Source organism: Myotis yumanensis, unplaced genomic scaffold (genome assembly GCF_028538775.1).
Source record: "Myotis yumanensis isolate MYYU_CA2020_CCGP unplaced genomic scaffold, mMyoYum1.0.hap1 SCAF_4, whole genome shotgun sequence".
Taxonomy (NCBI): domain Eukaryota; kingdom Metazoa; phylum Chordata; class Mammalia; order Chiroptera; family Vespertilionidae; genus Myotis; species Myotis yumanensis.
In genome coordinates, this window is record NW_027223755.1 from 38,095,010 (window position 1) to 38,167,098 (window position 72,089).

General features: G+C 46.3%; 1 long non-coding RNA gene across 2 annotated transcripts; it reads right to left on the bottom strand.

The window, feature by feature from the left end:
* Positions 1–29,331: 29,331 nt before the first annotated feature.
* Positions 29,332–51,997, bottom strand: LOC139008086 (uncharacterized). 2 transcript variants are annotated; one of them, XR_011471093.1, is made up of 3 exons: positions 51,896–51,997; positions 50,013–50,076; positions 29,332–29,519 (listed from the first exon to the last, which is right to left on the bottom strand). It is a non-coding gene; the product is annotated as an uncharacterized lncRNA (long non-coding RNA). The 2 variants fall into 2 exon arrangements; XR_011471094.1 differs by lacking the exon at positions 29,332–29,519 and adding an exon at positions 32,268–32,478.
* Between the last annotated feature and the right edge of the window lie 20,092 nt (positions 51,998–72,089).

Here is a 72,089-nt window from a genome sequence, read left to right on the forward strand (position 1 = left end):
CAAAACTAGGTGCCTCATCTCTCTCCGCTGGGCCCCTAGGATAGCCCTACTACAGCCGTGGGCAAACTACGCCCGTTTGAAATGAATAAAACTAAAAAAAAAAAAAAAAAAGACCGTACCCTTTTATGTAATGATGTTTACTTTGAATTTATATTAGTTCACACAAACACTCCATCCATGCTTTTGTTCCGGCCCTCCGGTCCAGTTTAAGAACCCATTGTGGCCCTGGAGTCAAAAAGTTTGCCCACCCCTGCCCTACTGGGTCGGAACCTGCTCTTTCCTGGCCCTTGTCAGGCTCTCCTTGCACTGCCCCTGGCATTTGTTTCTGGGCGAGTCTTCCAGGTTCCAGTTTCTCCTATCCCCAGAGTCCTCTGCTGCCCGCAGCCCCCACAAACCCTGCTGGGACGCCAGTCCTTCCTTCAAAATTACAGCAGCTCCCCCTACAGGACAAAGGAAGACACTCAGCGTGGACAAGAGCCTTCTCCAATCGACCCAAACTAACTAACAGGTCTATTTTCCCAGCACAGTCCTTTAGCCATACTGGGTGGCAGGGTCTACCACTGGGTGAGGGTAGGTAGGGCCATTTGGTAGAGCCCCCATTTTCACATAGAGCCCAAATTTAGACTTCTGACATAATTTTCAAATGAGGTGCTGCATATAGTCCCAGGGATAAATTGTCCAGAGTTCCCAGGCAGCTTTCCCTTGGGCCTGTTACTGGACCACATTGCCTGTGGGAAACTTAAATCAATATATTTTTACATACATTTTTATTGATTTCAGAGAGGAAGGGAGAGATCGAAACATCAATGATGAGAGAGAATCATTGACTGGCTGCCTCCTGCACACCCCCTTACTGGGAATGGAGCCCACAACCCAAACATGTGCCCGGACTGGGAATTGAACCATGACCTCCTGGTTCATAGGTGAATGCTTAACCGCTGAGCCACACCAGGTGGGCAGGCAAATCAATATATTTTTAAAAAGCTCTAATTTTTGTGAACAGTATAATTCTCTAGCATTATGTTTTGTATGAAAATAATTTAATTGTTCAATGTAAACATATTTTTAAATGACCTCAAAGGTTGTCACTTTCTTGGACATTTCTTTCTTAGTCTTTTCCTTTTTTTTTTTTTTTTTTTTTGGTGGTGGGGAAGGATTAATTTCTTAGCATAGAAAATCCTTTTTTTAAAAGGAAAAAAGGGAGGGGGGGCTTTCTTTGTGCCCTGGATGTGGCTTTCTCTTCTTTTCCCCCAAAGTATCCCCAAGTCCCCTCTTCCCAGAATGCTCTCCTTCCTACCGAGCTCAGGCCAGCCTCCTCCAAGGCTTAGCCTCACCGCCCAACCTCTCAGCCCTCCCTCAGCCCCTGACACTTCACTGAGCTGCATGTAGTGTCAGCCCTTGTTTGGACTTGCCATAAACTACCTTGAACTTAATACTATCGTTCTTCCTGTGCAGTCGTGACTTTCCCACTGAACTGGAAGCAGGGGTTGTGTCTCATCCTCATTTCGTGTACCCACAGCATCCCCAACGTGCCCTGAAGTACCGGAAATCTCACAGTAAGTGCCCGAAGCCCTTACTCAGGCTGCTGAGTGCATGTTTGTGGGCTCCTCTAGGGAATGCCCTTCACGGTGGGCATTCTTAACCAGAGGTCCGTGGGTGGGCTTCAAGATGCTCCATGAAACCTCTGAAATTGTGCAAAATCTATGTGCATGTGCAGTTTTATGGTGAGAGATTTGTAGTTCTTATCAGTCTCAAAAAGGCCTGTGGTCTCAAAAACATGGTGAACTCCTGCCCTGAGACAATCCAGGATACAGCAGAGAGATGGATGAAAGGACTCTGTTGCCTCATCTGCAAAATGGGAATAATCACAATGGGCACCTGCCTGGGAGGGGTGCTTGGGAAATGGCCACCGTCAGTATCCCTGACCCAGTCCCAGGAATGCCCCAAAGGAAGGCGTGTCTCCCACACCCAGGCCTTAGACAGGGTGATCATCAGAATCACCTGGACAGCTTTAAAAAGACAGGCTCCTGGTCTCCCTGCCGAAGAATCACAGTCGCCAGGAGAGGGCCTGGAGAGCTGCGTCTCCACTGAGCTCCTCCCTCGGTTCCAACAAACAGCCTGTGCTCCGCACTCCCGCAGGCATCCTCACCCCTGCTTGTATTCATTCTCCGAGGGACACATGTTTAAGGAAACTGCCTCAGCCTCTGAGGGAACAGTGGGCTGCAAAAGTCCTTCAGAACAAAGAATTAAGTATCTTTATAATTATATCCAGGCCTATATTTAGGTCATGGCTCATATGGCCTCTTGAACTTCAAATAAATACCTATTCTGATCCTTGTTTGAACAGGTGTAAGAATATCGGGGGAGACGAGATGTATCAGGCAGGAAGCAGCTCCCCCAGCTGTCAGAAAGCACACTGCCCTTTCATTCCTCGCCAGAGAAAAAGCTAATTACACTGTCACAGAGCAGAATGGATGGGCGAGTTCTAGCCCTGAGCTCACGGAGCCACTCAGGGCAGCTTTCCTCTGGCTGCTCTCTGGCAGGACTCAGGGCCAGCCCTCGGATGGCTCAGAGGCCACCGCAGGGGGCCACGCAGGGGGCCACACAGGGCTGGCAAGGCCTGCCGTCCCCAGAATGCCTACACTGTCACACACACACACACACAAATACAAATGCATACAGCCCCACACACCAATGCACAACTTTCACACACACTCATGCAACACACACATTCTCACACATTCACAAAACTCTCACACACCCACACACACACTATTGCACCACCGCCCCCCTCCCCACCCCGCATGCTACCACCCAACTATGAGAGTTTACTACCAGAGACCTCAGACTTCCAGTTCCCTGTTAAAATGCCTAATTTTATCATTAAAATCTCATGTCCAGGAACACCCTCTCCCCCAAAGTCCTGGGCAAACATCAATGTTAGTCACCCTCACACACACTTACAGAAGGAGAGCCGGATGCACCCCTCAGCCACACCGTGTCCTGTGACTAGGTTTCTCCCTGTCTTCCGAGAGGGGCACCCGGGTACTCACTGGCTCGGTAGAGCTGACACACCCAGACAAGCACTCACAGTGGCAGCACACATCTGCATGTCTCGGGTGAAGGGTAGAACCTGACTGCACATTAGAATCACCTGGGAGACTGACCGGTGGAGCCAGGCCCCACTGTAATGAGGAGGTTTAATTGGCTGGGATGGGGCCTGGCCACTGATATTTTTCACTTGGTCGTGTTTCAGTGACTCACAGGCCCTGGCTCAGCGTGGGCAGTGAGTAAATGGCAAATGACAGCTATTCAAAAAAAATGTCCTTTCCTTGCTCTGTGTGTGTGGACCTGTTTACTTATGATTTTATAGTACATGACCTTTTTTTAAAAAGTAGGGTCATGTTTTTTGCTTGTAAAATTGTTCCTACACATTGGAGGAGACTAACCTGGAGAGGTGACCTTAACTTTGCAGGCACTCTAACCTCTGACAAGTCTGAGGACAGCTCTTGTGTGCGGTCAGGCTTGGAACTTTATGAGACCATCCCTCCCTGGAGAGGGGGACCATGGGCCATCTGTGCCAGAGAAAAGGCTTGACTATGCAGCAGCTCCCACGTTCTTCAGATGAGTGGAGAGCTCAAATCTGGAGTTTGGACGAGGAAACTGGAACTTAGTGGGAGGTCTGCAAGGGTGGAGGATGGGGGTGCTTCCAGGCTTTCAAAACACAAAACAGGTGGTTTCAGTGGTGCTGGCTGACTAGGGGAGAGAGGGGAGGGGAGGCGTGAACACAAAGTAGGCAGGCTTCTGGGAGGGTAGGGCCAGTGCCCGAGCATGGGCTGGCGGCCTGAGAGGAGAGAGTGACAGATGAGGGCTCTGCGTCTCCCTGCATGCCACGCAGGGAAATCTTGGAACTGCCAAGAGGTACAGGGAGGAACCCCAACACTGGACTGGAAAATGCTTTTCTCAGGCTCAGAGGCCATTGGTGGGGGGTGCACAAAAGTGGGAGTCCAACCAGGCCGGAGGCCCCCCAAAGAAGCCCAGGGAGCAGGGTGGCGGGGACTAACCTCGGGTGAAGCAGTATTGATGTGGGTGACGAGGAATCTGAAGCCATGAGCCCCGCCAGAGGCAGGACCGGCCAAGTCTGACAGCCTTTAATTATTTTAGGGTAAGAAAGCTGTGCTTTGTAAACATGCCAGATGTCTATGCCTTTGTATATTTTGATTTTTTTGTTGGTTTTACTTTTTGTTGTTGTTGATGATGTTGTTTTAGTAAAACTCTAAATAAGAAAAGGGTAACTGGGTCCTTGCCTGGGAAGGCCCAGCTGGAGACTCCGGGGTCCTGGTGCCGTGGAGGCCCTGGTGAAGTGAATCATTGAAATATGACAAATCGCAACTCCAGAAGGGGCTGCTCTGGAATCTCCCAGGAAGCTTACCTCTTCCACACATTGTGTGAGGGAGGGAAATGGCGATTTTAGCGGCCTGTTAGGTACGGCAACAGGAAGAGCAGGCACCAAAGTGGATAGCTTAGCCATGCCCCATCCCGCTCACACAGAAGGCAGGATGACAGTGATTTTTGTTTTGTTTAAGTAGCTTGGCAGATCATGCAGAATGCCTCCTGGACTACCAAGGGTCTTAGCTGCCCATTTTCCCTTTACCCTCTCTAGCCCTTATGCAAACAACAAACAAATAGAAGTCCACAGGCATCACAACAGACTCGCCTGACACCCATTAACTGTGACCTCTGACAAGAGCCAGTCCTCAGAGAAGCGCCAACATGTTTGCATGTGAGGACTGCAATGTGTTCTCTAAATGAGGATTCGAATGGCCGTTTTCCTGACAAGGCAACCAGGCTCAAGAAAGTAAATGGTGACATTCGTTAAGTGATCCTGCAAGCAAGGGATAAATCTGTACACAGAATAAGTCCAATTCCCTGACTATTCTGTTAGACGGTTCATAACCTCTCTGTCAAGCAGGTAGCAAATGGTCTGGCGGCTGATGGCTGTGTCCCAGAGCTTTTGTTCCAAGCTATTTTCTAGGGACGTTTCCACAGCTCACACTTGAGGGGGGCAGAGGGAGTGGCAGCTGAGAGAAGGGGCAGGCAATTTATTCAGGATCTTGAAGCTGAGAAATAGATTTGGTAAAAAATACTTCAGAGCCCCCTGGAGAACTCCCATAAAGCACAGACCCTCTGCAGCAACCGGGGAGTGATTTAAATCCACTTGGAATTTCTCAGGGGAAGGAGTGAGACTTATCAACTCCGTTCAGAGCCTCATGAATAATTTCACCTGACATGGGACACTGAGCCAGCAGAAATCTGGGATGTACAAAGGAAAATAGGTTTCCAACTAATCTTTGTCACTCTAGTCTCTTTTTATTTATATTTTTTTTATCCTCATCTGAGGATACTTTTTCCATTGCTTTTGAGAGAGAGAGAGAGAGAGAGAGAGAGAGAGAGAGGAACATTGACCGTTTGCCTAATCAGGGGCGGGGAGGAAACCTGCAACCCAGGTACATGCCCTTCAGGAATCGAACCCAAGACCCTTCGGTGCGTAGGCGGACCTCCAACCACTGGAAACACTGGCCAGGACTATTACTCCAGTCTTATTCCTAAGTGGGAAACTGGAGTGGGTGAGGGAAGCCCAGACAGGAAGTTCACCACTTTTATGGACACATTATATTTTGTCCTTATGCAAGACTGTTGGATGGGAAACACATTTTCTGGCAGCCAAAACGTGGCTGGCTGGCTTGGTTAAGGGAAAGGCCACGCACCTACATGCTACCAGGATGTGGAAGTCATTTGTAACTCCCTCTGGGCTAGTAGAGGCAGAGTGTGTGTGTGTGTGTGCCGGGGGTCAGGGGGAGGGTGGTAAATGAAATAAACACCTCCTCATGGCTCTGCAAAGGTGGTGGCCACGTAGCTATTCATGCTGCCTTAACTCCCAGGCTGCGACGCCCAGGCCCACCTCCTACCTGCACACGGCAGATCCTCGCTTAGTAGGTCATCAGGTCATTGCCAAAGCAGCCGCTAGCCCAGGCCTTGGGAAGGGTTTCCCAGCTGGTCCTCACCGCTCTGGGGAAGCAGCCTTAGCGGGGCGGGTGGAAGGGGCGGTGCGGAGTTGCCTGAACCTTCTCGGAGATCCCAGGGGGTCTGGGTCCCGCAGGAATCACCGCCGGCCCCCTGCGGGCGAAGCCTTTTCTGTCCCGCCCAAGCGCGGCGCACCCGCGCGCAACCAGGTGCCCGCGGACCAGGTGGCAGCGGCGGTGGCCCTGGGCGGCCAGGGCCCAGGGGCGGCGGCGCTTTCTCCCCGATGGCCGCAGGGGGGCAGGAGAGAGGACCGAAGGCAAAGGCCCGCCTAGGAGCCCGCTGCTCGCGGAGGGGCGACGGGGACCCGGTGGGAGGAGGTCCTGGGAACCGTCGGGATCCGGGCAGCCCAGCCCAAGACACCTTCCTGGGCACCCGGCTCGGAGGACGCCCGCGGTGGCTCTCCGCCTGGAGTCCTGGAAGCGGCCGCTGCCTGTGCCGCGGGAGGACCGGCTGCCCCAGGGCCCGGGGCAGTCACCGCAGCGTCCGCGAGGAGGCCGCCCGGGGAAGAAAAGCGGCGGCTGCGCCCTGCGTCCCTTCTCTCCTAAGATCCCAACCCAGCCTCCCAGCATCTGGCGACCCAGTGCTACCCCGTTTGCAGATACTGAGGCCTGGCGATGCTGTGAGCCTGAAGGACATGATTTAGAACAAAAATCCAGTCTGCTAATCCTGAGCTCTGTGAATCAGAACCTTTACATGCAGGAGCCAAACCTAACTGGCTGGACACCGTTCTTTTTCTGTTTGTTTGTTTGTTTGTTTGTTTGTTTTTCCCCCAACCGTGGCCCCTCCACAACCCGTGGCCCCTTTATTAACGTCTCCACCAGCGGGTGGGCAGGAGAACAGGGAGCTTGAAGGCCAGTCAGCGTTGCCCTTCTCAGTGGTCCTTCCAGGGCTGGGCTTGGTGGGAAAAGAGCTGTGCTGTTGGCGAAAATGAGCTTTTGGGATTATGGGTGGGTTTAATCTGGTCTTCTCACATCGAGCATTTCCACAAATAATTAGAGATTAGTAGATACATTCACAAGTTGCATTAGCCTTAAAGAATTTGGAGAAAATCTAAATAGGCTTAAATACCATCTCGGAGTCCAGAATGTTAAGCTCTGTGCTCCAGTTAATTAACATGTTTAAGGCATTTCCCCTCTGGGGCTACAATCACTCCTATGGAACAATTTACTCAGCACATTTTAAATATAATATATTTTGCAGGAAGGGTGCGCTTAGTAGAAAAGCAGCGAATGCACTGCGGTAGCATTTAGAGAGAGCAGGCCAGACAGCATTGGCGACTGGAAACTTCACTGTGCTCCAAAGGCATACGCTGGCCTTGGAGGGTTAGCAGAGCTTTATGATTCACATGCGTGGGAGATAGAGGGCGGCCCTGGAGGCTGTCCTCTCTGTGAGCATGCCTCTGCTCAGCCTCATCCTGGAGAATACTCGGGACACGGAGTGTCCGTTGGGAGAGTGGGTGATGCTGAGAGAGGGCCATGGCCGTCCCCAGTGCCCACAAGGCTCCTTCCAGAGAGCTTGGGTGGAGGCAGCGCGCTCTTGTGGTTATTCTCTTCCCAGTGGGAGCCCTCCCTCAGCACTGACATGAAAATGGCACCCCATTATTGCAGGGTGCTTAAGGATATGATGACAATAGTATCTTGTGTGTAGCATTTGACAGATCTCAAAACAATATTTTATTGTTCTCTTATTGAATCATCATAATATTGGGTGACGTAAGAAGGACACATATCGTCATCCCCAAGCTTTTCTGATAAGGAGACAGCACAGTGAGAAAGCCAGTAAGAGCAGAGCAGAACCAGCACCCAGGCCTCTGACCTCTGCCCCACACACCATTAAAGCTCCTGAAGAAGACACTGACAGCGTTTCTTATTTGACTACATTAGCAGGCCTGCTACGTGTTCTTTAGAAGGTTCTTTAAATGGTTACTGTACTCAAGCATGCTAGTTTGACACTGGTTTAATTACGTAAATTATATTTATAAAAATGTTTACATGTTATTTTTAACACACTCTCTCCCCTTTGGAATTCCATTATTGCAATTCAGCCTACGAGTTGTATTTTCCCTCCATAATAATCAGCAAGGTTTTAAGGTAGCCGTGATGGAGTTTCCCAAAGTCGCTAAAATTCCCTTATAAAATATCACCCAGCACTCACTGTATCCCACTGATCTTCTTTTCCATCGCTAGACTTCTAGTGCACACTGAGATATTCGTCAAAGGAATGGTCAAGTTCACTACTTACAAAAAAAAAAAAAAAAAAGCCCACAAAAAACCTGGAACAAATAATATGTTAGTATATAGAATAACTTCAAATATTTATATCTATAGATATTTTTAGAAGGATTGATAAAAAAAAGTTCTCTGACATACCTCACACGGTGACAGTCCAATTCATGCTCGGAAAAGCATTTCAGCTTTTTCCATCAGCACCATTCGTATCTTAGAAGACAGACTTTGCAGGGGCCTCCCCAAAGTGTTTCCTTAAACCTCTGCCAACCTGGGGAGAGAGGCGTGGAGATATTACATAAATATCTGCACCGAGTTCTTGGGTAGAGTTGCATGATGGCCATATATGGTGAGAGGTAGATTTCCCCCTGGGACTGTGTTCTTGGAATATGTTAAAATGCACATGTCTCCATTTCTGCTCCCACGAAGCTGGTGTACAGATGTTAAGTGTTGGGGTGGTAGAAATGCTGCTGCCTGCAGCTTACATGATGTCTAATAGGCCTCTAGAATGTACTTAAAAGGCAGTGTTCAGAATTAGGCCCCTAACCTTCTTTGACATAATTGTCTTTCTTTGGAGTCACATCTTGAAGGAAAGAATGAAGATTTGGACAGGAATTAATTTTCTCAACCAAACTTACTATTCCTCCCCCCCGCCCCCCACACTTTCTAGTTAATCGTTAAACTCAAAATAACTCAGCTAATTATGGATTTCTACCTGAATAATGCTGCCATGTGAGTGGCTGCATGTCACGGTTTCTGGTTCCTGACTCCCTGTCAGGCCAATTCTGCCTGATTTCACTCATGCGCTGCTGCTTTTTATAACCTGAACATTATTTCCACCGAAAGGTTTTCTGCTTGCAGAAAACCCAAGAATTTGAAAGGAGGCAGGAACCTTTATCACTATCATTTGGATAATTAACTCTTTGAGCTATTCTGATTTTTGCTATAAAAAGGACACCCTAAGAGAAGCCTTTGAAAAAAGTTAGAAGTTTGAGTTTAACAACTAAATTTTCTCATTTCCATTTAAAAACCAGAGCTTAGGCAGTCTCTCTGATCATTAAAATATGATTTCCCTTCTATTTTCTATGCTCAATAAACTCTGTTACAATGTATTTGAAAGTGTAGGACACTGAGTCTAGGGCATTAAATAAAGAAGTTAAAAGGCTTTGGGAGGATTTTTCCCTAAATGTGTAAAATGGAACTTGGAAAGACTTCATGGTGTTTAATATGTTTTTTTCCCTATCTTCTAAATGCAATAATCTCTAACCACCACTTGATCATTAGAGATTTATATTCACTATAATTTATGTCAACTTATATCTGGGACTCTTTTTTTTTTTTTTTTTAAATAACGTTTGGCAGCCAACTGCTGGTGGAAACTAGAATGTTTTACATTAGTCAGCAGCCCTCTTAAATTATTTCTACAAAATAATTTACTGTGGATTACAAATTCTTATATGTCACTTAAAGTTAATGATTAGGCAGAGAGATATATCAAAAATATGATTAGTCACATATGTACCTGACTTGCATGGTTTTAACTCTATGCATGTTTTTATAAGAATTATAAAAAGGTATTTTAAAAAGATATTTTAAAAAGATATTTTATGGCTTATATACTTTTCCACTAAACATTTTTTCCATTTTTAAAGGGAAATAAAAATAGATACACAGGTGCTTATAAACTCTCTCCTCTAACTAAATTTCCATAAAATTATTTTCTATTTCATCATTGCCATTTATGGCATAGGTACTGGTGTGGGGTCTGAAACTACAAGAACTGACAATGATAAATATCTTTTGCAGCATCATTTGAAGCCAAGATGTAGAAATCCTAACAAAATATGAGATTTTCAATCAGACTTGTAATTTGTCTCTTTTTTGCTGCAAGGAATGAGTAACAAAGTGATATGCCTCCAACAGAACAAAAATGAATGCAACCCAGAGTTCCTCATTCAAATCTCAGAATGAGTCGCTTCCTAATTCATTTTTATTTCTCTACATAGGCTGGTGAAGGCTTGTAGATATTTCTTTGTTCGATTTCATTTACCACCCAGGAAAATAGGATGTAGAAGGATGGCCCTGAAAGTTGAAGTGAAATTTTTATTTTTCATGGGAGTGGCTCCTAGAGCATTTCTTCTGTATCTCAAACAAATATGTCTTTTTCTCTTCCCTTCTTCTCTCTTCCTATTTAACAGTGGTTGTCTTCGCTCAACTATTTATGATTCATTTCATGAAAGGCTAGGTTTTCTCGGAGGGCACTAAAAAGTCTTAAAGTGGTTTTAGAGACTAGCAGCAACAAGGAACTATTTTCCTTCATGCTGTAAAATAAAGCCATTGTCAATAGCCTACAACCTGCAATAAACTATTAAAACAGGAATTTATGATGGCTGGTTATTATCCTCCTGAAATAATGTTGTTACAAGTCTGCCCTTGTCAGTCATCTGCAATAGTCACCTGCTGGATTTCAAACAAAGGGAGGGTCTGCATCCACCCAGAGTAACACAGGGATGGCCTGGCCTCCTAGTCCCTTATGCCCTTCATCACCTTTTCAAAGCAACCGAATGATCGCCACACGTGTATTTTATCCTGATTGCACAGAAAGGCACCTGTTGGTGAGGTGGAGATTGCAGTGGGAATTAGAAAAAAAAATATTTGCATGTCTGGTAACAGCACATTATGTGGGAGTGCCTTGAGGGTGGGCACTGGGGGAGTAGAAGGCAGGACTTTACAAAGATAACTGGAAGCATGCTCCAACACACTTAAAGCTGCATGTCAACTCCTTTCCTTGTTTATAATGTTAATCTAAGTCCTCCCTCTTCCTCTCTTTATCCTGTGAGCAATTTCCTTTGCTGAATCTGGGTTTATTGGACAAGCCCTTTGGGGAGTCCTCTTTGGTGTCAGCAAGGAAGAGAGAAAGAGAGCACGCTCTTTTGCTGCTAAGAGTGATGTGGGAAGGGAAGGGGGGGTGTGGGAGAAGAAATAAAATTATTCACCAGTGGTTGGATAGGTCTAAGGCTCAGGTCAAGGAGGAGGTGGACAAGAAGGAAGAAGGAGGAAGGAGGTGGAGGTTTAAAGAGGAGGCAAAGGCCTGAAAATGGTTTGATTGCATTCCAGGAGCTGAAGATAAAAAATTCCATGTTCTAAACCTTTATAATAAAAATCAACATTCCCCGAAAAAAGCAATAGAATTTCACTGGTAAAATAATGGCTTTGTTTATATGAATATTGATTGTTTAATAGTAAATGCTAAAGCAAAGAAAGTTGGTTTTAAAATGAGAATAAAAATGTGAAACTAAGAACCATCACCTTTTGGACATTAATTTACATAAGCACACTCTAACATACTGTCTTGTTCCTTACTTGTTTCAGAAAGTTATCAGAAGCATATGTTGAGTATGTTTTGAAAACAGAATGGCTTAGTTCTGAGAAGCAATGTCTGGAGTTAGAGTCTGGAAACAGAATAGCACACACACGACTTTAATCCCATCATTTTGAAAACTTAGAAACACTTTGGTATCATCTGAAATGGTTGATTTTCTTATTTTGTTTACCTAGACAAGTACTAAAGATTTATTTAGGAAAAAAAATTACATAGTTTTAGGAAACTGAAAGTCAAAATCTAGAATTAAAATTGTCACTTAAGTCCGGCTGGTGTTGCTCAATGGTTAAGTGTTGACCTATGAACCAAGAGGTCACAGTTTGGTCAGGGCATATGTCTGGGTTGCAGGCTCTATCCCCAGTGAGGGGCATGCAGGAGGCAGCCAATCAATGATTCTCTTTCATCATTGATGTTTCTCTCTCTCTCTCTCTCTCTCTCTCTCTCTCTCTCTCCCTTTCCTTTCCTCTTTGAAATCAATACAAAAATTTTTTTTTTAAATTGTCACTTAATACAAGGCTTTGATTTGTAATTGTCTCAATATGTGACACCGCTTTTTCATTCCCTCATAGCATTACTTCTCCAGTTTAAACTTTCTAAACTCACCTCTAAAGGAAAATCTGAAATCTACTAAAATATTGTTATAAAATTTTGAAAATTAAAACCTAGTGGAAATAAATATAATGAGACATTAAACGATGCCATCTGCCAAAGTAATGCTAATTTATATTAGCAACCTGTTTAGCTTTTCTATGCAAAATTTCAGAGCAGCCACCATCCACTAACATTTATGGAATAATGGCCTGTGGAGCAGTGCTTGACCTTTAATTAATCACCTTAAGTTCAAAGTTGGAATATTTTCAGCAACATTTATCAAGAGCCACCTTTAAGTGATTGAAATTGTCAATGATAGCCTTTTAGTAGACTATCTAGTTTTGGTCAAAATTTTGCTATAGAAATCATCCCCCTTTGAAGTGCCCTGTATTACATCTGCAATCATGCTGTCAAAATAAAATGCACTTAACACATAAGGAAGAGAATTTCTTAAGTAAACATAGAAAAAAGCCACAAAAGACAATGTTCATTCTTGTAACATGGTCCTATCCCATGATTATGTGTAACAGCCAGAGTAAAGGAAACTCAAACCAGTGACCTTCTGGCCAAAAGAAGGAAAGAAACTGATATGTTTGGCCATTGAAAATGTATGAGAACTTGCCATTGTCCTGGAAAAATAAAGTCCAATAAAAACTATTATTTTCTAAATTTTGTTCTAATTATCACCTTAGATCTCTGTGGTTTTGCAAATATGAATAAATAGGATGTTAAGTCCTTCGTATCTTCCCAACTTCAAGCTTAGCTACAAAATTAAATGAAAACAGTTTCCTGGTATTCTAGATGCCAAGAGTGGTGAAGAACAGAAATGCAAGAATTCCAAGAAAGACTGTGGAGCAGTTAGGGGTGTGCTGGAGAATGCTCCTTCATAGCAAAGAGGGCTTTGCTGAAAGACCATTTGGACAAGTGGAGCTGCTAATGCTGGGTTCACTATCACAAGAAAAACTGAACTAGTGATCACGCATGTTGCCATTACTCCTGGGTAGCAAGAAAATGACAAAATGAGAATTGTTGCATCCCAAGTGTTTGGGCTGGAAGGGACATTAAAGTAGTTTCTCTGCGTACAGTTTCCAGCTAACTTGGGGCTAAACTGGGAATAGAGTAACTTTTGACTCTCAATCTACAGCTGTTTAATATGTAAATATTAAAAATTGGTTTAGCTAAGGGAATATTGATTAGAACATATTTTGTTAGATTTATTCCTAACTATACCAAAATGTGGGTCCAGCTCCCCAGCATATTAGCCTTTTATATATAGAGATTACCCAAATTAAACCTGAAGCAACTTTGCCTCATCTAAGACATAGAAACCAATGCTATCAAGTAGAAATATAATGTGAACCACACATGTAACTTAAACTTTTCCTGTGGCCACATTTTAAAAAGTAACAAGTGAAATTCTTTTTAATAATAGTGTTAGTTATTTATTGCTGAGTAACAAATCATCCCCAAGGTTAGCTTAAAACGCATTTATTATGTCACAGTCGCTGTGGGACAGCATGCACGAGCTACCTAGCTGGATTGTTCCGGCTCAGGTTTCTCCTGAGTCTGCAGTCACGTTATCAGCCTCTGAAGCATTGACTGGGGCAGGAGGGTCTGCTTCCAAAAGGTGTCACTCACGTGGCTGGCAGTTGATGCTGGCTATTGGCCGATGGGCCTTAGTTCTTCTCCATGTGACTTCTCACCCTCCAGGTCTCTCTTCTCTATTTGGCATCTTCATCACGAGAGTCTGTTCTTTATTGGTGGCTGGGCTCTGAGACAGAGCTAGAGAGGAAGCAAGCTAATGGGTGAGAGTAGAAGCACTCAGTCTTTTAATCTTGGAAGTTATATCCCATCACTCCTGCCATATTCTGTTAGAATTGAGCCATTGAGTCCAGCCTACATTCTAGGGGAGGGAATTACTTATGGACATGAATACCAGGAGGTTGAAGTCATTGAGGGTCATCTTAGAGGCAGCCTACCACAAATATATTTTAACTAGAGGCCTGGCCCGTGATCAGGGCCAATCAGGGCCTTCTGGCTGTTCAGCACTGCCCCCTGGTGTTCAGCGCACATCATAGTAAACATCAAACTCCCGATCTCCCCGTCAAACTCCTGAGGAGACACTTTGCATATTAGCCTTTTATATAGAGAGATTACCACCCAAAGACCCTAACTAAGGGAATCTTTTTAACTAGGAACTTAAATGATTTAAGTGATTTATCAGACCTGCAGCAAGTGCTTACTATGTACCAGGTACTGTGCTAAATGTGGGGAACCCCAAATCAATAAATCATAGGACCTTCCCTAAAGGAACTTGGATAAATAGTTAAATTCTGAATCTAGATCAGGGGTGGGCAAACTTTTTGACTCGAGGGCCACAATGGGTTCTTAAACTGGACCGGAGGGCCAGAACAAAAGCATGGATGGAGTGTTTGTGTGAACTAATATAAATTCAAAGTAAACATCATTACATAAAAGGGTACAGTCTTTTTTTTTCTTTTTTTTTTTTAGTTTTATTCATTTCAAACGGGCCGGATCCAGCCCGCGGGCCGTAGTTTGCCCACGGCTGATCTAGATCTACCATGTTGGGTCCACTTCAGAGAACTCTAACCTGTGGTGGGTTCTGGAATAAAGCAGAGCTCAGTCTCTCCACAGTCCTTGGGAAGGTGGGTAACCCAGAGTCTGTTTGGCCCAGCCAGAGCCTCTGACAATGATCACACACATGATTCACTCCCCAACTGGAGGCCATGTCTCCAGCCCTGAGCTGGAGCCCATATGTTGGCCTGAAATCTGATTTGCCTTGGACATGGAGCAAATTAAATATTTGTTTAACTCAGTACATTGTACTTTCCACTATTCTTCCCAAATAGGCCTGTAGGGGAAAGGAGATATATGGGGGTACTTTCAGTATTTTAGGATTCTTGGGTGTTTTGGAGGGGCCCCACAGAAATGCTGGTACATGTCATGCTTGCACCAAGCTTCATGTATATGTGACAATTTATATAGGCAAAGAATGTCCTTAATTATCTCACCAGCTATGAATGGGTTTTGGATCAGAGAGAATTATTTTTAGTTATTCTCTGTCCTAACTCTGATAATGCAAATTTATTTGCTTTTGCAGAATGTACTTATGTACTTGACTAGCATTTTCTCACAATGAATGTCCTGAATTTTATTCATGGTAAGTTATAAGAATCTTGAGAGTATAACTCTGCTGCTAGGGCCTGCCAGAGGAACATCCCATCTTCCAAAATAGCTATTTATCTAAAATGCTACTTAAATAATGGTGCTGCAACTGGCAGTTCAGTTAAAGAATTCTGGGTTTCATCTGGGAGAAATATGATATGCTTCGCATGAGCAGTAGAGGTACGAAGCTTTCTGAGTAGTCATTCAACCAATGTAACTAGTAGTCATTTATCTTAAAGTTAGAGGAAAACCCACACACACCTGTCTCAATGAAAAAAAATTAGTTTCATTCAGATGATGTCTGGAAAAATGGTCTTGAATATCTTCTTTATTTTTTGTCTTCATAAAAATACTGTTTAAAAAAATAAAAGAACTGTGTGAAGGCATTTTCGAGAAAAGGACTACAAAGAAAAGATATCGTTTTTACATGTAAAACCCATCTCCAAATTTGTATCAGTGCTACAGTGGTTGCATCTTTAACATAAAATGTCTTTGGTCCACAACATGGACATAATAACAAAAAATGACACATCTCATTGCTGTGTCTAATAATGTCATGATTTTTGTTGAGCTGCCATTGACTATGGCTCACCCACAAAACCTGGAAAAACATTCAGGGGGTCTGGAACACAGAAAAACCTCCAAAGCCCTTTGGCTGGAATTTGAAGGGTGAAGTGAAAGCTTCTGTTCTGTGTAAATCTGTCCAGATTTAGTGTTTTACAGCATCAGACACTGCTCTGGGAGCCAAGAACTGCTCTGCCTCAAGGCCCCTCCAAGAAGAGAAACCTCCATGCCCTGAAGTCGGGGAAAGAAATGAATTTTAAACATTCCATTGTAAATACAATTTATGTACGTCATCCCTTCACATGTACAGTGGCTTCATTCTAAAAGTTCAGTTTGTTCCTGTTTGGGAGGTTCTAAATAAAAACTAAAAGAAAATATCATTTTCATTGGTCTTTGCGAAGACCTGCATACTCCAACTTGGCGAATGTGATGGGAATGCATGACTATTTTTGCAGAGTTTTAGAATGCAAATGTAAATCCACAGAATATACTCTAGCAGATATGTATATATCTTTGTCTCCATAGATACACATTTGCACATGATGTGCATGGAGACACTGGTAAAAATCGTCTTCTTTTTAAATTATAGGTTTTATTGTCATTTATTCTAACATCCCACAAAACAAATATTTCGTTGCTGCAGTACTGCAGGCAGCTATGAAGGGTGGGGATGAGCAGCTCTTTGTAGAAAGAGGGAGACTCAAAGGTGAATAACATCTTTTAGTCTTTTCCATACGAACTGATTTGCTTCTCAAAAGTAGAAGCTGCCAGGACTGGTTTGGCTCAGTGGATAGAGCGTTGGCCTGCGGACTGAAAGGTCCCGGGTTCAATTCCGGTCAAGGGCATGTACCTGGGTTGCGGGCACATCCCCCCGTGGGAGATGTGCAGGAGGCAGCTGGTCGATGTTTCTCTCCCATCGATGTTTCTAACTATCTATCTCTCTCCCTTCCTCTCTGTAAAAAATCAATAAAATATATTAAAAAAAAAAAAAGTAGAAGCTGAGTTCGTCAGCTAAACCGCGACTTTAGGGATTTGCTTTAAAAAGGGAACTCACCCTAGCCGGTTCGGCGTTGGCCTGCAGACTGAAGGGTCCCAGATTCCATTCTGGTCAAGGGCACATGCCTGGGTTTCAGGCTCGATCCCCAGTAGGGGGCGTGCAAGGAGGCAGTTGATCAATGACTCTCTCATCATTGATGTTTCTATCTCTCTCTCCCTTTCTCTCTGAAATCAATAAAAAATATATTAAAAAAAATAAAACGGGAACTCCCTCCATTTGGCTGGGAGGGCCTGCTTGGCCTGCTTACCTGCTTGCGGCGGGAAAGGATGGGGAATTCCCATCCCAGAAAAGACCTTGTTGCTGTCCTCTCCCGCGACGCCGGGGCCAACCTTGTGGTGGGAACCGCGAGATGCGCGCCGCGGGCGGGGCCGTGAGCCCGCTGCGCCCGGCGCCTCCCCGGCGGTAGGCGGCGGCTGGCCCTCGCTCCAGGGCTCGCTAGAAGTGCGATCTTGATGTTGCGTCCTTCGGCCCGGACACTCAGGTCACAGGAGCAACTGCAGCGGTCCGGGCCCGGACTAGGAGACCGGACTGCGGGGCGCAGTCTCCGGGCCTCCGAGCAGCCGGCCGGGCCAGAACGAGAAGAGGCGGGTCTAAGCCGCGGGCTCCCGGCTGGAGGCGCTCACGGCCGGGTCACTCCACTCAGACCTTGGAGGGGGTGGAGGGAAGAGTTCCTCAAAACGTCCTAAACTTCTCTGGGCATTCCTAATTTCGGCGCAACGTCCTCACCTCCGAAGTGCCGCGTCCACGCGGACCCGACGCCAGGGAGAACTGGCCGGCTCCCGCTCGGGCAGGAGAGGTCGGTGGCGGGCCTAGCGGGGACCTGTGATGCAACAGATACCTTTTTAAACCCCAAAGCGAATGTCTGGTACAACTCGCCAAGATTACGCTCTCGGTGCCTTCACTTGCACCATCTACCCCTTCTAAGTGCCTGGGAGGGCCTAGCAATTCTGGATTGCGAGATGTGCTCTAGATTTTAAGCCTCTCTTCCCCTCTGTCTGAGCTCGAGTCCCCACTCCCCACCCGCCCTGCCACCGCCGCCCGCCGGGATCCGCCCTTCCCCTGCAACGCACTCTGGTTGCCCGCCGGCTGGGGGCGCGGCCCGCAGGCATAACCACCGGGTAACGCTCCTCCACATCAAACTGGCTTTCTCAGGGCACGGGATCAGACCTATTACATCACTCTCACACCTCCTCTTTCGGATTGTCTCGCCTGTGTTGAGCCCACTAAGGAACAGGCCCATACAGCAGCTTAAGCAAAAGTGTTGCAATTCCAAGGAAGTATAGATTCGATGGAAATTCTCATTTCCCTGCGAAGCTTTTATTTTTCTTGGTATAATAATTTCATCTCTTGGCCAAGGTTCTGAAATGGGATATTACATTTCATGGCTTTTATATGTTGTTGAGATCAGTGTGGCGTGATGAGATATATGAGCATTAAATCTCCAAAACAAAACCCCAAACCAAAGCCTCCTCTTCAGGGCCGCCTGATTAAGCAGCTGGAGAGGGATGAGGGAGGCTTTCGGAATCCCAGGAAGGGAGCAGGGAGGTCTCCCTGGCTGTCATCAGAACCACACCCCCCTCCGGAAACACATACATAAGACACCGATTGCCTCTGAACCCGAGGCCTAACCTGAAACCTGTGATGCTGCCGGCACATTCAGCGAGCATCACCCCTTTCTATGCAGGACAGCCGTTGAGTACTTTTCGAAGCCAGGCTTTTAAATGTCCTGACTTTTTATACCCACAGAAGGGAAGTGGGCTAGGCCATCCTTATTGGCAGAGCGTCACAATGCCTGTCCTTATTTAGAATCTTCCCAAATAGTCTCTGGCCAAGAAAATAATCAAAGGCCTACAACACAGACATTTTAAACCTAACTGCAGTTAGAACCTTTGTTTTGTATTTAATCCTCAACAGGCGGCGAGTATTTTAACAAACGCTGCAATTAGACGTAAAATGAAAATAGATGTTTGGCAAATAACATTCTTCCTGTATGTGTTGCTTTCATTGGGCTTTTCCAAAACCATGAGGGAAACGTGGGCAAGTGCCTCTTGTGCCTGGATCTGAACCCAGCTGCCTTCTTGCACGCCCTTAAAAGAACCCTTAAATCTTTGTCTCCATCACGGTCCTGTCTGGTGAACCCACGCTGACTCTGCTTGGCTTACTAACCCAGGTTTCTGCTGTGTAGACTCAGAGCCCGGGGGAGTTTAGGCCACTCCTGCAGGGCCCAGGTGCTGCGGCCAGCCAGCAGGAGGCCCAGAAACCGTCCCAGCCACTTGCCTCGGTCTCAGGCCACCCGGGAAACGTTTAACCTTGAGCCTTATTTAAAGCACACAGTTTTCGCCAGCCAGGTCCCCTCCGCTAGTGCAGCCAGCAGGCCCCAGCGCGCTCCCCGGGCAGCGTGGGGAGGGCGAGGCAGCTGGCGGGTCCGTCTGGGCCACAGCTGTAGGGTTGGGAGCTCCTCTCTCGGACTTGGGTCCTTTCAGAAAACTCTTTTCTTGTCGGATGTGGTTTCCCTTTAATTAATCACTCACGTCTGCGTGTCCGCCGCGCCGCTTCCCCACTCTTCCTCCAGCCCCACATATGATCCGTATTTGGGAGCGGGAGCGCAGGCCGAGCATCTGGGGGTTGAGCGGGTGTGGACTCTGCCAGCCGCCATCGAGAGACCCCCGTTGGTGAGACTCCGTAGAACGGTCTCTGGAAGGTCCCCCACCCCCTCCTACTCAGGCCTCAGGGCGCGCAGTTCCAGGCCGCGGCGTGGGTGGTCCAGGTGTCCCTGGTGGTCTCGATGGCCACGTTTTCAGGTTCTCTCCCTTATACCCCCCCCAGAAGATGGCATCTGCTGGCACAGCCACGTCCGGCCCCCACCCACCCACGGTTCCCAGGCTCCCTCTAGGCCCGACGTGGCCTTCTCTGGTGCTGTGGCTTCCTGAGCTACGCAGGGCCGACCAGCCAGCCTCCTTCCCAGAGAGGCTGGTCCCAGAGGTGGTTGGCCCTGAGCCGAGGTCTGTGGAGTCTCTTCCCCGGAAAGCCCTAGTCCCAAACCCCAAACCCAGCTATTCTCAGGCCTGCGGGCCGAGTTGGCGAGTCCTGGTGCTGCGGGTGAACATTAAACACGTTCCCGTGGCTGCGTTTAATTCTCCCGTCACTTCCAAACCGCGAAGGGAGGCCTCCTACGCGGGCCTCGGCTTCAAGGGCGCCGCGCATGCGGCGGGGACCACTCTGGGAACACGGTGTCTGCAAATGTGACGCAGGCCGCCCCGCGCCCAGCGAGGGTGGGATCGGATATTCCCGTTTGGGAGCTTTGCTGGGGCTGAGGCGACCACCTGGGGCTCGGGGTGCAAACTAGAGGAGCGTGGGGACCGGACTCCACCGCACCCGGCGCCTCGGCAGCTCGGGACCAGGGCCGAGCCACCTTCTACCGCCCCGAGCGCTGGGCGCGGACCCGGCTGCCCAGCTCCGCCGCGGGCCCCTGGCTGCAGGGGCTCCGAGGCGCAGGGGCTCCGAGGCGCAGGAGCTGGGAGCGGAGACAGCCCGGGACCGCTGAGCGCATTCGCGGGGTCCCGCGCGTGGACTCGGCCCGCCTGGGCCTGGGCCTGGGCTCCCGCCCACCCACCGCCCGCCTCGGCGTTCCCAGCAGCCGGGAGCGCTCCCTCCCTCCCTGACGGATCCAGGCCGCCGGTCCAGCTGTCAAAACAGGGGGTGTCTCTTTCATTCTGGCTCACCGAGTCCCAAAGGGGAACAGGGGGCCTTAATGCTTGTGTTTGGACACAAGCAATTATCCCTAATTATTCTTTTTCTTTTGAGCCTGCCCGTCCCGCCGGCGAGCTCGCCGCGGAGCAGGCCCCCTAATCCTCCCGGTCGGCGGAGCGCAGTGAGTTCTGCGCGGCCCGGCGCGCGGGCGCTTTCATGTCACGGCGGGTTTAGAGCCGATTCAAACTCATCGCGATGGGGAATTAACCCCGGGGCCCGGGCTTTCAGGGGCCTCTGATAAGAGATTATACGTGTTGATGGCCAGCTTTTCTTGGCAAAATGTTTTCAAAGGGCTTGGAGTTGTTAAATCAAAGCGCCATTGAATTGCTCGGACCGCCTCCTCCCTCTCCTCCTGCCCTTCCCCCGCTAACATCTCTTTTCCCTTCATCCCTCCGCCTCCCACCGCCGCAGGGACTGCCCACGGCGAGCCGCCCGGCCTCCCCGGAGTTGCGAGTCACCTTCCTCAGTAAGTTTCCTCTGGTGCCTCACCACCCGGGGATTGTTTTTGTAGGTGCTCCTCTCCTGGGCACACTGGCACCCTTTCTCCGCCCTCGCTCCCTCCCTTCTCTCCTCTCACTCACACTTCGCGGGTAAAGAAAACACATCCCAGATGAAAGTCGCCCCCCCCCCCCCCAACATACATGTGTTTTGTAGAAAACGGAGGTAACGCGTGGGACAAGGAGGAGTAAAGGACGGGTGGTTTTCTTGCGCCCGCACCCCCTCCCCCCACAAAGGTCAGCGCAGCCACAGGGGTAGCCTTAGGGTTAAACAGTGCAGTAGACAGAGTTCAGATGTCCGGGGAGTCTCACGGTCTGGCCCTGGAGGCCATCTGGGGCCGCCCCAGGAAGAAAGCAAGTGCAGGGAGGACTGTGCGATGTAGCTTCTGCGCTGTGGAAAGCCTCTCTATTCGGGGAATAGGCCCAGTTTACAAATTACAAAGGCTTATTGCGTATTCGGCTGGGCCCTGCTAAGTGGAATGCGGAGTGCACAATTCAAGTGCCAAACATGTGAAACTGTGTCCGCTGTCATCTTCCCTTTCCCTGTCCCCCATATACCACACTACCTCGCTGTTCTGGTCAATTCCCACAGCTTCACTTGGCCCTCATCCCTTACCTGCCCCCCCCCCCTCCGCCACCCCCTCCCCCCCATCCCCTGGACAGGGACCCTGCCCTCCACCTATTTGTCGCTCGGACACCCAGCCCAATTCCTGCCGGGAACCCCTGGTTTATGTGGGATGGGATCTTGCTCTTGGTACCTTGGCCAGTGTTTGGGACCTGGCTCGATGGACTGGTTATTGGGAGAGCTGACTGCCTGATTCACCCCACTCGGGATTGGACCCCCTGGTATACCAGCTGCTGCCTGTGTTCCTGGGGCCACTGGACCTCTTCCCTGCGTCAAGCCTCTAGGCTGCTAGTTCTCCACCCCCATTCTCCCTTTCCTGTTTACTTTCTCCTTCCCACTTTAGCTTTGCGAAGACCCAGCGGGCTTGTGCAGAAGCCTGACCATGAGCCAGCCCAAGTTACAATAAAACCTGGTGCCAAGTCGGCACCCATTTGGTCTGCTGGCTTTCTGAAGGATAAAATGGTTCCTTGATTTGTTCTTCTGCTTCTTTCACAGTTGATGAGGTATGGGCCCTGTAGGATGCAACATCCAGTTACGATTTTTTTGTTTGACATTGCTGTGGAATTTTTGGTCCTGTGTCTTCCAGTCACTGGCTAATATGTACCTAGTTTTGTCTTTTTTACAGCTTATATTATCTATCTAAGATACACATGGTTTTTGTAATCTTAATCTGTTTCACTGGTAATATTTTATTTAAATGTTTTATTCTGCATTGATAACTGAGACTCACTTATACTTCCCTTTTCCACACACTGAAAACTTCCTGGTTTTGGTATCTGTTATACTATCTCATTTCATTCCAATTCACAAATATTTATTGAGTACTTCCTATGTTCTAAACACTCTCAACAGTGAACAAAACAGATGAAAAATGGCAAAGATCTCTGCCTTCATAGAGTTTACATTGTAGAGGAGAGACAGACAATCAAAAACTTAAGAAAGGCCCTAGATGGTTTGGCTCAGTGGATGGAGTGTCAGCCTGCGGACTGAAAGGTCCCAGGTTCGGTTCAGGTCAAGGGCACATGCCTGGGTTGCAGGTTCAAATCCCCAGTGTGTGGCATGCAGGAAGCAGCCAATCAATGATTCTCTCTCACTATTGATGTTTCTATCTCCCCCTCCCTTTCCCTTCCTCTCTGAAATCAATAAAAATATATATTTTTTAAAAAACTTAAGAAAGAAGTGATATAGTACCATGGAAAGTGATAAGTACTGTTGTAAAAAATAAAGCACTATCTATTAAAAAGATAGACAATAAAATGTATTGGAGGGGATATGGAGGAATTGGAACCTTCATATATTGTGGTGGAAATGTAAAATGGTGTAGCCTCTTTGGAAAATGACTAAAAAGGTTAAACATAGAGTTACCATATGACCCAGAAATTCTACTCCCAAGAACAATGAAAACACGTGTCCACACAAGAACTTGTACACAATTGTTCATCGCAGCATTATTCATAATAGAAAAAAAATGGAAACAACCGAAATGTCCATTAACTTATGAAGGATAAACAAAATGTGGTATATTCATACAAAGGAATATTATTTCACCATAAAAAGAAATGAAGCGGTAATACAGGTGACCACATGAGTGAACCTTGAAAACTTAACGCAAGTGAAAGAAGCCAATCACAAAGGACCTCATAGTGTATGGTTCCATTTATACATAAAATGTCCAGAATAAGAAAATCCATAGAGACAAAAAGATTAGTGGTTGGCAGGGGTCTGGGGGAGGGGAACTTGGAGGAAATGGGGAATGACTGTCATGGGTATTGGGTTTCTTTTGTGGGTGATGAAAATGTTTTAAAACTAAGGTGATGGTCACACAACTCTGAATATACTAAACATCATTGAATTGTATACCTGGAATGAGTGAAGTGCATGGTATGGATTATCCTATATAATAAAAGGCTAATATGCAAATTGTCCCCTTGACCAAGAGGGAGTTCGACTGGGAGTTTGACCAAGGGGCGGGGCAGGCCAGCCAACCACCTGCCTGTGGTCCCTCCCCCTGGCTGGCCCCGCCCCCAATTGGTGAGGGCTGGCCAGACCCCACCCGTGCACAAATTCATGCAGCGGGCCTCTAGTATCTCAATAAAACTCACAAAACTAAAAAGCAGGCTATGGTGATTAGGAGTGTGGCATTGGAGGTGGGGGTTGCTTGCAATTTTTAATAGAGAAGACCTGTTTGAGAAGATGACATTTGGGCAAAAACTTGAAGCCAGGGCATTATCCATGCGGATATCTGAAGAAGAACATTACAGGCAGAGGAAACACCTATAGCAGAAGCCCTAAGGTGGGAGCCTGGCTATTTGAGGAAAGGTGGGTGGGCTAGTGTGGCTGGAATGGAGTGATGGAGAAGGAGGAAGAGGGTTGAAGATGAGGTCAGAAATGAAAGTGAGGTAAGGTGCGGGAAAGGGTGTGTGGGTGGTGTAAGCCTTCTGCCCTGGGCCTGTGGTTTCAGTAGAGGAAGCACATAACCTGACTTACTTTTTAAAGGATTTCTGAACTGCAGGAGGATAAGGATGCTGCAGCAGGAAGACAAGCCAGCAGGCTATTAGAGAAATCCAGAAGAGAGAGAGAAGCTCGGAGCAGGGGGTAGCAGTAGAGGTAGTGATAAGTGGTTATACTTTAGATATACCTTGAGGTACAGCCAACAGAATTTTCTGATGGATTGGATGTGGAAAATAAGACAAAAAGCATTTAGACTACAAGATTTTAAGGTTGAATTACTAGAAAGATGGCACTGCTAGTAATTGAGATGAGGAGGACTAGAGTGGGAGACGTTTGTGGGAGAAGTTCAGAATTTCCATTTTAGACATGTTAAATTTGAGGTTTGTATTGTATATCAAAATGGAGATGTCTTTTCGGCAGTTGGACATATGAGTCTGGACACGGGGGAGGGGTTTGGTCTGGAAATAGAATTTTGGCAATTGTTGCATATTGATGGCATGTAAAGTTATGTGACAAAGAATGTGAAGGAATGAACATGGATAGAGAGAAGAGGACGAAGGGCTGAGTACTGGTGGCACTCCAACGTTGAGACGTCAGGGAGAAGAGGAAGAACCAGCTAAGGAGGCTGAGGAGTGAACATAGGAGGAAACTGAGAGAATGAAATCTCCTGGAAGCCAAGCGAAGAAAAGGTACCAAAGAAAAGGGAGTGATGGGCTGTCTTTAAATGCTGCTGAGAGATCAAATACAAATCCACTGAAATTAGCAGTTTGGAGGACTTGAAAATGAGCATTTTCAGTGAAGTGGTGCAGGTGAAAACCTGGTGGAAATCTCCATTTCAAAGAAAATGAGAGAAAAGGAGATGGAGTGAGTGTAGACATCACTTTCAAGGAATTTTGCCAAATAATGAGCAGAGAAACTGGGTGGAGCTGGTGTGGGAAGTGGGGTCAAGAGAAAGTTTCTTTCAAGATGAAAGAAATAATCATGTGTATATGTGCTAGTAGGAATGATGCAGGAGAGAGAGCAATTGTTAGAGAGATGTCCTTTCCTAGCCCATAGGTAAGTAAGAGGAAATAATAGCCAGTATCGAAGTGGGGAGATTGACTTCAGATGGGAGCATGGTTAGTTCATTTACAGTAACAGGTAAGAAGACAGAATATGTGGGCCCACAGGCTGGGTAGAGGGCAAAGGCAACATAGAAATCTGCGCAAGTTCGCTTCTGATTGCTTCAGTTTTCTCAATGAGGTAAAAGCAAGATTGTCAGAGAGGGAGGATGTGGGAAGAGGTGTTGGAAATATGAGAACAAAGGAAAAGGTACAAAATAGCCAAGTATGAGAGTAGGAGATAAATGGATTAGGAAATATAATATGTCTGCCAGGGAGTATTAAGGGCTCACTTGAAGTTCGTGATCCTGAATTTAAAATGAGCCGGTCAGGTGGCCATGTGTTTTTCTTCTGCAGCCTCAGAGTAGGTGGAAACTCAGCTTTAACGAGGATCAAGGTTTTGGCAACTGAGTAGGACTAACGAGAAAGGGGCAACAGCACTGAGGAATTTGGGCTGGGTTAAGTGAGAAGACAGGGCATGAGAAACGATGAAAAGGTGGCAGGATCAGTGGAATGGATGTCTTGGTGGGTCAAAGGGTTTATTAAATTTAGAGTCCTAGAAAAATGAGCTGGAGAGACACAGGAGGTTGTGCTTAGAGAGGGGTTACATGGAATTGAACTTGTGGAGGCTTCCAGTTACAGTGGTGAGTAGGTGGAGAATGAGATCACAGGGGGAGAGGAGCTCAAGGAACCATGAGCGTAGACTATGAGAAGGGTCATATTCGTGTGTGTTGGAATGACCGAGGATGGGGAGATAGTCAAGGAAATTACAGAGATTGAAAAAACAAACAAACAGCTTTATTGCTAATAAATGCTGTATTGGAGAATGTGGCTTAGATGTGTGGCAATCATAGATCTTTCAGAAATAAACCCTACATTTAGAATGATTCCCACCCTGTGCTGCAGGCGGTACTAGATTACCACATGCTCCCACACAGAGCTTGCCCTGTAAAATGTGTGGCAGGTTCTCTGTTCGCAGCTGGCTCCCAAGAGGAGGGCAGGAGGCAGGGGCCTGCTCGACCCCAAACTCAGATGAACTGTCACACTGATGTCCCTCCATATGCATGCAAAGCTATGTAGATTATTTGATGAAGCAAACACATTCTGATGCCAAACCCAATAAATATAAACAAATAAATAATAACCAAATATATTTTGAAAATGCAAAAATTTGGAAAACAGAATAAACATTTTAGGTTGAATACAAAGAACATCAGATACCATATTTATCCAAAATTCAGGGTATTACAACGTAAAAAAATATATTATAGTGATATAAATGTATATTAATGAGCCACTAAAAGAGAATATGATCATTTTAATAGCGATTCCCATAAAAACATGAAAGGACAACAGAAAAGAAGGATACTAGTACAAAAAACTATACAAAGATATATTCAACATGTTCATTTAGAAAATCCAGAACACAGTTTGGCCTCAATAATGTGAATATAATTTGGAAATATTGGATAATACAAGGTAAATTTTTAAAAGATGAGTAAATATTTCAAGTAATCAGTCAAAATATAATTTTTGGTAGATGACTGTATAAAAAGGAGAGACAAAGGAATTAACTGGAAACTGCCTTGGATTGAAGAGTAATCAGAGGAAAATGTCATTTCTCCCAAAATTAACGAGTAGTTTTAACCCAATCCCAGAAAAAAAAAAAAAAGTCCAACACAATCTTTGAAATTCAATGAAAATTTTTTAATTCTATTAAATTTTAATAAAATTGCTAACAAAATATAAATGGGTAGGAATAGCAAAGAATATTTCAAGAAAGAGGAGCAATGCGGGCTGTCAGCTCTGAAAACATATCTTAAAATAACAACAATAAAATAGGATCCCAATGTTGAAATAACACTAAACAGAGATATCAATTAAATAGAACAGAAAGCTCTGAAATAAATGTTATCATACATAGGAATGTAATATGTGATAAAGAAATTATAACCAAATAAAGGTAGATTTTAATAAATTCTGTTGGGATGGCTGGTTACCATATTGGGGGGAATTATGTATGTGTTTCCACCATCCCTTCCACTCCAGTTTTAAGTGTAACTAAAGAATTAAACTAAAAAGAAAGAAAAATCACAGAAAAAAAATAAAGAAAATATGAAAGAACACTCCTTAGCTCTTTGGAGTGGTGAACACATTGTATGCTTTGAAGCAACAGAAGAAACCATAGCAATAACAATCAACAGATTTAACACTATAAGAAAGTTTGCACTTTTGTATAAACAAAAATAATTAAAATAAGAAGGCATGGAGAAATGCATTTGTAAGAGAGAGAAAGAGAGAGAGAGAGAGAGAGAGAGAGAGAGAAGAAATAGGGTTAATACATATAATTGTATAAAGAGTTCCCTCAGAGTGGAAAAATAACTTATGGTATAATCATACAGTGGAATTCAATCTAGCCATTAAAATGAATGAATTGTACCTTGTCAAAATGGATATATCTCAGCAATATAATATTGAATTTAAAAAGAACAAGTTGCAGAATGCTGTTTATTATATTTTAAAACTTATAAATCAATACTCTGTGTGTGTGTGTGTGTGTGTGTGTGTGTGTGTGTGTGTGTGTATGATGACCAAAGACTAAAAATATTAAAATGTGGAAGGGAAAGACATATAGCAACTGCAAGTGGTTATCTCTGGAGGAGCAGGTGGGAAGTAAGTTTACAAAGGAGTGTTAACTTTTCCATATTTCTGAAATATTTGGTAATAAAAAAAGAGAACTTATGAATTGCTAAGGAAAAAAACCCTTAAAACTCTAAAATATTTATGTGAAAACAACATGAATAAACAATTCACAGAAAAGGAAATACACACATAGAAAGATGTATAGCCTCCTTAGTAATTAAAGAAGTTAGGACTAAAATGAGATACCAATCATATTTATTAAATTCTTTTTAAAATTTTAAAGAAAAAACAGTCCCACATAGTCCAAAAGTTAGTGTCATGTTTTAAAATACTTACACAACATATAGACTCTTTTAAAAAAAATATATATTGATTTCAGAGGGGAAGGAAGAGATAGAAACATTAATGATGAGAGAGAATCATTGATCAGCTGCCTCCTGCACACCTCCTATTGGGGATCAAGCCAGCAGTCCAACGCTCTATCCACTGAACCAAACCAGCTAGGGCAACATATAAACTCTTAAACTTTTAGAGTGGAAGGTATGGACCTTTGGTGCAAGAACTTCAAGCAAAGATTGAGATTTTTCTTCTTTTTTTCTTTTCTTTACAGTTAAGACTATACTTATCATCACTCCTGAATCTCAGGAGCAAATTTCTCTTTTAAAGAACTTCAAACTTCCTGGAAACCAAAGAAGACTCATGAAAGTAGCTAAGGACAGAATCTGCCCTAAATGTTTCCTAAATAACCAACTCTTAATCTTTAAGTGTCCCTCAAATAAAACTTCTAATTCTTAAATATCCACCACCAAGTCCTCAAACTTTTCTCAAAACATTCAAGACAATTCATAATCCTTACAAATCAAATCCAGACTCTTGTGGCGACCCCTCCCACCTACCCATGAACAGCTTGAGCGCGCGCGCGCGCGCACACACACACACACACACACACACACCCCACCACCCCACCCCACCCCACCCCAGCCCCCAGCATTTACTTGTGGTTTTTTGTTTTTAAGGACTTGTCAGTCAAGACAGAGTTCCTCTTTTGTGAAAGAGCTGCCTCTTCTAAACCGGGACATTCTCTACCCCCCGCCCCCGCACCCCCCCCCTCCCCCCAGCAACTACCATCAACACTTGGCTTTTTCCATTTGTTTTTAAAGAAAATGGTGTGTGTGTTGAGGGGGGGCGGGTGTCAGTGAAATAGAGATGTTGAAGCAGTCGGAGGCATTTTTATTTTTGTTTTTGTGTTTTCACAAGGGAGTCCTAAATATATTGAATTTCTGGCTTGCCTCAGCTCCTAAAGCTGTTTCTTTGGGATTTCATTCTCCTTTGAGGTTCTTCAACCTCCCCCTCCTCCGAGGTGGCTAAAAAGAGAGACAGCAAAGAAAAAGTTACACTTCCTTTGGAATCTAAATATTTGAGTTCACGAGTAAACGGAGACATGTTTGTGTGACAGTTCTCACCAATTCATGCCTCATAGTGATTTCAAACTAAAATAGAAGTGAAGCTGGCAGTTTGCAGGTTCAAAGATGTCTCAGGGAGACTTCCCAGACCCTATATATTGATTTAGCAGGGGAGGAGGCAGGTTACTAGGCTTAGTAACAAAGCAGCTAGCTGGAGCTATGGTGACCTGAAGCTGAGCAGAGAATAGAAAGCCGGTGATTTGCTTGGGCAAAGCCTTTCCAGTTCAGGTTAAGGGCACAGATGGCAGCTGGAATAATAAGAGCTAGCTGTCCTAGAGGCTGTCCCTGTGCCAAAGCACTTTACATGGATCCACTCATTTAGTCTTCCTAAAAACCCACGATGAGGCTATCATCACCGCTCCTATCTTACAGGCAGAGAGGCCGAGGTCCAGAGAAAGTGCACGACTTGCTCAAGACCACACAGCTAGGAGCAGCGGAGCCTGGCTTTCACCAGGCGTTCTAGTTAGAAGCCATGTTATCAGCTCCTGTGCTGTAGCGCCAGATACTTGATCAGAAACCAGATGGGAAGAGGGGAAAGAGAGCTATGATGAATGTTCTTGGTGAATCAGTCCCAGGTGTCTTCCAGTGTAGAGTAAGGATTCAACACTCCGGGCATTCTCTCTGCTCTCAGCTGTGAGGGGCTCTGCCTAAGGGTGTGCTCTGCGCCCCAGGGCCTCCCGCTGGTGAGATGGACGTCTCAGCTGGGCTCTGGGGATCTGGGAGCACTGGCCTGTGAGTTCCAGCTCTTAATATTTAGGAATATTTTCAAAAGAAACTTTTTCCATTGTAGACCAGTTTTAGATTTACAGAAAAATTACAATGTGCAGAGTTTTATACACGCTGCATCGTTTCCCCCATTACCAACATCTCATATTAGTACGGTACATTTGTTACAATTGATGAAGCAATATTGATACATTACTATTGAAGTTCATACTTCATTTGATTTGTTAGTTTTTACCTAATGTCCTTTTTGTGTTCCAGGATCCCATCCAGGATACCACGTTATATTTACTTGTCATTTCTCCTTAGGCTCCTCTTGGCTATGGCAGTTTCTTACACTTTACTTAGTTTTGATGATCATGACAATTTTGAAGAGTGTTGGTTAGGTATTTTGTAGTCTGGCCCTCAGTTGAGATTTATAGGATATTTTTCTCATGATTAGACTGGGGTTTTATGATTTTGGGAAGAAGACCACAGAGTTAAAATGCTATTTTCATCACATGAAGGGTACATGCAGTCAACATGGTTTATCAGTGTTGGTGTTGACCTTGACCACCTGGCTGAGATAGTCTGTCAGGTTTCCCCACTGTAAATTCCCCCCCACCCCCCGCCCCTTTCCACACTGCACTCTGTGTATATGTGCTGCTGAAGCGAGCACCACACTGCACTCTTTGGAAGGAAGTCATTATGCACAGCCCAACTTACTTTTGTTAGCCAGTTGTTAAAACTTTGGTAGCTTCACACCAGCCAATGTAGGCGTATTTACACCATGGAAATCAGTAAACTATAAATCTGGGCTCTTTTTGGAGAGTTGGGCGGCCAGGACACCATTGGATGTACAGCTTGGGTTGAGTCTCAGGAGATGATGGGTGAGCCGGTGGAAAGGCACTTGAATGAAGGGGCTCCCTGGGTGGAAGTGAAGAAGACGCAGACACAGGATGGGGTGCTGTGCTTGTAAGACATGGATTGGGGTTAAAGAAGCTTGGTACAGGCATACAACCAGCTGGGAACCTGACAGAAGCTGTTATCCTTGTTTAACATAAACAAGGCTGGGACCTGATGGACCTACCTTTGTGTTTTCCTTTTCTTATACACGGTTGTAATAATTTCCATTTATTAAGCACCTCCTTCATATAAGGCATATTTTTGTGTATAAGGTATATAAATATAAATTCAGTTCTTACAAATTTACAAGGTGGGTATTGTCATCTTCATCTATATACACTGAGTGGCTAGATTATTATGACCGGCCAGATTATTATGAACACCCCATCAGTACTTCATTGACACTTCCAAAAATACTGAATATTGAAAACTTCCTAAGCAAATACTCTCAAGGTATTATTATTATTATTATTTGCATAACTAATTCACTTCATTGTACTGATGGGGTGGTCATAATAATCTGGCCACTCAGTGTACAAAAGCCTAAGCAACCGAATGACCGGTCACTATGACACGCACTGACCACCAGGGGACAGACGCTCAAAGCACAGGATCGGGCTCCCTCCTGTCTGGATTAGGCCTGCAGGGATCGGGCCAAGACCAGCTCTCCAAAATCCCCTGAGGAGTCCCAGATTGTGAGAGGGCGCAGGCCAGGCCGAGGGACCCCAGTTTACAGATAAGAAAACTTAGGGGTTAAGTGGCCTATCCAAAAAATACAACCAGCAAGTAGCAAGATGGGTTTAAACTTCCTGTGTCACTCCAAAGCGTGTTCCCACCAGCCATGCTCTTCTCTCTGTGCTCTCCCTCCTTCCCCTACTATTGGTTACTCATGAGACCTGTTTCAAGAGGGTGGTACAATGATTGGCGGTGAGTTTCCACAGTTGATTCTCGATGAGCGTGATGCCGTTTGAGTTCAGGGCCCTCCCTCGTGGTTCCTGTTCATGGCAATGAGTGAGCACGGGGACATGCACCTCGCTGTGGACTCTCAAGGTTTTGTTTTGAGCCAGGCGAAGCACGCTCACATTTTACTATGCAGTCTTCCAAACCAAAGTCTTCCTTCTTAATAATTTTCTTTACTTTTCCTGTGAATGTATCATTAGGGAGCAGAGATTATGACACCCTTCCACTTCGTATCTCCACCGAACTCTGTGTCTGCGGTGTCTTTCTGGTTTAACTCTGGTGTGACTTCATTCTTTTCAAAGGCAATTTTAAAGAAACAGACATAAAAAACCCACTCAGCACCAGAATTAATCATTAGAGTTTGGGTTATCTTTACAAAACTGTACAATCTATATGCATCCTGAACAAATACATATACAAATGCAAACTATTCCATTAAAAATTCAGACATTAAAGTCACTTAGAGTTCATGTCATATTTAAGGCAAATGGAATGTTATTTGACCTGTTTCCATTTGAGTGATCCAGGGAGTATAAAGATATTTTAGAATAAATAATCTCAAAGAAGCTTTAAAAGGCTAGAGGGACCTGCTTGAATCATAAAGAATATTATGTTGCTTTACTAAATTTGAGTTACTATTTTAAACTAAGACTTCATTGGACTTATTCAATCTGGGCCATATTTAGGAACTATTCTTAAATGATGGTAATGCTATTTTTACTTTCTTCTTCTGACATCACTGAGACCGGATTTAACAGAACAACTACAGGTGGGATGGTAAAAGAGTTACATTCAAGAGAACTTTGTTTTATTTGGCCTACTTCCCTCTCTGCCCTCACTCCTCCTCCCCAGCCCCAGCCCCAGCTGCCTCTTTTATTCAGAGATCTGGCCTGAGCTGATTGGACTAAGGACAGATGCCTGACCCAATGGGGAGTCAATTTAAGGACCAGGAGAGCCAATCCTTCTCCCAAGAGACAGACTGAGTAGCCATTTACATTTAGAGACAGACTGAGTGGGCTTATTGAGGGACCCAAAGTCATATGCAGTCAGAGAGCTGGAGTCAGTCATATACCAGTTGAAGTCATGAGGAGTCAACCACAGGAAACAGCAGAAGCTGCTCTATGGAGGGCAGTGGGAGAACAGAGCCAAGGCACAGAGACCCGGGGCCAGAGAGGAGGAGGGAGGAGCCCCGGTTCTTTGTTTCCTGGTCCAGAGCCCGATGGCCAGATGACACCGGTGTTCTAATTCTGAATGCCTGCGAGATTGTGTGTTATTCATTTTATTACATTTTCTAGCTAGGCTTCTCTCACTTACAGTCCAACTGATTCCAGTCAAAGATAACTCCATACATCAAAGTCAAACTACAAAACAGTTCCCCATCACTTTAGCATCACACCAAGTCACTCAGACTCTAAAAGTCCATGGGGCAACACAGGGATGAATTCGGGTGATAAGCAGGATATAGGAAATGGGTATTGAAGGAGCTTTACCCTGGGTGTAGCTTAGAAATATCCAACTTGACATTTTCTGATAGCATTTCCCCTTAGTCTTTTTCACCTGTAACTTCTGTGGGTCAGTGAGTATGTTCTGCTAAGATCAGGGTTCAAGGTGGTCTCTGCCAAGTCATGAGTGGCATCATTCCAAAAAGGCAGTTTCTCCGCTCTGCTCTTGACAGGTAATGCCAGAACTTTCCAGGGATGCCTGCCTGAGACAGAGGTTCATTCACTCAACAAATATTTATTAACTACCTGCTATGGTGAGGCACTGTGAAGGGGACACAGCAAGGACTAAACGGCAAATCTCTTAGCTGCATGGAATTATATCCTGTGGGGTGAGCAAGGGCACTTGTACCGAACACTGTGAAGAGCACAAAATTGGGCAGTCTTAGAGAAGACTCGTGATGGTAGGGCTGGATGAGGAAACTAACTAGATGGGCTTGTCAATGAAGGCCTCTCCAAGGATAGAGAAGGAGCCAACAATGAAAAAAAATTAAAAATAGGGGGAAAGGTATGCCAAAGGCCCTATCAAGGGACAAATCTGGGAGAGATCAAGGAACTAAAAGAATGTAGGGTGGTTGAAGCACAATAAGAGAGAGCGAGCACAACCTGTAATGAGGTAAGCAGGGGCCAGATCTCATAGGCCATGGTGTGGCATTTGGATTTTAGATTAAATGCTCATCAATTTTTTTATTATAGAAATAAAAATTACCCTTTCATTATATTTTATTATATTCTTCAAGGGCCTCATGTTTTTATAATCTTTTGTCCATCCTAATTAATCTGGCATTATGCTAATTATTCCTTATGCTTATAAACATTGTGGAATATAATTTAGATTATAATTTAGGTAGGAAAATCCTAGCTTTTAAAGGAAAAGAAATGATGTTTTAATTGATGTGCTGATTAAACATGGTTACAAATTCTTTGATAATCTTTCTGTTTCCCTTCCCTTTGAATCTGGGCTGGCCTGAGACCACTTTGATCAATAGAATGCAGCATGAGTGACGTGATGCAAGTTCTGGGCCGAAATGTGAAGAAAACTGGCAGCTCTGCCTGGAGAAAGAGAGGGCCCAGTTGAGCCCAGCCTCCAGCTGCCCCCATCAAGGTGCCAGGTATGTGAATGAAGCCATCTTGGAGCCTCCTGACCAGCCTGACTGCCAGCTGAATACTTCCCCATGACCCCAGTTAATGCCACCATGGGGTAAAAGAATTGCCCCTCAAGGCCTGCTTAAATTCCGTGCAATGTGAGATACAATAAAACTGTTGTTTAAGTCAATAGTTGTCTAAAGTTTGGAGTAGTTTGTTACACAGCAACAGATTGAATAGTTAGCGTCTGCATTCTTAACATGAATGACTAAATGCATAATTTACTTTCAGCTTTTGAAAAACTGAAAATAAGCCCATGTACTTTCCTTATCAGTGGGAAACTCAGAGTGGGAGGTGGCTGGCGTTGCTGACAGCACCTTACAAATACACCTTTCTAAAACTGTCCACTGAGAGTGCTTAACATCAAAACTCAATATTTTGGCAGTACATGGAGTGGCAAAGCATATAATGTAGTGAGACTCTTCTCATTGCCTTGATTTCTTTAGATGTGGATTTATGAAATGCCCATTGTAAGGCAGCCATTGGGCCTGTCCCTGCCCATAAAGAACTCCCTCTGCTCCCGTCCAATAGTCTCCCATCTTACCAGTGAGTCTTGGCCAGCTCATTCCTGAGCTATTTCGTGATCCTCCTTTTGACCAATTGCATTTTATGCTTCCTAACAGTTGCACTTACTGACCTTTCCCAAGATTCAGAAGGAAATGCCTGCTCTTTCACACGCAATGGATACAGTTCGACTCCTGCAACCAAGGAAAAGCTCTCCTCTGCTGCTTTCTTCTCTTTCCCCCTAAGCAAAATCCTGAATCTTTTTGTGGCCAAATGTTCCAGGTCTAGAATTTGCTCTGCCAGAATAACCTTCCTAATGGGAAATCTAATGGGGCCTCCCACTGACATCGGAGACCACCCCATCTGCAGCAAGGGATGAGAGACACTCCCAGCCCAGATGTAGAGATGCAGCTGATCAGGGCTTGATGCATATTCATTGCTTCTTTAATATTCAAGCATCTTTTCCTAAAGATATTTCTATTGAACTCACTTGTGGTGTCACCATCTGGAAAATATCAAGCCTCACCCCACTGAGGTAAACCCCTAGTGCGTATTTTTCTCTTTAATGTGAGCCCAGTGGGCATGGAGTGTGTATCTCTATGTTTAGCACAGCTCCTCACCAAAGCAGCTCTCAAACACATGACACTCTAAATGAATCAATGTTGTGTAGACCCATTAACGACCCATCCTCATTGATGCTAACGGAACGTTTAAGTGGGGCTCTATGGAGACTCTGTGACTTCTCCATGTGAGGTCCTCTTTACATTTCAAAGTGATGAATTCAGATTTAAGAGAGAGTAAGCTGTCCAAAACCTCATTTATTTCATTACATCCAGTTTTTTAAACTGAGCCAAATCGTCTTACAAGATCCAGAATCAGACCTGTGTCTAAACCTACAAATAAAAAGTTTAGTTCACTCTCATGGATACAGGCCAACAAGGCAAGCCATGTGCCACAGACAAGCCAAACAATGGAAATTGGAGAACCATCCATGTTAGACAAGAGGGACATTTAGGGTTAACATTTATATTTGGCTGGGGAGAGTACTCATATCTTGCTCAGCAGATTTATTGTCTTTGTATTTTAAAGAGTGTTAATAAAATTAATTTCTGTCCTCTGTATGTTCATACACTGCACGTGTGGGGACGTTTCTCAGATATGGTCTAGTTCGTTTTCAGATGAAAAATGAGTTTTGATTTTTAAATTTGTTGCAGATAAGGCACAAGTGAATAAAATTTATTCATTCAAAAATGTATGAAACACTTGCTATATGCCAAGTATTGGTTACTAGACATACTAAGAGAGCCCCGCCTTCCTCAAAGGGCCTATTGAGCTCACCTCAGGTAGAGAGAATATGGGGCGATGTATTTTGTCTTACAATAACATGTTCCAGGCTACTGCACCAAAATATCATCCATTCATTTGGCGGTAAACTCACTTTCTTCTATGCCTAATAGTATTGCACAGAGGTGTTGAAAGGTGATTCTAGGTTAAAAAGGACAAAAGCAAGATTGAGTTAGAAAGGAGGAAAGGAGATAACCCTGTTCTACTTTTGACCTGAAATCACCAGGAGAGAAACTGGTGAAGCTGTTACCAAGTAGCTGACTCACAAAGGAATGATCGCCTTTCCTCTTCACCAGCCTTGCTTTGAATTTCAAAGGTAAACCAGTGAGTACACGGACAGGTTTGCCTACTCAGTGCATGAAGTTGTTACCTCACATCCTTACACTTCCATTCACCTCGTACTGCTTGCGTCCACAGATTTCACAGCTGAATCTTTCACGCTCCCCTTGAGAGGCCCCTCCACACCATCCCATGCTCCTATTTCTGTCACTTGCATCAGCATGGTGCTCTTCTTCAGGCCCTTTGGCGGTTCGTCTGGTAGGGCACTTGGCAACCATTTACCAAACAGCATGAAATCATATCAAAAACCATTGTGTTGACACGTTAGAATCCAAATGTGATATTATGTCAGCTATTTTTCATATATAAATCTGGTGGCTGAATTCTGATGGTTTGCCTGCTGTCCCTAAGATAGACATATCAAATCAAAAAGTATTGTCCTAGCACAGATTTTGGACATTTCCTAATATTGACATAAAATAATGTTTCTCAAAAGGGAAGTGACCCAAGTGAAAGTATCGTATGCGTTTCTCCTTTCCTTTAGCACTCATAGACCTGGAAGAGAGAGAGAGAGAGAGAGAGAGAGAGAGAACTGACAAGTCAGCAGGTCATGATCCCACAGTGTGGAAACCCTGGAACAGAGGTCTGTACATGTACTTTGGAGGGTCTGAGGAGGAGTTACTGAGGCTCCCCAAGAGAGATCAGGAAAGAATCAAAGATGAGGTTTTAATATATTAACCTTGCCATACACACTTAATAATTTCAGGAATATTTTATAAATTCTTTGGGGTTTTCTACATAGATGATTATGGCATCTGCAAACAAAGACAGTTTTCTTACTTCCTTCCCAATCTGTATACCATTTCTTTCTTTTTCCTGTCTTTTTCCATTAGCTAGGACTCACAGTACCATGTTGAAAAGGAGAGGCGGGAGGGAACATCTTTGACTTGTTCCTGACCTGAGTGGCAAAGCTTTGAATTGCTTACCATTATAAATTATGCCAGCTGTAGGTTTTTTGTAGACTTTTAAAAATCAAGTTTAGAAAAGTTCCCCCCATTCCTAGTTTGCTGGAAGATTTCATCATTAATGGGTGTTGGATTTTGTCAAATGTTGTGGAGTTTGTTTGTTTTTTATCTGTTGATATGATCATCTGAATTTTCTTCTTTAGCTTGTTGATGTGGTGAAATATATTGACTGGTGTTTATATGTTGAATAAGCCTGGCATACCTGGGATAAATCCCACTTGATCATGGTGTATACTTCTCTTTATACATTGTTGGATTTGATTTGCTGGCGTTTTGTTGAGGATTTTTTGCATCTATGTTCATGGCAGATGTTAGTCTGTCGTTTTCCTTTCCTGTTATGTCTTTGTCTGGTTTTGGTATTAGGATACTGCTGACCTCACAGAAGGAGTTAGGAAGTATTTTCTCTGCTTCTATCTTCTGGAAGAGACTATAGAGAATCAGTATCATTTCTTCCTTAAATGTTTGGTAGAATTCACCAGTGAAACATCTGAGTCTGGTGCTTTCTTTGTTGGAATGTTCTTATTTAGTCAATTTCTTTAATGGATGCAGGCTTATTTAGATTATCTGTTTCTCCTTGTGTAAGTTTTGGTAGTTTGTACCTTTCAAGGAATTGGTCCATTTCGTTTAAGTCATCAAATTTGTGGGCATGGAATTGCTTCGGTATTCCTTGATTATTCTTTAAATGTTCATGGGACCAGCCATAATCATGCCTCTTTCATTCTTGATATTAATATTTCTTGTCTTCTCTCTTCTTGGTTAGTCTGGCTAGCAGCTTATCAATATTACTGACCCTCCCTCTTCCACCCAAAAAAACAGCCTTTTGTTTTGTGGATTTTCTATATTGTTTCAGATTTAATTTATATCTTCTCTAATTTTTATTATTATTTTTTCCTTCTCCTTGCCTTAGGCTTAGATTGCTCTTATCTAGTTTCCTCAAAAAATGAGGCTTTGGGACATTGAAGCTGGGTATGCTAGTCTGAAACAGACACTAAAATGGAATTAAATATGTTTGAGCAAACATCTGTGAGGAGATGGGTGGGGGCGGAAAGTCTGAGAAGGCTGGGAGAAGCCACCAGACCACTGTGCAAGTCTGACCTGGGGTGAAGAAGAGGGAGAGGTTGGGTTCAGTCTACGGAGGTTCAGCAAGGCTGTCAGAGAGTCTTCAAGCTAACTTTGGCTGTCAGAAAGGTCTGTGTCTCCTAGAAAAGGACCTTCCCTAACTTTCTGCCAGGATCTCTCACTAGGAGCAAGCATCCTGTGGGAAGCACAGCCTCAGTGCCATGCGGCAGCGGGTTCCAGAGCACACCAGTTGGCCAGTAATGTATCCTGCAGTGGGAGGTCTGAGACATGCATTTTCATGGCAACCTCCCTAGGTTTGGAAAGGGGAAGAGAAGGCAGAGGCCCCGAAGCATAAAAGAATTCAATACATTTCAAATAAGTAATCCTGTTGGCTGGAGATTAGGTTAAATGGTAGGAGGGACAAGAGATTAGTGTAAAGTAGGCTTTAGAGGACAGCCAGGGCTGGGACTCAGTGATGGGCTTTGTGGGCCATGGTGAAATTTTGGATTGTATCCTGAAAGCAAAGAAGAGCTATTGAGAGATTTTAAGAGAGTGACACGACTAAATGAGACCAGTTATGGGAAGAGGACTCTGTTGGCTGTGTAGAGGACTGTGCAGGGGGCAGAGTGGAGCTTGGGGAGACTGCTGAGGACAGGAGACCTTGGTGTAATGAGAGATGATGAACCAGGCAAGAGGTGATGAAGAGGGTCCAGGCCTAGGAGTTCTTTCGGACTGAGGTGGATTGACATGACTCAGCATGGGACAGACAAAGTGTAACATGAGCCCCAGGGGACTTAGGGGACTCAGGGGTGGAAGAATTCACAGGGAAAGGGAATTTCCAGAGGGGAAGCAGGTATGGAGGGGGAAATCAAGGGTTTGGTCAGTGTGGGACAGGTGGCTTCTGAGGTTTGTCTGTCTAGCTGTCATTTGTTTATATGGGTCAGGGGCTCAGCATTGTTGCCTGGATTAAAGACAGATGTTTGAGAGTCAGAGATGTTTAGGTGCATTTTGAGACCGTGAGTATGACTGAGATTTCCCGGTCATAGAATATAGTTTTATAAGAAATATGTGGCGCCAAGTACTGACCTCCAGGAAATTCAACAGTAGAGATGTGTGGAAGAAGAGAAGTCAGGAGGAATGTTGAACCTGAATCTTTTGTAATGCACTGCAAGCAAAGCTGCCTGCTCTACAAACATCCTTGAGAAAATAATCCAGAACAAGGGGCAGTCATACCTCATTCACAACCATACAGAAAAGTGAGAAACTCACCGGGATTGTCTCCCAGCAACAGCCACAATCCAAATCAGGCCATCAAGTGGCTCCCAAAACCTACAGAACGAAGTTAAGTCTCATAGATGGATGCTGCCCACCTCTGTCAGCCTCATTCCTCCCACTCCCTGCTTCACAACATGAGCTGGAAATAACTCTCAACCCCTCAAACAGCCTGTGTGAATTCATTTATGCTCTTCTAAGGCTCAGAGGCATTCTGGGTGTTGTTGGGTTAATGTTTGTCTATAGGTGCAGGGGGCCCGCAATCCTTACTCGTTATTGAACTAATATTTACCACTTGCAACTTTTTTCTTTCCCTAAATGGAACTTCCCTTTAAGGAATGAAGTCACAGCAGGTTCCAGTAAAATGAGTCTCCAGGATTTTCTTAGCAACTTCTGTGCAGGGTCAGGTACACACTTAATGTCTATTCTCACTCCTGGCTCAAGTCTGCCTTTCGGCTGTGCCGTCTCCCCAGCAGCGCTGGAGCAGGTTCTGTGTCTGGTTGTTCTCACGATATCAATGCCCTAACCAAATGCATATTTTCACTTATAAAATAGCCCTTCATACCACAATCTATAAATCTCTGACTGGAGTCCTACTGCGTGCCGGGAGAAAGGTTTGGAATGGTGGCCCAGCGCCATCCACTTCCACCTCTCCTCCCGGTGTTGAACAGAACGTGTCACAAGGATACATTAGCTTTGGATAAGATAGCTTTGAGAGATGCTGTGAGGAAACCACTAATTATCCCCAGAAGTGAACTCTTGTGGTCATGTGACCATATTTTGAGAATCATTAGTTTCTAAAGAATTCTTAGGAATGGTGGCCAAGCAACACTGACTTCATCTAACTCTTTTCTTTTATTGCCCCTGTTGTTATTTTATTTTATTTTTGGTTGGTTTGTGTGTTTTTTTGCTTTTTGTTTTTCTGTGAAATGAAGTTAATAGCATGAGTCACCAAACTGGCTCCGAGTAAAGAGAATTAGTGAGGAATGATAACACGAGGCTTGTAATGCACTGATGAAACGTAAATGAAAAATGCTGGATGAGATCACGTCCATGTGGGTGAACTAAAAAGGTACAGTTTTTCCACTTGGCCTTTTCTTTTCAGTTGTGTGAGCACCACCTTCTGGGGTATCTGCCCAGCTAACAAAGGCCCTTTTACTGAGGCCCCTGGTGAGATTTATAGGGTTGGGCTCCTGGCAAGCATGTTTATGGGACATAATTCTGACTCTCATTTCCCACTCCACAGGGATCTTCTTTATTTCCTCATGTACCCCAAACACCTACCACAGTGCCTGGGACATAGGAAGTGTTCAGTAAATATTTGCTGAACTGACGATCCTGGGGCGGAGACTCATGGAGGGAATCCTCCTGTGCTTGAGGCTGGAGCTGGACCTTGTGGGCTCCGGAGCTGTGGGCAGCCTCACTCCATCAGGGAGACCGAGGAACCAGGACAGTGAAGACTGAGACTTGGAGAGATTTGGAGAGCGAGGACTTGGGCTGCCTCCCACGGAATCTCTACTTCCTGCTCTCAGGCCTTTCCAAGCTGCAAACTATTGTCTTTGAATAAATTCCTTTGTCTGTGCTCCAACTAGTTCCAGGGTGTTAGCACAAGGCAATATAGAAAACTTGGAAGTTGACAAGGCAAAAGTCTGGGTGTGCTTAACAGAAAAGTGGGTCATTCATTACCACAGGCTCTGGAGCTGAATGGGTTGTGAGTTCCGGGGAATTCTCAGTGGGCTAGGGACAACCTGCTCCTTTCTCTGCCACCTGTCCGACCTCACAGGTGTGTTCTGACAGTGACCAGTGACATAAGGACACTGGCTTAACACAGTTGGGAACATGAGATGGTTAAACAATTTAAACCCAAATTCCCAGAGATATTTGATAATGTCATATAGGAAATATTACAGAGCCCATATTGGCATTCTAAAAGCTTGGTCTCAAGTGGAAACATTTTTTTCTCTCATCACAAAGTAGAGGCAAATAAACACCATTTCTCAGCACCATAGCTCCATGGAGACACTAAGACCCGCTTGGGACGGAAAGCAGGACAAGAAGCTACAATACTACGCATACAGATTAGCGTCCTGCTACTTGGTAATGGGTGGCCAGCCACTCTGCAGACTTTATCAGAGTGGAGAGACTTTCCTAAGTTCTGTGCAGCTGATAATTAAATTATAGAGAGGTAACTGATGAAGTTTTGGTTATTTCAGCTCTGAACTTTGAGCCTTTACAAGACGACGCATAGTTTTCTGCAGTTACTATTAAATATGCCACTAAGAGGAAGCACATACTGGTGTGGAACACAAAGAATTCAGATGACAAAAGAACATTTCAGACAGAATAAGGAGCAAGACGTTTCCCTTAGTTCCCAGCTTAGACTATCACCAGTACTAAGGGGGAGCCCCACTAGCGGCGGGCTTTGCTAAGTTCTGCACAGTAAGCAGCCGTCCAGGGCTTCCGCAGCGGGGTTCAGCTCTCTCTCTGGAGCCTGTCTGCTGAGGTTGTCTGTGGCTCTCCGGCCTGTCTACCCCACACGGGTCCAAACTACTAGTAAAGGAGTAGTTTCTCACAAGCAGAGGGAAGAGAGAACTGCAGAACCACATCCTGGCTTTTAAAGCTTCTGCTCATTGTGGCACCACCACTTCCCACCACATTTCATTGGTCAAAAGTCACGTGGCCAAGACTGCCTGCAAGGGCAGGAAGTTCAGTCTCCCAGGGACAACCACCAGGGCGGGGCCCATCAGGAGGGGCAGTGAATCATCATTTGACAATCATACAGTAGAGTGGGGATTAGGTGTATTTCCAGAACTACACTACTAATGGCAGTCCGACCTATATAATTATACTTAAGTCAATTGTATAGGTAAACAGTGTATGGTCTCAATCCATAATGTGGGCTTGGTCGTTTCTAATTACTTTTTTTGTGCTCCCCAAAACGTGGACATGAAAGACTCCTTCAGGTAAGAATAAAAACCACTGCATGGACCAGATGAACCCCAATTGGCCCCTGCTGGCAGGGTTGTGACAGCAGGAAGATGACTCAGTGGGGTCCCTCAGAGGCGTTGTTTTCAAAGTGTGGTTCACGTTCCCGAATGGCCTGTAATGCATGTTTAACATGCACATTTCTGGGCTCCATTCTAGATATAGTAAATCTGAGCAGCCAGTGTGGGGCCTGGGAACCTGCATTTACCCAGCATTCCAGGTGATTCTGATGTGAACCAACTATTGAGAATTGCCACCTCAGAGAATCTGCCCCCACCCCCGGCTGATTTCTGTCGGGGAGCGTTACTCTGGCCACCAGGCCATCAGTCGCTGTCCTGGTGTGCAGCGGCCCAGGTGCGAGTCCAGCCAGGACTTGGAATTTCCTGGGAAGTCAGGGAGAAGGAGGTGCTTCTTATGGAACGGTTTCTGGTGAGGGCCTCTACCCTTCCTTCAAATACATTTCAGTTTATATAGTTCACTATTTTTCTCATAAATCAACATCTGTGAATCATTTCATTTTTTGTCTATTTTTAGAAATGAAATGAGACTACATCGAACAATGTTTCTCATAAAAAATTCTCTTATAATAGTCACAATTGTTCTAAAACATATATTTTAACTGCTTCTTTTTTTTTTTTGGCAATGTACATTTGGGACAGAATCTGTGATGAAAGCTTAACTGTAAGTTTCCAAACCTTATTTTTGGGAGGTTTGCATGTTGTTAAATATTTCAGTTATTAATCCCAAAAGTAAAAGATAGAACTTAATTTTTTTTAAATCCTCATCCAACGATATTTTTCCATTGCTTTTTAGAGAGAGCAGAAGGGAGAGAGGGAGGGGGGGAGAGAGAGAAACATCGATGTGAGAGAGACACATCGATTGGTTGCCTCCTGCATGGCCCCCGACTGGGGTCTTCGATATAACCTGAAACCCAGGTAAGTGCCCTTGACCAGGAATTGAACCTGCAACCCTTTGGTGTGAGAGCCAACGCTCTGACAGCTGAACCACACTGCCAGGGTTAAAATAAAGAATTTAGAAGTTTCTATTCTAACAGGGCTGCTTTAAAGAGAAGGAGGGCAGTGCTCCGTGTGGGATGGTTCCTTTGGGTGCTGTTGCAATGTCCTCGGCTGCCTCCTGGGTTGTCCATCCAATACTGAGGCCTCCAGCTGGAAGAGGCGCCGTCACTGGTACAGCACCTGGTGACATAGCTGCCTGGGGGCTGCCTGCCCACTTTAGGGCAGTTTGGCAGCAAGGAGCTTTGTCCGCTGCTTGCCTCCCCGTGGGCTCTAAGGCCGTCACTGTTCAGGAAGAGAAGACATTTAGCTACGAGCCCTTCCAAAGTCTGTTCTGTTGTCCAGTCCATAGCTCGTATAGCAATTACTTCCTAGACGTGGTTGAGCAAGAGAGTTCCGGACGTTAAGGTCTCAAGTGTCATTTCGAGTTATTTCTGTCTTTTTGAAGAGATGTCTGTAGTCAATGAGGAGGAGACAACTTGCTACAAAATACAGTAGAAAGGAAGGAGGGGAGAGAGGGAAAGAAAGAAGGAAAAGAGGTGGTGGAGGAAAGACTTTTCTTGTATTCATTGAATACTTCATTGAATACATCCAACACCAAACAAATGCATTCCAATGATTTCTAAAAATTCCATTTTAAAAAAATATATTTTATTGATTTTTTACAGAAAGGAAGGGAGAGGGATAGAGATTTAGAAACATCGATGAGAGAGAAACATTGATTAGCTGCCTCCTGCACACCTCCTACTAGGGATGTGTCCACAACCAAGGTACATGCCCTTGACTGGAATCGAACCCGGGACCCTTCAGTCCGTAGGCCGACGCTCTATCCACTGAGCCAAACCAGTCAGGGCTAAAAATTCCATTTTAAAGGCCTTTCTATTCAGGCTAATGACAGGAATAAAGGCAGAAGTGCTACTCTAGCATTAGTGGCTGGTTTTATACACACATCTTTTAGTCCATGAGTATATGATTAAATGATAGAGAACATCTAATATGCCCATTTCTATAAAACGAGGAAATAAATTTCTAAGACAGGAAGATTTTATAGACCCGTCTTTTATACCCAATCCTAAGGATGGGAAGAGGAGGAGGAAGGAAGCAAGGAAGGAAGGAAGCAAGGAAGGAAGGAAGGAAGGGAGAATTTCTGCTTTGTCCATTTTGCCTCCATGTTGCTTCCTCTTGTGCTGACTTGGCCTCAGAGATCCTCTCAGCTGAATCCAAACATTCACCTTTCTGCCTCTCCAGATGGGCTCTCTTTCCTGTGGTTCCTAAATTCTTCGAGTTGAGCACAGCCAGATACACGTCGTCAGATGAAAACCAGCAGCCTAAGGAACTTCGGGATCTGCAGGAGGTTGGCACGGAAAAGGAGAGGGGGCGGCTCGCAGTCTGAACTCAAACAGCGCTGTCAGGAGATTGTCGGAGGCTCGCTCACTGCGCAGAAGCTAAGCCTTTTACACTGACCACGAAGCAACAGCTCGTTAACCGGGCAGCACGGCAGCCATGCGAGTGGCAGACACCGTGCCAACTCGGGCCACTGTTTTATATTCAGCTAATGTAGACTTCGTGCAGTGCCTTGGGATTAGAATGCTTCAATATTGCCTTATAAAAATATCCCACTCTGGTTAGCGGGCCGAGCTTCAGTTCAAAAAAGCTGCAAGGTTTTAGCTGCCAGCCTCTCTCGCATTCCTGTTTTTGTCTGTAATTTCTAAAGACTAGTAAGTAGACATGGCACTTTACAAATACACAAAGACAAGGGTCTGGCCTTCGGTCAGGAAAACACAACCCAAATGAAAATAATCCAAGCAGAAGCAGTAACAGACAGCTTGGGGAAGGCGGGGGGCGGGGAGCAGGCATTGGCTTTGGAAAGTGAAGTCTAAAGTATTTCTGTTTTTGTTTTTGTTTTGAAATGGGAGTTATTTGAAGGGAGAAGGACAGCCAAGTCCCTCTGTGTTTAATCTACAGTCTCTGGTCTCCAGAGGTCACTCAATTCAAAAGCAAAGTTATTCAAACTTACCCCCCCCCCCCCCTAAAAAAAACCTGCTTTCTGTGGCAGACAGCTCTTTTTTTCCAATGGCTTTGTGGCTGACCTCAGCTCCCCAGACAAGTGTAGGCTTAAATAAGATAATTGCTTCCCAAGGCATCAAGCCCTGCTTGTAGGAAATCTCGAACACAGAGCACACCTCTTTCGGGAGGAGGCCACACCGGAAGTCACATCCCTAATTGTTTGTTTTATTTGCCTTCACCAGAAAGCTCTACTGACTGCACCAAGAAACAGCCAGGCATCTAACTTCCTAGAAACAAACCAGCTACCCGGTACTGTGGCATAGTCAGTTAATCCAAGACACATTTTTATGCAAACCTCAAGTTATAACCCACATATGGTGGCAGATCATTATCCCAAGACTAAACTGAACCAGTTCCATAGTTGGAGGTGGATCTATCATAAGCTGGAAAACTTTTCTTTTTACTGGCCTCTTTTAACAAGTGTAGGAAGGAAATAAAGCTCAAAAAGCATAAACTATTTTACATCTTGAATTGAACTTTGATAAAAATGGAAATACTCCAAAATAAAGAAATATTGGCAAAGGAAGAGGGAAAGATGCAAACAGAAATAGAGAAGAAAATGTGGAAATTAAATGGGTCTGGTACTGCTTTGACATTTCCTGATTTAGTTAATGAAAAAGGCAGGATACACAATTATGTGGTGACATAATCCCTAAGGGGAGGAGAGACAGAGACAGAGAGAGAAGTCAAAAACTAAAATAAAGTGGATCAAAATAGACTCATGGTTATCCCTGGAAATTGAGATTATAAATAAATTTTGTTTTGTTTTGGGGCCTTTTGTGTTGTCTGTCTACAATGAGTCTGTTTTTCTTTAGCATAAAAACAAGCAATACAATTAAAAAAAAATTTCTGATTCAAAATGCAATGATCTTTAACTCTGAGTCTGACCGCATGAGCCCATAGACTTCAGGGTTGTTAAAGGTGGAGTTTCTGTGTGTGCTAGTGCAGCCTGCCCAGAGGACCAGGGAGCACGCACACTCCCACACATTTTGTATCCTGCGCACAGATAGGGGTAAAGACTTTCCCAGCCTAAACGTATTTTAACAGTTCCAATGCCCAGGCTGCAGTAACAGATGACAACATAAAATGTTCTTTAGTGCTGACCTGTTGTACATTGTTACCATTACCAGAAGTGGACACCGTTTGCAAGGTCAATTCCAGTTGTCAGTGATGTTTGCTTTACACCTTATGTGTGCGACCTAGTGTGAGCCTAACACAGTGGAAGCTGGTGCGCCATGTAGAGGTCAGGCACACCCTAGCTGTCGACTTTAACCATGGAGGTTGTTTCAGGAGCCATGATCTCTCCGTTCTGGGCCATTCCAGTGCCAGGGAGAGCTGGAGCTGGGAGAGCCTGCAGGAATTTGCTCGGGCATCTGGTTCACCCACACCGTTGTGCAGAAGTTGGCTGCACAGTGTCTCCTCTGCAGACCTTTCTGCTTCCTTGGCATTTGTCCTTTGAATCACTTTGTGGATAAAGAGTACCCTTGAAGGCAGATAGCTATCCCAGCCCACAGCTTAAAACTATTTACTCCCATTTGTTCCTCTCCTTGAAAATCCTTGCATTAGAGGTTTTAGGTGAATAAGATCCTTTCCACAGAAATGCAAATGCCTCAAATAGAGTTATGAACAATCACTCCTTCGGACCTGAACATAAGCCCGTTACTCAGATAGCTTCCCTTCTAATACCTAGTCAGCTAGCATGAGAAATGGACATTTTGATGACCTATACAGGAAGCTTAGGGGCAAGTTGGGATAGAGGGATGCAGCTTGAAGATTAATGCAGCAGGTGGCACTTTGACCCTGGGGCTAAGTCCTCCGCCTGCTGGATCCCACCGCTTCCCAGCAACCTCACTTTCGCTTCTTCCCTCTCTCTCCAGCATCTTCAACCTCTCTCCCTGGATCCTTTCATCGGTTTTGCCATCTAAACAAACATAAAACACTCTCCCTAAACCACACCCCACTCCAGCTTTGCCCTTTCTCAGCCTAGACTTCCAGGAAGAGTTGCCTGCACTCCTTACTTCCCATGTCCTCACCTTCCACTCCCTCCTCAACCCTTCCTTTGTCTTTTGCTCACCCCCTTTCTATGAAACTGATCTTGCTCAAATTACCAGTGACATTCTGGCAAAATGCAACGGAAACTTCAGTTCTTGCCTTATGTGACCTCCCCAAAGCCCTTGACTCTGGTGACCTCTCTCTGCTTCTCAACTCTTTTCCTTGGCTTCTTTGGTCCTAGTCTCCCTGGGTGACTTGGTCCCCTCTCACTATCCACATGCAGATGACTCCCACATTCAGACCACCCTCCTGAGCTGCATGCCCCACACCCAACTGTCTACAGGACAAATTATATCTCACAGACACATCAATCAACATCTCCAAAATGGAACCCGTCACATTCCCCTCTCCTCCCTCCTCGCCTCCGCCAACCCGATGTCTGTGTCCTGGGGACTTTGTCCATGCAGAGCCCTCTGCTTGGAGAGTATTCCTCTCCCCCTCCACCCTCTGACCCCTTCATCGAGCTGTTATTCAAACTCTAGGTCTCAGGTTAGATGTCACTCCTCCTGGGAAGCCTTCCTTGAACCCTCATGTCTGAGTTAGGTACTCCTATGATTTTTGGAAGCTCTCACTTGTAATTTTTTGTTAAATCATCTATCCTTCCCACTCTAATATTTACTCCCTGAGGGCAGGGATCTTTCAGTCTTGTTCATTATATCCTTTGGCCCAGCATAATGTCTGGCACATAAAATGCTCAATAAAAACATTCATTTGAAAAAATAAAACAGCTCATTTACAACACTCAGGCAGCCAAGAAGGAAGGTGGGGAGGGGTTTCCTTCCTCGGTCCAGCCCCCCTTTCCCCATAGTCCCTGTGCGTAAGGTCAGGCGCCACCACCCAGTCCAGCACCCTTTACCCCACATTCAACCTCATCGGATGCTGTGCAGCCTGGCGTCACCCATCCTGGCACACTCTCCACCACGAATAACAATTTTTTCTCTGAGAAAAATATATTCTTAGTTCTTAATGCCGACTTTAAAATAAGCTTTTGTAATATCTTTTTAACGTTGAACACTATCTCTACCACATGTAAATGTGGATCACTCAGCACAGATACATTCACGGTTGGTTCTTCCAAGTAAAATAAATAACCTTGCCACAGGATAATTCTTAAAAGCAATTTGGTTTATGTCTTAGTTTTTGTTTTTCTTTCTGGGATCTAACTTTGCTAAAGAAAAATGTTCAATTCCAATGTAGTCATTTAAAAAAATGCATTTTTAAAGTTCCAAATGCTTAATAGCTTTTCCTTTTGCTTTGGCTGGTTATGAAGATTTATACATATTCTTTGGTGCTTTAATTAATGCTTGTGGCTAAATTATGAAAGAAAGAAAAACATTTAAATAAGTTTATATAACTGAGTCATATGATTTTCCCAAATGAAGCCACAACACACAACACCTCAAATTGGAGACATCGGCTTGTCTCCATCAAAAGGTTTAGTGTGGGGTTTGAACAGCAAATTTGAAAATAGAGCTACAGTCACCACCGTGTTTGCAAAGGTTAGTCGTGGACCCTGACTTCTGCGGCCACTACATCAAAGGATGACAGCTGATTATGAGGCCCTGCTAAGTTGCAGCATACCTTTCTGATCCAATGATGGGGACGAGGGGACACCATGGCGTCTCTGGCCAAAGAAAGCTGTTCACTGTGGGAATGATAAGAGACATGTAAAGAAAATGGAGAGTCAGAGGAGGCCAGTGAATAGATACATTATTCTGGCTCTGTTTGCAACTTGGCATCACATGTACACTCTTCCTCCCGGCGGAACTTTCAAGAAAGTGCCCCATCACACTGCGAGACAACCACGGCCTGTCAGCCCCAACTTCGGGAACGCTGTGTGAGCACTTTCTGTTTCTCCTTCGCTTTTCACGCTCACTGCACAAGGGCTTGCTCTTGACCTGGCCTTGCTTTTCATCTTCATCATGTCTCTGGTGTAGATGATTGTCTAGAATATAGGTCAGAGGCTGGGACCTGCCCTGTTTCTCTGTGTCCTGGGATTTCTCACCTCCATCTATGGATCCTAATCGGAAGTTTCTCTACCCACTGATCATGAAGGCATCCTCTTCCCCTTATTCTATCAGGGAGTTTCTCTTCTTGTCTTCGGTGCCCCCTGCATGGTGCTGAGGATGTACGACGTTTCCCATCAATATTTAAGTCGGTGCTTCCGGGTGTTGTTTGGGGACCAGCAGCCTTAGTCTCACTTGGAAGCTTACGAAAAATGAAAATTCTCAGGCCTTACGGTAAACCTACTGAATCGGGGACCCAGGAATCTGTGTTAAAAAGCTCTCCAGGTGATATCTACACAGTATGAGAACCACTGCCTCAATGGCCAGTTGTTTGAAGGAGCAGCGATGGGAGATTATTCCTGCTCCTTCCAGTTCCTGGTGGAAGGGACTCAAACGCCCTGGCAGCAGGTGACAAGGCTCTCTACCCATGGTCCTAGACAGACAACTTTCTGAAATCATCAGCAAGGATCACGGACCAGCCTTTATCGGCTGGGAGATTTCTCTTGAAAGTCCCAAAGTTTATGTTCTTTTCTCCCACTGGGCCCCCTGCCATAACCACTTTGCAGCAACCAGTCTGAGGTGCTCGTTATCTGGCAATGCCACGTCCTTGTCTTTGCCCAAATTTGGTTCCCGAATCTCCAGCGTCGAGAACTGACCCCCACCCCCCTCCAAGGCTAGGCTCTGACACTGAAAAAATATCTAGTGAGCACTTGATGGGTGCCAGGTTTCATTAACTGTCCACCTCCATCCAACTCCTCTGCCCACTGATGCCCGTTCCCTGTGGAATCCTGTCTTGCTGGCTGCCTGACCCACAGTAGGACACTCAGTCACCAAAACTTCAAAAGCAATAGCTGAAGCTCTTTAACAGGTTCTGCACTAACAATTTCCAAACTGTTCAGTAAAATAACCACATTAGAACACCTACCTAGAAAATGAGGCCAAGCAGTATTTTACCAGTGTGAAACATGCATTTTGAAGTTAAATGAAGTTAAATTGTAGGTTAAGCAATGAGTATAATAAGGCTATTTCGATCCCCAAACTGAAGTCACTGGATAAAAGCAGTCAGGTCTGTCTCTATGTCCAATTTATTTCTGAAATGGTTGGTTGCAAAATATTGAGAAAAAAATCCTCATTCTGGTAAGCAGTTGCACATGGGAACAGTGTGCGTTTTTTCAGGATAACTTTCCTTGCAACCTGGGGACATGCTTTATCCGAGGTTCACTCACAGAGAGGTGTTTATGTGGCATTATAATGAACACTCTGGCAGTCTCTGGTGTGTTAAAATTCGGCATACGTAATATTTGATTGCGTCTATTTTTTATAGAGTTGGGGAAATATTTTAATGCAATTTAAATCAAATATCTGTGGAAACTCTAAAACCCTTTGCAGCCCTCAGGGCTCTGCAGAGCACAGCAGTCACGTACAGAGGAACCAGGACAAGAGAGTGAAGTCACTTACTCAGGTTCCGCGGCTTTTTGGGGTCAGAGTGGCTGCATCTCATGTCACCTGGCTCGGGGATTTTCTTCTGTTTCACATGGACATCTGAGCTCCCAGCCTAGATTCCAAATGCCTTTCGCTCAGGGCCGAATCTTCCAGAGCAGGAGCTCTGTTTATCCTGCTTAAATGAATTACAGAGTGGAATTTCCCCAGAGCCATCTCTCATCTTCAGCAGGAGGGGGCCGGGCAGGAATGAAGCTCCTGCTAAGCGGCTCTGCCTCTTCCTGGTGCCTGACCACGGCTGGCACACGGTCCTCTTAGAATAACACGGCTTTCCTTCCAGCAGCCAGGGGCTGGCAGGCTCCCGCGCTCCACTCAGCTCTTCTCTCATCAGCCGGGTCCCAGAAAGCACTTGCCCACTTAGATGAACTGCATCTGGCATGTGCTCTAGTTAGCAGCAAAGAGATTATTCTGCCAGGTGGATGGGAGACGGGGCAGAGGAACAGCCGGGGCTTGAAGGAAAAGCAAACCCATCCAGGCATCTCAGATCACTTCAGACGCCGCGGGCTGCCTCTCGCAGACCCTTTCTCCTAGCAGCACGCTGTCTGAGACCAGCTCCCCGGAGAGGAAGCCATAACAGGGCGAGGGCAGCGGATTCTTGGAGAAAATGGAACTGCTCCAGCAGGGTTACTGCTCAGTGCAGAAAGGTTGTGAAACCTTCCAGTTTGGCTCCTCTCTCTCTCTCTCTCTCTCTCTCTCTAATATATATATTTTATTTCAGAGAGGAAGGGAGAGGGAGAGAGATAGAAACATCAAGGATGTGCCTTTGACTGGAAACCAAACCATGACAGATGCTCAACCGAGCCACGCTAGTCAGGCCAGTTTGGCTTTTCTTTGCGTCTCTGAGAACTGGCAGCAGCTCCTCCTGCAGAACGTGATGATGGGTGTCTCTCTCTGCTCGAGCCGAAGCTCTGCCCACCTCCACACAACCTCAGAGATTAGGTTTCCTGTGTGCCTGTCATTAGGGGAGAGAAATTCAGTCCCGCAGGCCCCAAACAGCTCACCCAATAAAGCCCCTCAGGTCTCCTAGCAACTTGCTGTGCTTTGATTTTTCCAACTATTTTTGCAAGGTGGAATTTAATTTAAAAAAATATGAGGGCCCTGTCAGTAAAACCGAGAGAGCTGGCACACAGAGCTTTAGTTGACACTGATCCTTTTAACTGGCCCACTTTATGGGGAAAACGGGCCCAGGACTTACTTCCTGTTGGAATTAGAATCAAATGGATTGCTTTAATATTTTTGTCTTTCAAAAAGAAAATAAATCTAAGAAGGCTGCAAGCTATTATGTTCAGGCCTAACCTTCCTCACGTGGAAGGTATTGCTGGTTGCTTCTCCAATACCCATCCTCTTCCTCGTGAGAAGAAATGGCTGGCAATGCGCTCAGGTGAAAATACTCTTATCCTCAGACTCTCCTATACATGGGCGGGGCCCAGTTCTGGCCAAGGACATTTAAACGGAGTCTATAGCGTGGGGCTTCTCATGAAAACGGATAGATTCGGATAATATGGGACTCTGCACGCCCTTTTTTCTGTCTTATTCTTCGCTGGTATGCGAACACGATGGCTGGAGGCAGAGCAGTCACCTTGCAACCATGCGGATAAACTTCTCACATAAAGAATGTGTGTGGGTCCTTGATGACTTCCTTAAACAGCTGTCACAGCCCTTGATTTCCCACCTCAAAACTTCTCAGCTGAGCAAAATATAACCATTTGGCCAAGACTTTGTGTCTGGGGTTCTGTTAAAAGCAGCTAAATGCAATTCTAATCAATTCCCTTTCAAAACACAAACTTTACACCATCACTTTAGGCCAAGGAATGGTCAGACCAGCTGGTAGACAGAACAAGGCTCTCTTTTCTCATTTCATAACATGAGGAAACTGGGGTTGTGAAAAGTATAAAGTGAGTAACTCCCCTCTTGCTGAGCCAAATTCTAGCTCTCAGTCCTCGACTTCCTGAACCTCTCAGCAGCATGTGAACCATTGGCTACTTCCTCCTCCTTAACATTTTCTCCTCCCTCTCTTCTGTCTTTTGACTTCTCCATGTTTTCCCCTCACCAGTTTGGCTTACTTTCTGGTCTCTCCTGGTCTCTCTTCTGCCTGCCCCTTAGGTGCAGATGTCTCCCAGGGTCTCCCCTTCTCTCAGCATCCCACACTCCCTTGCGTGGCAATCTTATGTCTACCCATGGCATCCACTATCACCGCCTAGAATTGGACTAAAATGGCAACTACTGACATTGGGAAAATATGTCTATCAGGTATTGCTAAGAGAAAAAAAGCAGCTCACAGGGTAATATGTGCTGCTTGATTCCATTTCTGTAAAGTAGAAGGAAGAAAGGAATGTATGCACACAAAAGATATCTGAAAGGCTATATAAACAAAATGCTAACAGTGGATGGGTGGTAGGACTTAACTCAAATGTAAAATTAACACTTTAATCCCTAAGGGTTGAGAGGACATATAATTTGCTTCAATGGATTTCCAGTCATTTCCAAAGTATTTTCCCATTTACATCCTATAGGTACTTTCTTGTCCTGTAGACAGTTGTTTATTTATTCATTCAATGAGTCTTTGTTGTGGGACTGCTCTGTGCCAGGAGCATTGTAAAAACAAACCCCAAGTGCAAGGAACTCTCACTTGAAATAAACTGGGTGTGTACTATCTATTAAATCAACGGAGAAAGGGCATCATTCTCATAGTCACATTGAAGGGGTTTTTCACAATATGTGCTATGCAGCAGCTCCCCCTGGCATCTTTCCTGACTGAGCACCAGGCATCCCGCCCAGGCCGAAGCTGGTTGCTCTTCCATGGCCCCTAGAGACTTTCCTGGGCTGGGGGCTGGCCCCCCAGAACCTGCTGGCCCGTTTTCTCTGGGCGCTCTATGAGATGACATCACCAGGAGGCCTGCCAGCTTTTCTGATGAACCCTAAGCACGCCAAAGCAAAAACTTCAGGAAAACAACAAAACTATGCCATATGCATGTAGGGGATTCCTGTTGTACAACCTTGCTGCTTTCAGAACCCTGACCTCTGACCATTATTCCCTTTCCCCTTGTCCAGCTCCAATTCCATAATGCTTTACTCTTGCAAACATCCTCAGGTGATATAAGACAACCCTTGCCTAAGGTGCAGAATAGGATATGATGGGGAACAGGCTCAAGCTCCTTCACTTCCACCACGAAACCTGCTCACCCAATTGCGGCTGCGCCTGTGCTGTCCTCTCCCCTCCCGAGACGGTGAGAGGAGCAGCCCTTCCCCCTCCTTTATGACCAATCCCGGGCTTGTTCTCTGGATCCCGGCTTCTTGCCTCTTCAGGAGTCTCTCTCCACTGATCATCCTCTTTCTCTCCTTCAGCTGCTCTTCCTCTGAACTAGTTCTGCCTCATCAGCACTTAAACACACTTAAAGTCTCTTCCAACTGGGAACACATGCTGAATGGATCGATTGTGTTATAAATTTTAGATGAGGATGAAGCTCCATGCTGTTCAGGCTGCATCGTGCCCACAGGAACAAGTACTGGGCCTTGGGGGTTGTAGGCCATTAGCAGGTTGCTTTTGTACTGATCATCCGGCAACATTTTATTCAATTCTGAGATCTTCCTTGGTTACTGGCAGCAGACCACCCCCTGGTGGGGAAGCATTCTGGCTTCTCTGGAGAGGCCTCCGACCCCTCACGGGTGCAGTGCTCTCCCCTCCGGCTCCTGAGCAGTTGCGGGGTGGGCAGAATGGATGGTGATGGGCGCTGCTGGCAGGCACCTGTACAGCACTCAGTTACTCCATCCTTGAACACGGGTCGTCAGGGCATGTTGGCTCCATACGCCACAGATCCTTCAGCTGGGGGATTGATGTATCTAGTTTACTTTAAATTAACTAGTTAGTGTGCTCAGTGGTTAGAGCGCCGGCCAGAAGATTAAAGAGTCTCCGGTTCGATTCCCATGAAGGGCACATACCTCGGTTGCAGGCTCAATCCCTGGCCTAGGTGGGGGCATGTTCAGGAGGCAACCAATTGATGTTTCTCTCTCACATCGATGTTTCTCTCTCTCTGTCTCTCCCCCTCCCTTCCACTCTCTCTAAAAATCAACAGCAAAAATATCCTTAGGTGAGGATTAACAAAAAAATAAGTATATAAATGAGGGCCACTTAAATGTGTTTTATGTCAAAAGAACTAGAACACATCCTTGGTGCCTAAGTGGGAAGTATTTGAAAAGCTGGCTGAAATTTTCATAAAAGGTACATGTTTCCATTTTCTGAATATATATATATATCCCACGTTCAAAGGCTGTTAAATCGCGGTGTTTACCCACATCTTCAGAAAAAAATCACTTCTACTGTCGTGGTAAACAACCTGCTTCCCTATTTATAATGGTCTGGCCCTCTAGCAACTTCAGTGCAAAATTATAGCTAATTTACCTACAGACGTCAGGTGGTCATAATAATCTGGCCACTCAGTATAAATGTCCATTAGCATTTTAAAAAATATATTTCTTTTTTTTTTTTTTTTTTTTTTATTTATAATAATTTTTATTTCTTAAAGTATTACAAAGAGTATTACATATGTCTCCTTTTTCCCCCCCATGACATTCCCCCAGCCCCTACCCCCCGCCCCCCCCCCCCGCCCCGTGTCTTGTGTCCATTGGTTAATATTATATGCATGCATATAAGTCCTTCAGTTGGTCTCTTAATCCCCCCCCCCCAACCCTCCCCAGGCTCCCCATTGTAGTTTAACATTCTGTTCAATGTTGCTCTGCTTCTGTATCTACACCTGTTCATCAGTCCATACTGGTCCCCTTTATTTGTCCCAACCTCACTGGAGTAGTCTCAACCTCACCAGGGCCGTCTGAGCCTCACCAGGGCCGTTTCGACCTGACCGGGGTTGTCCCTACCACGCCGGGGCCGTTTCGACCTCACCGGGGTCGTCCCTACCTCACGGGGGCCGTTTCAACCTGACCGGGGTTGTCCCTACCACGCCGGGGCCGATTCGACCTGACTGGGGTCGTCCCTACCTCACGGGGGCTGTTTCAACCTCACCGGGGTCGTCCCTACCTCACGGGGGCCGTTTCAACCTGACCGGGGTTGTCCCTACCACGCCGGGGCCGTTTCGACCTGACTGGGGTCGTCCCTACCTCACGGGGGCCGTTTCAACCTGACCGGGGTTGTCCCTACCACGCCGGGGCCGTTTCGACCTCACCGGGGTCGTCCCTACCTCACGGGGGCCGTTTCAACCTGACCGGGGTTGTCCCTACCACGCCGGGGCCGTTTCGACCTGACTGGGGTCGTCCCTACCTCACGGGGGCTGTTTCAACCTCACCGGGGTCGTCCCTACCTCATGGGGGCCGTTTCAACCTGACCGGGGTTGTCCCTACCACGCCGGGGCCGTTTCGACCTGACTGGGGTCGTCCCTACCTCACGGGGGCCGTTTCAACCTGACCGGGGTTGTCCCTACCACGCCGGGGCCGTTTCGACCTGACTGGGGTCGTCCCTACCTCACGGGGGCTGTTTCAACCTCACCGGGGTCGTCCCTACCACACCGGGGCCGTTTCGACCTGACTGGGGTCGTCCCTACCTCACGGGGGCTGTTTCAACCTCACCGGGGTCGTCCCTACCACACCGGGGCCGTTTCGACCTGACTGGGGTCGTCCCTACCTCACGGGGGCTGTTTCAACCTCACCGGGGTCGTCCCTACCTCACGGGGGCCGTTTCAACCTGACCGGGGTTGTCCCTACCACGCCGGGGCCGTTTCGACCTGACTGGGGTCGTCCCTACCTCACGGGGGCCGTTTCAACCTGACCGGGGTTGTCCCTACCACGCCGGGGCCGTTTCGACCTGACTGGGGTCGTCCCTACCTCACGGGGGCTGTTTCAACCTCACCGGGGTCGTCCCTACCACACCGGGGCCGTTTCGACCTGACTGGGGTCGTCCCTACCTCACGGGGGCTGTTTCAACCTCACTGGGGTCGTCCCTACCACACCGGGGCCGTTTCGACCTGACTGGGGTCGTCCCTACCTCACGGGGGCCGTTTCAACCTCACCGGGGTTGTCCCTACCACACCGGGGCCGTTTCAACCTGACCGGGGTTGTCCCTACCACGCCGGGGCCGTTTTGACCTGACTGGGGTCGTCCCAACCTCACGGGGGCTGTTTCAACCTCACCGGGGTCGTCCCTACCACACCGGGGCCGTTTCGACCTGACTGGGGTCGTCCCTACCTCACGGGGGCTGTTTCAACCTCACCGGGGTCGTCCCTACCACACCGGGGCCGTTTCGACCTGACTGGGGTCGTCCCTACCTCACGGGGGGCCGTTTCAACCTCACCGGGGTTGTCCCTACCACACCAGGGCTGTTTCGACCTGACTGGGGTCGTCCCTACCTCACGGGGGCTGTTTCAACCTCGCCGGGGTTGTCCCTACCACACCGGGGCCGTTTCGACCTGACCGGGGTCGTCCCTACCACACCGGGACCGTTTCAACCTCACCGGGGCCATCCCAGCCTTACCGGGGAAACAGGATGTTTGGCCCTCTGTCCCCTGCCGGCGGCTCCCCACTAGACAAAATCTCCAGGCATTCCTGGTGGTTGCACATCCAGCGCTCCTGCCCTCCACCAAGTGCACAGACTGCCTGTCTGCTGTCCCGCAGTGCCCCACCAGAGACTGGGACCAGTGGGCATGTCTGTGCGCTTGCTGGTACAGCAGTTCCACAGTGCCGGCCGAGTCAGGCCCAGCCCTGGCCGGCCCCGGACCCGACTCTGCCCCCCGATTGCGTCCCTCCCAGATGCAAGGAGCTGAAATCTGCAGCCTGCTGGGATGGGCTCTGTACTTGGTGCTTCAGCACATCCTACTCAGTCTCTATGCGCTTCTTTCTATGCGAGGAGTTGAAATCTGCAGTTTGTTGGGTTGGGCTCTGTACTTGGTGTCACATCCTACTCAGTCTCAATGTTCTTTCTCTCCTTCCAGTTGTAGAGCTTCCACTGGGCCAACTTTCCCATGGTTCTGTATGATAGGTGTTTGTCTGATATTTGGTAGTTTCGATGTTGTTGTGTGAAGTAGCACGCACAGGTCTCTTCCTTATGCCGCCATCCTGGTTCTCCTGGGTCTGCTTCTTGAGTGTGTCTCTCATGGCTGCGAGCAGTTGAAGTCTGCAATTTGTTGGGATAGGCTGCAAAAGCGCAGGTGGGTCTTTTTGTGCACCTGGCACAGCTTGGATGGGGATGTAAATTGATTAAGGCTGAGACTCAGGGAGTCGCCATGGCGGAGCAAATAGCACTGGCTGAGTCTCCGCGGCCCCTTGACTCTCTGCCAGGGCTTTGTGTCCCCCAGTGCCGGCGAGCAGCTGTGCAACAGAGTCTCCCTCGCTTTCTGATGGCTGCAAGGCCGTGCTGCCTCTCCCCGTAGGGTCTGGTGCTTCATGATCCCGCCTGAACCAGCTCAGTGGATTTGAAAGTTTGCAGAAGAAAAGGCGCTTCTACTTGTGGGTCTGGCACAGCCCAGATGGGAATGTAAATTGCGTAGGGCGGGGTCACAGGGAGTCGCCGGGGCGGAGACTCAGCGGCCCCTTGCCTATCCAGGACTCCAGGACTTTGTGTCCCCCAGTGCCGGCGAGCAGCCGAGCGCCAGAGCCTCCCTCGCTTCCTGACCGCTGGAAGGCCGTGCCGTCTCTCGCCTTGGGGCCTGGGGCCTCAGAGACCCGCCCGAACCAGCTCAGTGGATTTGAGAGTTTGTAAAAGCACAGTCATTCCCTCTTGTGCCTCTGGCACAGCCCTGAGGGTAGGGCGGGGTCACAGGGAGTCGCCAGCGTGGAGGAAATAGCGATGGCGGCGTCTCCGCGCCCCTTGCCTCCCCGGGACACCAGGACTTCTTGTCCCTCGGTGCCGGTGCCGGCGAGCAGCCGCGTATCAGAGCTTCCCTCGCTCTCCGACCACTGCAAGGCCGTGGCCGCCTCTCCCTGTGGGATCTGGGGCCTCAGAGACCCGCCCCGAGCAAGCCCAGAGGATTCGAGGGTTCGTAAAAAACCGAGAATCCATTTGCAGCCCGCGTGGCGTGTGACTGCGTACCTCTGGTTTTGGTGCCTCCGTAGCTCCCACTCAGTCTCACTGTGCTTCTTTCTTTTCCTCCAGTTGTAGATCTCCCACTGGGCCAACTTCCCCATGGTTCTGAGTGGCGGTTGTTTACTTCATAGTTGATAGTTTCAATGATGCTGTGAGAGAGCAGCACACACAGGTCCGCTCCCTACGCCGCCATCTTGGTTCCTCTAAAAAATATATTTCTTTATTGATTTCAGAGAGGAAGAGAGAAGGAGAGAGAGATAGAAACATCAATGATGAGAGAGAATAATTGATGGGCTGCCTCCTGCACACCCCCCTCTGGGGACTGAGCCTGCAACCCGGGCATGTGCCCTTGGCCAGAATCGAACTTGGGACCCTTCAGTTCACAGGCTGATGCTCTATCCACTGAGCCAAGCCGGCTAGGGCCATTAGCATTTTTTTTAACTCATCCTTCGGAATGAAAGGACTAGTTTTTCACTCGAATCAGTAAGAGGGAATTCTGATACATTTCCCCCCAAATCTCCTTCATTTACCGGGAAGGGGAGTTGCAGGAGGCCTGGAACTCACCAGTGATTGGTCAGTGTAAGGGCTTCATTCAGGTGACTCTCTGGGGGCTGTCAGGTGGGCAGGAGTAAGAATTGGGTTAGAAGTTGGCCAAGCTGTTTTTGAAGAATCAACTCTTATATGTAAAACTAGAAACTTATAACTCAGATATGAGATATGATCCACCATCATCACCCCGTGTTCCATAGTGTCTGAGGCTGAGGTAGCCACCACACGAGGTGCCGACTTTTTGTGAATTTGGTTCTTGGGGTTGGCCTTACACTGGTTGGAGCACAGAGATGTCCAAAGGTGTTAGTGCTCATCCCTAGCTTCCCCCAAGCCTGCAGTCCCCTCCCCTCCTCACTGTACCAGGTCTCCTGGGCATCACACCCCTCCTCCCCCTGAAGGATGCCAACCCTTCAAATGCTGCCTGAGCCGGTCTGCTAATGTGTTCAGTTGTGTTGAAAGTCAAAACAGAGGCCTGAGAAAACAATTCGCTTTGAAAGACACCAGGAGGGGCCTGAGAGAAGACCCCCCCGCCATCTGTTACCGATAGAGGTGACGGCTTTGGACAGCGTGCTTGTTTATCCATGTCTCAGGTGAGTGTGTGCGTGTGTGTCTGGGTGTGATCTTTCTGCCTTGCCCAGATGGGAGTGAGGGCTTTGTTGATAACAAGTGATTTTGACTTTGAGGGTATTGTGTGTGCATAACCTCTGGTGTGTTTGTCCAGGTTGAAAGGACACACGTTGGTGTCTGGTCGTACACATTATCTTGACCCTCTTCTGCGGCAGCTCTATTCCTCAGGAAGGGGCACAGCTCCTTGGATGTGTTTCCTGTCTTTCCCCTGTGCTGTCCCGGGCACTGCCCTGGGGACCATCCCACTCCCTGTGGGAGTCCTTCCTTCTGGATCCAACTGCCAAAGTCCACTTGTGCTGCAACTCCAGCTGCCGGACTGGCTTGCTTTAGGTTGTAATAGTAAGAATAGTAAGGAAGTTGTAATAGTGAGAAAGTCTGTTGGTTCTACTCCCCACCGCCTGTTTCCCAGATGAATCTTTCTTGGGGCAGGAGAAAAAAAAGAGCCAGACTTCTTTGACTACATAAATAGATGTGACATTCAAACCCAGAGCTAAATGGAATTTCTTGAACATTTGTAGGCTTGTGCAATGACCTATGAAGTCAACGTTTTCTAATTAATTACTTGCATGCAGTAACTTTAATACTTTTAAAAAAATGAAAGAAACAAAGAAAGTGAAATATTTCGCAGTCCTGGCTGCCTACTGAGATTTACTAAGATCCTGATGAGGGTTACTTTTCTCTAGCACACCGAGGCCTTTTCTTTGTAAGGAACTGCTGGCAGCTGAGGATTTTGCAAACAGAATTCAGAGGGAGGAAAATATTTTGTGATGGCATGACTCTGAGCCACCCATGCCATTCACTGACCGGCTGCCCCACCGGGTCAGCACCCAGACAGAGGGGCAGCTGTTATCAGACTCAAAAGCAGAGGGTGAGGGGGTTCCAGAGCAGGGGAGACTGACACCATCACCAGTTTGTGTGAGTGACAGCTGCCCTGTAAATATGAGGTGTAAGTGGGACGCTTTAGAGCGGATGTAGGGAGAATGTGAGAAAACATAAGGGTAGCTGAGAGTCAGACATTCCAGGAGAGGGTTAGGGAGGGAAGGGTTTTGGCAGAACCTCAGGTCCTAAGCCTGTCCTGCTGGTTTGGATGAGAAGTGCTGTTTTCTATATAAGCTGGCCATTCAGGGCTGAGAGAAAGGAGAGAGAACAGCAACATTAGCAAAAAAGAGTTTCTGACCCAGGAGGAACAGTGGAGCTGGAGTGGGAGTGAGGGTCTTTGAAATGAAAAACTGCCCAGTGGTCACAGCCTGGGTGGAACCCCACAAGCCAGCTGGCCCGGGAGTCGGGTCTTCTTCCTGCCTGCTGCGCTGCGGGGGTTCTCTTCCTGTGGAGCAGAGTCCCCTGTGCTCTTGAAGCGCAGGTAACAGCTGGGCCCGGTGAGAAATAGCGGGCTTCATGTTTCCCCAGTATGATTTCCTGTACATCCAGCCAGGGGCCCTGCCCACTCCCTGCAGCGCTCGGGAGCCAGGCTGAGAAGGAAGAAACAAGGCTGATTCGTGTTTGTGATTAACTTCTCACCTAATGCTGAAATCCCACACGCGGAGCTGGGCCAGCTGTTGGGCTTGGCTGGGAACTCGGCTCTCGGAGCAAGGGCGGGTGGCCACAGGTTCTGCACCACCCTGGGCTCCGGCCACCCTGCCGGCGACACCCTCTGCGGGCTGCCTCTCAGATGTCATCTCCTTCAGGGTCCCCTTTTCTGTCTCTGCTGTTGGAGCTTTCCCTCCAGAAACCCTAGGCCATTTTATTTGTACCTCCTTCATGGTAATGGCCTTCTTCACTTGAAGGCGGCGTTCTCTTCATGTTCCTTTCAAAATTTCTCAGGGCCAAGCCCAATGCCAGGGCAGGGTTAGGGCTCAGGAAGTCGAAATGAAATGAAATGAAATGAAATGAAATGAAATGAAATGAAATGCACAGGATGACCTCACCTGAAAGACTGTACTGGGTGGAAAAGGAGCCCAAAGCAAATTCTCCCCTCCATCTGCGACTCGGCTGGCCTGGATGGGTAGGGCAGATGGGCCCTCCCTCCGCTTTCCTCAGCAATAATCCCAGCCCCTTGTTATGATAAACTACTTGCTCCTTGCTCAGCAGTACATTCAGGAACTGGACTGCTGCCAAGGAAAACTCAGGAGCCATGGTAGGTCTATTGAAATAAATTAATGGCCTATGATAAACACAGGAAAAACGGTGCTAGTTAATAAGCTTTTACGCCAACAAAATCACAAGGTTATTTAAGAGGAGGCCTGCTTACATACCTATATTTTAAGTAATAAAGCTGATTAAAAAAAAAAAAAAGCCCCAAGTAATTCACAGCCTATTTAGCTAGGTCTGTGGTCGGCAAACTGCGGCTCTCGAGCCACATGCGGCTCTTTGGCTCCTTGAGTGTGGCTCTTCATAAGCCTTAGGAGTACCCTAATTAAGTTAATAACAATGTACCTACCTATAGAGTTTAAGTTTAAAAAATTTGGCTCTCAAAAGAAATTTCAATCGTTGTACTGTTGATATTTGGCTCTGTTGACTAATGAGTTTGCTGACCACTGAGCTAGGTGAATGCTGTCCCTTCAAAGTTGATAGCAACACCTTGGGAAGCTCTGGCTGCCCCAAAGCAGCTCTGTTCCTTCAGGCGAGTCCAGGAGGAGCATTAGCCACTGTACTTAACAATTAAGCTTCTTGGTTTCAAATCCCAAATAGTATCACCCAACTTGGTTACCGGCCTGATTCACCAGACGTGGCCCTGAATTATTTGTGACAGTTTCCAAAAATTAAATCCACCTTCAAAACCCCCAAATCTTTGTGCACGCCTCAGGTGTGCAAAAGAAGGTACTGTGAGTTCTAGAGTTCCAGAGCTCCCAAAACTGTTCCGAGCAAGAAAAATACCAGTGTCGACCTCACAGGTGACCACTGCAAACAGCAAGTTCTGATTCTTTGTTTGAAGACCTGTCATGTCATTTTAGAATCAGAGTTCAAACTTACTCATTCTCTGCAGACTGTCATCAGGTTCGGTTTGCACAAAATAGTTGACCCGAATCAAGGAATTTAAACTCGGAATACCAGACCTGCTATGACATTTGCATCAGTGGGAGTCTTTGCAAATCAATATGAAAACCTGAGCAGCCCACACGGTGTTTCACCAGCTGGCCGCCCTGCAGGAGGCACACGGAGTGAAATAACTAAAAGCAGCCTTTTTCCTTCTGACCTGGCATAAATCACTCAGCTTCCATTTCTCGGGGGTGGGGTGTGCAGAAGTGGTGGCCAGCCCCAGCAGTAAATGGCTAATTGAGAACCTCGGTGTCTCCGTGTGGTATTTGGGGCTGGGCTTTGCCTTCATGGCAACAGATTGCCAGGACCCACTTCCAGATGAGAGTCAAAACACACTCAGCACTAACTCTGTGCTTAATGCAAATCAAACCCCCAGGCCTGGCCCTGAGAGGAAAAGCTCAGCTATGCTACACCTTGGGGGAGGCTGGGGGGGGGGGGGGGGGGGGGGGGGGGGGGGCGGTGCGGCGGGAGCACAGAAATTCCTGTTATCCAGGCCTTAATTCATGTGGCCCCAGGAGGTCCATCTTCTCTCTCTCTCTCTCTCTCTCTCTCTCTGTGTTTCTCTCTCTCTCTTCCCCTCCCTTCCTCCCTCCTTTCCTCCCTCCCTCCCTCCTAAAAACTGTGAGTGGAAGAGCAATGATCTCCACTGTAAATTCCATTTGTTTGTGAAGCTAAAGATGTTTCCCCCACCCCCACCTAAGGCAGTGAGAACAGTGACTCCCACCTCTCCAGCAACCCCAGGACAGACACTCCAACCCCTAAAACCGGCCTGCTCTGTCACCCTCAGTTTCTGGTGTCCACTTTCTAGACTGAAGGTGACATGGGAAAGCCTGACTCGAGGGCTTTCTGGTTAGTGAAACTCCAGCTGGTACAGCTTCGACCGTGTCATTTAAGGGGAGAACACACACACGGGCTAACACCCTGGGAAAGAGAGCCTGCTGGCTGTCCTCCCTCGCAGCAGGGCATAGTGTGCTCAGAGCAGTAGACAGCGGAAGACAGTGAGGAGAAAGTGGTGGTCTACACCCCAAAGCAGCCTTGGCCATGAAACCCGTAGGGGACATACTCAGAGCTGACACTTTGAAGCCCAGGTGGCCCCTAACCTGAACTGTAACACAGCCAGGCACCTGGCAGATCTGAGGCAGCCTTCCTATTGCCCACTGTTCTTCATGGGAAGTTACTGAAATTCTTACCACTATGTTGGGGTCCATGGGTGAATGGGGAGGTGCTTCCATTCCAATAGGATGGTCGAGAGCAGTCTGTGAAACAAACTGTCTGGTTTGACTCTGAGCCCTACCACTTACTATGTGACTTTGGGCAAAGTACTTAACCTTTCTGTGCCTCAACTGCCTCTTCTATAGAAAAGGCAAACCATTAGTACCTTCTGTGTAGGGTTAAATGACTGTGCTGTATGAGGGTTGGCTACTGTCACTTGGAGACGTAAGACATGACAAGAGTCATATCCTGGAAGAATGAGGCCATGGATGAGGATGTGCTGGGAGCTTACTTTGGATTTGGAGGCAAACGAGGCATCTGTGGGGTTGAAGAGGGCAGGATGGATGCCTCAGGAGAGGTGAGGCCTGAGTCAGGATCTTGAGGGATGGTCTTCTCTGATCCTTTCCTCTTGGCTAGACTAACCTCCCATGAATATGGGCCACCACCCCTCAGAAGGGTAAAAGTTGTGGCTCCCCACACTCTGCTGTCACCAGCCCACTTGTCTTTTGGCTTCATTGTTGATTCCTGTGCTTGTCCAAGTGCTGTTGGATCAGGTGAGCGATTTCAGTTCAGGACAGGCAGAGTGAGGAGCTGGGGCTACAAAGGTGAGGGCCAAACAATATCAACTATCTCCTCCAGGAGCTCCCCAGTCTGTTGACAGACAAGGGAACAGCTTTAAGCTATTGTGCTGAGGGTGATTGCTATGGGAGCACAGAGGAGGGCCTGGCCCAGGGCATAGAGAGATGGCTACCCTTCAAGGGTGACAGGGAGAAACCAGGGCCCGGGGCTGAGGTGGAGGGTGTGGGGGAAAGGCAGGAGAGAGAAGGAACTGCTTGATGTTTAATTTGGACACCCAACACTCTCTGTGAACACTGGGTGGGATTTTCCTTTTGTCTCCCTCTTCCTACAGCTGCTCCAGATGCTCCACAGGGTTTGTGTGTGACAGAAGCAGAGGGCAGGGAGTTGGCCTGAGCTGACCAGCATCTCTGCTGGGCTGGTCACAGGCCTCCTGACAGTCCTGTTCAGACTGGGTGGGGTGGGTGGAAGATGGAGGCACTCAGGGCACATAAGCAAAGGCTGCAACAGCAAGGCAGGTGGAGCTGTGGGTACAGCATCAACTTTATATATATATATATATATATATATATATATATATATATATATATATATATATATATATATATATATATATATATATATTAGAGGCCCGGTGCATGAAATTCATGCATGGGGGTTGGGGTCCCTCAGCCTGGCCCTCTCCAATCTGGGACCTCTCAGGGGATGTCCGACTGCCTCTTGCAATCCGGGATTGCTGGCTCCCAACTGCTTGCTTGCCTGCCTGCCTACCTGATTGCCCCTAAACACCTCTGCCTGCCTGCCTGATTGCCCCTAACTGCTCCCCTGCTGGCCTGATTGCCCCTAACTGCCTCTGCCTTGTCCCGCACCCAGGACCCAGGATTCCCTCCTCCAGCTGGTCGCAGGCACCCAGGACCCAGGCTTCCCTCCCTCTGGCCGGCCACAGGCACCCAGGACCTGGGCCAGCTTTGCCCAGGCTGGCCGCAGCCGCAGGGGACCGTGGACAGGCAGCTTCACCCGGACTGCAGCTGCAGGAGCCCGGGACCATGGGGTGGGTGGCTTGTCCCTCTCCTGGGCCACAGGCACAGACACAGCCACTGGTGCCCGGGACCGTGGGGTGGGTGGCTTGTCCCTCTCCTGGGCCGCAGGTGCAGGTGCAGCCACTGGTGCCCAGGACCATGGGGTGGGCAGCTTGTCCCTCTCCCGGGCCACAGGTGCAGGTGCAGCCGCTGGCAATTGGGACCATGGGGACTGTGGGGCGTGTGGATTGTCCCTCTCCCGGGCTATAGCCTAGCTGGTCCCCATTCTTCTCTTGCAAGCTAATTTATGCCTGGCTGGTCCCCATTCCTCTCTCCCCAGTGTTGAGTGTCTGAGCTGTTACCGTGTGGCAGCGTGAGGGCATGATGACCATTTGCATATTAGCTCTTTATTATATAGGATAATAAAAGTGTAATATGCTAATTAGACCAGACAGCCAAACGACCTTCTGGACATCCTTCCGGACAACCTTCCAGACAAAGCTGGGGCTGGCAGGGCCAAGGCAAGCCGCCGCGGCTGTGAGGGCCAAGCCCCTTGCACGAATTTCGTGCATCAGGCCATATATATATATATATATATATATATATATATATATATATATCTTACAATTTTATTTGTCACTATAAATCAATAAAGCTACTCTGCCATCTCAGCACCAACTTTAAAATCGGACCCCTCCCATCAGTTAGCTCTGCCATCTAGATTAAGTTGGTTTGCCACTCTTGAGTTTTTATGACAAAATGGGCAGAATAATACCTGGTAGAGTGGTTATGTGGATTGAGTGAGATACATGAGGAATACCTACTAAGCTCCTACTATGTGCACAGCTGGAAGGGATTGTCAGGGTCCCAGCCCCACTCTCTCATTCTGCTGTCCGGATTTATGACAGTACTGACTTGCACTTAGATGTTTGCTGTCAAAGCAAATTAGGAAATTCAAAACACCTCTCTTTGAAATGCTCTTAAAAAGAAGCCAGTGTTTGTCAATGATTAGGCAGCAAGGATGTTGGTCTTTACCCCAGCAAGAGCCCACTGGGGTGTCACCTTGTAGACTTTCCCAGAGGGTCCTACTGTGATGGGAGGGCTGGTCCCTGGCCTCAAGAAAGGGTCTGTAGGCAGGAGGAGTTCCACTTCCTGCTTAGATTAAGGAAGTGGCCAATTAAGACTGATTGTGGACACCGGCTCAGGTCTGCTATATGCAGACCACTGAGTCATTTCACAGACGTCATGGGACAGCCATCGGACAAGAGCATTCACTCACCACCAACCTGCCTCTTGATGTCTCAAGTGAAATGTTCCTGATCCCAGTACCAACCCTAAGACATCCATGTTCCCTATCACTGCAACTTGCATCAGCCTAGCCAGAGATATTGAGCCTGAAAGTTGCCCAAGTAGAAGAGAAAGAGAATAATAATGTTTTTACTGAGCTTATCACATAAATCATAACATTTCTAAAGTTTAAGCTACATAGATTAAAAAATAATAAAATGGAGTGATTTCAATATAAGCAAAGGTTGGGAGTAGAAATGGATGCAACCCCTGTGAGGAGAGGCACTTTGGCTATGTCTATCACAATCTCACATTTTGACAAATGAACATTAGATGAAGCAGTTCCATTTCTAAGGACTTACCCTGTACAAAATGGCAAATGTTACTTATTCATTGCAAAATTATTAAAATATTTAAACAACCTAACTGTCTATCAATAATGGACTTAATTAAATTATGGAATAGAATATTATGCAGATGTATAGGTGCGTGGTTATGCACATGTGTGTATACTTTCTATGTATGTAAACATCTACATGAAATGTCAAAAAAGCAAGTTGCAGAAAAGTGTGTATTGTGTGCTACCATTTGTGCATACATGTACAAACAACTCTGGAAGGATCTGCAAGAAATGAATTATACTGGTGGCTTTTGGAGAAAGGAACTAGGTAGCTGGGGGACAAAAGCAGAAGTGAGATTCTCACTATTTATTCATTTTTATGCAATTTGAACTTTGTTGGTTTGTGTGTGTGTGTTCTTAAGTTTGAAGAGCTTTGTTTTATTTTTTAAAATGTATTTTTATTGATTTCAGAGAGGAAGAGAGAGAAACATCAATGATGAGAGAGAATCAGTGATCGGCTGCCCCCTGCATGCTCCACACTGGGGATCGAGCCTGCAACCTGAGCATGTGCCCTTCACCGGAATCAAACCTGGGACCCTTCAGTCCACAGGCCGAGGTTCTATCCACTGAGCCAAACCGGCTAGGGCTGCAATTTGAATTTTGAACCATGTGATTGTAACCTACACACAACATTAAATTAAAAAATAGTTGCCTTAAAAATAAATGGACACTTATCCATTGGTGAATGAAAGGATAAACAAAATGTGATATAAACATACAATGGAATATTATTCAGTCTTAAAAAGGAAGGAAACTCTGACATATGGATGAACCTTAAGGACCCTAAGTGAAATAAGACAGTCACAAAAAGACAAATACTGTATGATTCCACTTATATGAGGTAACTAGAGTAGTCAAATCTGTAGAAACAGAAAGTAGAATGGTGGTTGCCAGGGACTAAGGAGAAGAGAAATGGGGAGTTATCATTTAATGGGTATAAAGTTTCAGTTTTACAAGATCAAAATAATTTTGTAGATTGCATGCACTTAATGTGCTGAACTATACACCTAAAAATGGCTGAGATGATAAATTTCATGTTATATACACTTTATCACCAGTGACTAGGTTGATGTTATCACCCCACCTACGGCTGCTCTGAGTGCATGCAGCCAGGTAGTCGAAAGATTTCAGGGATCTACTTCTCTGTCTGGCCTTTCCCTTGGCCAGATTTTCTGATTATCTGATTGCAAAGCCAGATTATCTGGTTGCTCTCTGCTTTCATTTTTTTTAAATCTGAAAAGTAGGAACATGATTTCCCAGCCCTGATATCTTAATTGGATTATTATATATTGATGCCCCACTCAGGTTCCCAGCTATAAAATCAACCCTCTGGGATCATCTAACCTCATTTTGTGACCTTCTCCTCACCCAGGCTTTGAAGAAGACTGTGAGTTAGTATTTGTGAAATGCTTTGAGTCCTCTAGATTTAAATAAGGATAAATAAAGAGGATCCTTTTGACTATATTGGGCAAGCCTGATTGCATGTCTTCCGAACCCTGGTTATGATGGTCATTTGTACACAAAGCAGGGAGCAGAAAGCAGAGGTGATAGAACCCTGTGGCCAAACTGTGAAGTTGGCTCTAAAGTGTAGACGCAGTTATCAATGTCCTGAGCCCCAGGCCACCATCAGCTCCCTGAGAAAGGTGGCAGCGAGGTGGGAAAGAAACAAAGGGCTCCTGCTCCTTCTCTCAACACCCCTGCCAAATACTTATAACATCCTGCACCAGACTGGCAAGCCGAATAGGCCAAGCCATCCTCATGGGCTAAAATAACGCTTGTAGGTTACATTATACTCTGAAATGAACATCTGAAACCAAACTGCTTATTTTTGAAGTGCTTTTCACAAGCAGCCAATTTAATCCCTGATTAGTGTGCGGTGGGGAGTTGCCAGAGTCTTGCATCTTCCAGCACCAGCCCTAATTAAGAGCCTCCCATTACCCCCACCCCAGCCTTTCCTCCTCACTGCCAGGGCCCAGAATGAAGGAGAGGAGTATTCTCTCCTCCCTTGACCCAGGTTGACCTGAGTGGGAGTGTTAAGGCTGGTGCCTGTTCTCTCTTTACATACTGAGTCTAAATTCCATTGCCCGGCTTTCCACGCCCATTATGACTGGATGCTACCTTTCCATCCAGCTAACTTCTCATTTACTCCAGCCTTGTCCCTACCCCAGGGCCTGGAGGGGCCCTCTGAATCCTCCCTCATACCTCTCCTACAAAGCCAGGCACCAGTCCAACCTCCACCAGCTCAAATCCATCTTTTCCTCCTCTGAATTCCTATGGCATTTATCGTTAACACCCTACAATTTACTGAACCACTTAATTATATCCTCTCGGGTGTGGTGATTATTTCTTGCATTTTAGTCTGGCCTTCTGAGTAGATATTGAACCCCAGTGGGGCAGAAAACATACTTTATACATTTTTTATTATGTCCATAAAGCACATAATAATAATGGTGGCTGTTTATTAAGCACTTATGGTATACCAGACATAGTACTTTATATATGCTACCTAATTTTTTTAAATTGCATGAGAGAGAGAGAAAGAGAGAGAGAGAGAGAGGCACCAATTAGATGCTTCCAATAGGAGACTGACCGGGGATCGAACCTGCAACCTAGGTATGTGACCTGACTGGGAATCAAACCCATACCCTTTTGGTGTACAGGATGACACTCCAACCAACTGAGCTACCAGTGAGGGCTATGCTACCGAATTAACACTTACAACACCTCCAGTGAGTCATTCTCGTATCTATTTCTCAGATGATGAAACCAATGCTCAGGAAGAGTAGCAGCCATGTGGCTAATAAGGAATCAAATCAGCGGTCTCCAAAGGTTTTAATCAAACTTTTTGACAGATACAAGAAAACTGAAATGAAGACAATACTTTCCTAGGATCATCTATGAAGGGAGTGAACTATAACTACTCCCGATGTTTCTAACAAATGTACGCTCCACCATAAAGGAAGTTCCCAAAACAGGGTCTTTCATCTGTTCTGTTCACTGGTATATCCTCAGCCCTTTGAGCAGTGTCTGGCTCACAGTTGGTGCTCCATAAAATATTTGCTGAATGAACAAATAAAATCTAATCAACAAACCTCTGTTGAGTACCCACCAAGTATAAAGAATTGCTAAAGACAATTACTCTAAGGAAAACAATGTAAAAAAACACTCTAATTTGCTTGACTCCACTTCACTCACTATAAAATACTTGTAGAGGATCATTTGAAAAGAAAAATGTGATGCAAACCCAGGTCCTCAATTTGATGCCAAATTTGTCCTTTCAGACTCGGGAGGGCTGGGGGTTTCCAATTCCCTGTCCTTCAATCCTCCCTCTATTAAAACAATCAGCTACCAAACAGGACATAAAGTTCCACAATGATTTTTTTGAAATTATTTAGATTTTTTTTGGCCTAGGTCATAACC